This window comes from Denticeps clupeoides, chromosome 19 (genome assembly GCF_900700375.1).
Source record: "Denticeps clupeoides chromosome 19, fDenClu1.1, whole genome shotgun sequence".
Lineage (NCBI taxonomy): Eukaryota > Metazoa > Chordata > Actinopteri > Clupeiformes > Denticipitidae > Denticeps > Denticeps clupeoides.
Window position 1 is genome coordinate 9,792,371 of NC_041725.1, and position 70,051 is coordinate 9,862,421.

Below are 70,051 nucleotides of genomic sequence, written 5' to 3' on the forward strand. Positions count from 1 at the left end.
TAAGCTGCTGTTGCTTTAGTCCAGTAATTGCATAACCAGAACAGACTACTCTGTAAGCAAAAGCTGATCTGACATAACAGTTCCTTACCTTGCAGATGAACTGGGAAGAAGCAGAATAGCAGACAGAAATATTGACGCAGTTCCAGTGAGTTACCCATGGTGATACAAAGTCTACGAAACTCTGGAAACAGAGACTACAAACAAAGCTCAATGGTGTCTCCAGCCCAGTCCAAAAAAGATTCAGGACATCTCTTTCTCTCTCTCCATCTCCCTTCTATTCCCTCCTTTGCCACACTACACCTGAAAGAAGAGGTGTCAGGTGTCAGATTGATGCCTCTAAGTCATTTATTATTGAGCAGGTCCACTGGCTTGGATTCTTTAGAATTCCATCAGTCCAGACATGAAAAGAAAACCTGATGGCTTGTGTGTGAACTGAAATGAGTTTGGCCTGCCCCAGGGGCATCGCTGTCAATGCCAAAATAGTTTTGAGGATGTTTACGACGCCATTTGTCACTTGATATTGAAAGGGTTGAAGGCTGCTTCAACATCATACCGTTGTTTGCTCCAATTAGAGAGTATGGATGGCATCTTCTGAGTTACTCCTCTTTTCAATTATTCAGCATTCTCCTCACAATGAACAATGTTTTTCCACTGCTTCTACAGCTGCTTCAGATATTGCTGATGCCGATTACAAATATTTCCGAAAACTCGTTAATGAAATGTTTGGGTTTTGCTAGTTGGGCTGAGAAATTCTGCAAAGTCCGCTGGTTTAGGAGATGGTATATAAGAGATTCCTCCGGACAGCTCGAAAGGATGAGGGTTAGGATGGTTGGTGACCTTAAACTGGCCTTTGTGTGTGGGTGTTAACACGGATGCCTGGCTCACTGTAAGAGGAAAAATTCATGGAAAACCACATATGGATGAAGAAGAAGTTCATTAAAGGCAAAGAAATTTGACAACAAAGGTCAAAAACAGTCCAGGCAGGTGTTGGATTTTCAAGAATGGCATAATCAGTGCCGTGTCATTAATAAACAAAAAAAATAACTGCACTGGAGACAATGAGTGGCAGACATCTTGTCTCCAGGACTCAGTATGCCCCTTTAACCCCTACCATCATGGCCCAATGCCACCTACAGGGCACACACTCCATCTACAGGGCACACAAAGGAACACCTCTGGGGAAATTCATTAATCTATTCATTTATGTAGCATCACAAGCACACATGACATAAGCACATTAAATTCAATGTATCATCCTCAACCAGAGCCAAATTGTACACATGTGTTTTAAAAAGCTATTTTAAACCACCATAGTCCTGGGAGGCTGTTCTAGAGCTTTGGAACATGTAAAAGAAATTGGTTTTCTAGATGGTGTCTAGATGAGAGATTTTTGTCATGTTAGAGCCACGACAGTGTTCACCACACACTGGACTGTCTAGGGGTTGAACTTGATTGCTTGAACCCCATAAGTAGGATGGAAAACTGGATGGCTGGGAGTGCAAAGCGTCGAGTTTTTCATCTGTTGATTAGTGGCTTTGGAAGTGGCAATCAGCCCCTTTACAAGGGATTTGTTTTCTAATATATATATTTTTTCTTAGTTGTTCGCTCTGACATTCTGAGGCTGCATTTCCCTCCTCTGGCCTCTCCGTCAGCTGCTCGTAAACCTGTACTTGCTGGAGGGAGCCTAAGATGAAGGCTCTAATTAGCAGTGACTTTAAAAGCAGTTAGCAGCTAGTCTTTTTTCCTTCTTTTTTATTTTTAGAAGGCTCTGGAACACAGGCAGAAGCAATAAAGAGAGAAATGGTAAAAAATAAAAACATATTTTTGTAGGGTATTTCGGCACATGTTGATACTGGAGGCTATGTTCATGTAAAGGAAGTCAAATTAAAGCATAACCTCGGATCCATTTTCCTGCATCTGCTAATAAAAGCCCAAAGATGTTTGGCATTAAATGCAGCTTTGAGGAAGAAGTTGCTTGCTCAGTGCTGGGATCCATTGCACAATTTTATGGAGAACAGGAAAAGGTCTTCCTCAAGATGTTGAAGAAGATCCTTCTCCTAACACAACCCAAACCTAAAGGGTAAAATAACCGAAGCGAAATACTGAAAAAACATTTCCGTTCCAGCTATCATATGATGCAAACTCTGCCAAGCCACCATGTGAATGGTGGGGGGGGTTGGGGGGGTTGGAGAAACAGGCGAATGGCAACAGAGTGAGCGTAAAAAAGTGATTTATAATTAGTGGGCATCAGGAGGCCTGTTCTAGCCAGGGGGGTAGATGGGGTGACTGAATTCCTTCCTGGTGAAACATGGCTGAGGTTAGCAGCCTGAAGTGGTGAAACCACACTCACAGTGGCCAGATCCATCTGCTTTCGTAGCCTTTGAGTGCAAAAAGAGGAAAATAAATAATGGAGGAGGTGGACGAGTGGAAAATGTTTTGGAAAGTGGATTGGGCCGGAGGGGCTTCTGATATGAGAGCAGTTTGGGGGTTAAAGGGTTGGGGCATTAGGGAAGTATTTGGGTCTTATCTGGGATCCCTTTGGTGCAGTAAAAAGCTTTCAGGTGCATCGTTTTTAGATCAGATTCGACCGGGTACAGCTTGATCTGTCCTGCGTGGGTGGCTTGATGGTGCGGAATGCTGATGGTGCATTGGAATGGTGCATTTTACCCTCTGTAACGTCCATCTCCGAGGGCCAGTTAGGTGAAGATTTCCCCAGTTTCATTTCAGGGGGGTTTGCACTAGTTTGCTGATCAGAAGTAGTCAATGAAAGTGCTAATAATCTGCAATGTCTGTCTAATTAGCAGCCATAAGCCCTGATATGTTTACAGCAAAGAGCACATTTGTGCTAAGCTAAAGAATGTCTTATTTAGAATGCTAATATTTCTACATAATAGTTATGTTGTCAGTAGCCTGTGCAAAGTGAAACTGTGCAGTGGTCCCCACCACAAGCTCTGTGTCCCAGGATGGGCCCAAGCAGCCATGGCCCTGCCTAAGAACAGAAGGTTATGGGTAATAAATGACTGAGTGAATGAAAATAGGCCTTGTCAAAAAAAAAAAAAAAACATTTAATATACATGTTTTATATTCTAGCTTCTTCAAAATAGCCGCCCTTTGCTCTGATTACTGCTTTGCACACTCTTGGCACTCTCTCGATGAGGTCGTCACCTGAAATGGTTTTCCAACAGTCTTGAAGGAGTTCCCAGAGGTGTTTAGCACTTGTTGGCCCCTTTGCCTTCACTCTGCGGTCCAGCTCACCCCAAACCATCTCGCTTGGGTTCAGGTCCGGTGACTGTGGAGGCCAGGTCTCCACTTTTTGTTAAGTACATAACTCCACATGTGTTCATTCGTAGTTTTGATGCCTTCAGTGAGAATCTACCAACGTAAATGGTCATGAAAATAAAGGAAAACATTGAATGAGAAGGTGTGTCCAAACTTTTGGCCTGTACTGTACACGGAATCTAAATGCAGTCATTCCATTATTGACCTTTCTTAACATTTTGATGATATAACACTTTATATTAGTGCAAATCTAAAAATACAACTAACTTCGCTTGTAATTCACACGCACAGAGCTACTGTGTTTGTGTGTGTGTTGAGCTTCAGTATCACTCTCCTTGTTTTGAGTGTGTTTGTTGATTTATTCTGTGACAGTTGCTATTAGGGCTTCCCTAATAAATAAAGCTATGTAGATATATTTTGCGGCGGAGCGTGGGTGGTAAGCCTCCACGTTCGGTTCTGGGGCTCTGTGTGGTGCCGCTGTGGGCCTCAGTTGCAGCTGCGTGCTGTGCCCCCCCCCCAGCCCTGGCGATTTCTCTTTAGCGGATGCCTGTCAGGGACCACACAGCGCGGCGGAGGGAGGCGAAGGGGTGGAGTCGATGGCGATGGCCAGTGCACAGTCTCTGCAGTCTACTCATTCACACACACTCTCCACATCACCTTGCTGTGAACTGCAGTCACCCACACACACGGACATAAGCAGAGATGATCAGTAAATGCCCTGATTTAGATCACAAAAGGCAATTTTCTATTCTGATCTGAGAGGCACACACACATGCTCAACATTCCTTTCTGATCTACGTACTGTACACACAGGGCCCTCTTCAAACGCGACTGTAGCCTACCCCCATTCCCCTCTTCACTGACCCTGCATCTCCCTATTGGCCAATTCCTCATCTCAGTACCTCCGGGTTTGTAGCTACGCCTCTTCCACAGGACTCCCCACCATGAAGCCTCCGCACACACACACACACACACACACACACACCTGAGTTACTTTACAGACCGCTGCTGGAGCCTGGCCTTGAGCACATGGAGGAAGAGACAGACAGGATGAGTCAGAAACCCTGGAAGCTAAAAAGGAAGGAATGTCATTTCATCCAACCTACAAAAAAATATTCCAGTCGAAATAAAAAACGGAATTTTCCCATATCGTATCAAAGCAGTCAATAAGTCAGCGGGGTGGTGAGGATGATCTCTGCGTACGGTATCATTTATCACGCTCTGTTGCGGCAGAGCGTGATCCTTCCCATCCACTCATTTATGGCCTCTTTCTCATTAAGCTAATGAGTGACATCTCATTTCTCACGAGCCTGCTCACCGTTCAGCGCCGAGGCCGCACAAGCATATTAATTCCAGTGCAGCATTACTCCGTGTATCATATCCTCCCTCCGCTCGGTTACGGTGTGGAGAGAAACTGGCTGCGCGCTAATGGGCTCGCTGCGTCTAGCCTTTGGCTCCCCCGCTTCGGCCGTTAACGGCGAGCAGGTCTCGTGGCCTGTCAGCAGCACGTCTCAGGTTGGGACTGGAGGAGCGTAACTGGTTCTCAAAGCAGCAAACGGTAGATGGAAGTGCCTTGCCAAGAAATGGACACACTGGAGTGACTTTTACTGCCTGCGCTGACCCGATGGTGAAGTGGAGGCTGGCTGGCCAGCGGCACAGTCAATCGTGCATGGATGTGTGTGCGGGTGTGTTTGAAGCGAGCGGGCCGCTTTGCAGAAGCCCAGCGTAGATTCACGTCAGGGAAAACATGTGTGTATGAGTGTTCTGGACGAGCTGACCTAAAAAAGCCAGATGGGGATTCGGGGTTTAAGCACTACCGAGGCCTTCAGCAAACAACATGTGGAAGGGCTTTGGCCTCTAATGTAGCATGGAGCGTTTATGTACTGAGCACCGACTCCTGCACCACTGTCCGTCTGGAGGCCAGCGAAGAGCTCACCACCTTCTCCAGCTCAGCCGGTTGGTGTACAGGGACGGGGCCGGTCCGACCCTCCAGCAGGTGGCTGCCGACAGGCCGCTTTTGCTTTCGGGGGCCAGCTGGGCCGGGATAAGGGCAAGAGGCTAACGAAATGTTTGAAATAGACGGAATATTTTTTATCCTCTCCCCTTTGGGCTTTGACTTGCTGAAAGATCTGTTTCGCTCTTCCTGTGCGGCACAGGAATTTGAGAGACAGAAATGCAGCATGTCATATTTTTTACAGTGACCTCATGAGAAGGTTTTAAAAGTAACAAATGACTTTGAGTTTGCACAGACATCCAAATAAAAACACTACAAACTACATGAAGATACAAAATCCCATGCCCCCTTCAATGTGACCCTTTAAACAGTTCTAATGACCACTTCTTTGTAATTGGAAACTTTAGAAAATTCACCTCATTTGATCTAGAAACTAATCCTGATAGGGGTTGTGACAAAAAGGGTCAAAAAATCACATTCCAACAAAATACACAATAATAACATTATTTAACCTAGTTGTTTTTACAGAATATGAAATATGAGCTGTTTGACAATGACACCCAATAAACATATCATACCTCTAAGTGATATTTTCCTCACTTAATCACCCCAAAAGGAAGAAATGTGAATAAAATGTACAATGTTAATATGTGTAAATTAATTTGGATTTTATTTATTTTTTCTTTGAACATACCGCTCCCTTCAGCGTTTCAGAAGGAAAATCATACATTTTTTCTTACTTTAATTCACTTCCCACTCTCAGTCAACCTCTTAATTTCTAATCTCACCGCCCCTGTGGAGTTTTTTGTTTGTTTGTTTCTGCACTTTCTCAAGCTTTCAGACCCATAGCCAGCTTGCAATTATGGGCAATTAGGCTTTACAATCCAGCGCTGCTTCTGCTGATTCCATGGATAAACGTCACGGGGATAAAGGAAAAAAACCATTACGCTCCATCTGAAATCTGCAACAGATCTATTTGGCCTTCAAAGCGATCTCTCTGGCCCTCGCCCATCACTGCCTGCCTCGTCCAGCTGTCGGCTGAACGTTCGGCCATCTTTCCCGACGATGGAGCGTTTTATGCAATTTTACATTCCTCCACAGCAGAAATGAGGAAATTGAAGTTCATTTATTTATACATTTTTCTCATTTCAATAATGCGTGCCGTTACCTCTGAGGGAAAACACCAGTGGCCCCAGTGAGCACCGCAGCGGCTGCGTTAGGCTCTAGTCTAGGCTCTAATCCATCACTCTGCTGTGCTGCCTCTCAACAAGAAACAGACCCCCACTTTAACCAAAAGTGCAGTGATAATACACTTTTCTTAACACTTACAAACATAAACAAACAAGCGTGCATACACACAGATGGAAAAAAAAAAGTAGCACACACACACACAGACACACACACACCCCTTAACCTCCTCCTGTATATATTGCAGGAGGCCATTACCAGTATAACATGCTGGCTTCATTGTCAATGCAGCTCGACATTTTTCTGAAGGCAAAGACATTATAGCATTACAATTTTGAAAAACAAACTTGAACCCTGGTCTGCCTCCCCCATCTGGAAACGGTAGAGGGCTTGTCTGAAAGATAAAAACGATATGAATGGCTCCTGGCAACTCCAATGTCCAATCTGGGATCAATTACAGAGACAGGATTCTGAAAATAAAGAGAAGGGGGGAGGCGCAAGGAGGGCGGAGGGACTAAAAACAGATTGAGGATGGCGGTCTGGTCCAGAGACGACACACACACACACACACACACACACACAAACAAGGGCCTGCATCTTGAGAACAGCCTGCAGTGTCTGCTTGTGGATTGGCTGTGACCACATGCTAGCATATTCCCGCCCCACCAGCGCATCGCCTTTGACCAGCCGCAAGAGGCAAACCCGCGCCGGATCAGATTCTACACCTAGTGCACACACAAACACGCATGGAGTACATGTCCACAAACCTACAAAGATGCATGGGTTCGCACAACCCCCAACAGCAAACGCGTTGCCCCTAAAACAGCGAGACATCTGCCAAGCAGCTTTGGAGAGTTGCATTATGGGAGTACAGGAAGGGGAGTGAATATGAATAGCGCAAAGCGAAAACCGAGAGAGACAAAGGGACTTAATGAAATCCCGAGCCGTTCATTGTTCGAATGCCACAAGCGTGTTTCTAACAACTGTGCTGCAAAACCTGCGCCATGGCAGCTGCTGCTCCGCCTTCACGGCACAGCTGTCACCTTGGTGTCATTAATGAGTTAGAATGTGATCAGACCAAAGCAAATCTATAAAAGGGGTAATGTCCACATCTGAATTCTGATCAAACGTGCCGTAAAATACTCCCATGAACAGAACACACCTTGGACCACTTATCACTTCTATTATACTTTTATGTTCCATGATGTGTGCTTATGCTGCTGATCGGTTGCTAGGCAACTGAAGCCTTGGATGACAATTTCGTTGCATTTGGTTTGTTATTATAGTGCCTATTTTTATTTATCATTGCATTTATTAAAGATTTGCACTTGTAATCACGTTGCCACTCAAATTCCTTAATGAAGGTGATAAATCCACCCACTTCCTCTCATGTTTTATTTGTTTGTTAATCATTACATTTTTTTTTCATTTGGTATAAATACATTTTCAGACATTTACATGTAAAAAAAAAATAAAAATCTTTTGGTAGTCTGACATCTGTTAATTGGTACTAGTAAAGCGGGTGCAGCCTTGTGCATCCCTTATGTGGTCAGACAGCAACGGTTTGTCATTTTATTCTGGTGTTTGTGGTACGTTGTGAATGCACTCATCACTCGGCGCTGGGCTTCTCTTTCCTGGTCTTTTACACAGCTACTGTTCACGAGCAAGTGCGAATGAGAGAACAGTTCTTAAAACGGCTCTACTGCCATCTACTGTTCAGTCAGAGGGTCACCGTCCTTGTCACATCAACCCGGTCACAAAATGGAAACTCTCTTGATGGAAATGGTTCTACTTACAGCATTCTGTCTTAATGCATGTGTTCCGTCATTTACTGAGACAATGCCTGTATACTCTTCCTTTATTTTTACACACTTAATAAACTCAACAAAGGAAGGGAAGGTTTTGATCAAATTGCCCACAATTATGCAAATCAAGACAAATGGATTGTGAGACATGGCTTCTATCAACTGATGGCTGAGGTGTCTTACATACCCAAATGAAGCAGTACTCCATCTTTACTTTATTCCTGCTGGAAAGAGAGTACAAAGTGCTGATCAGGTAGCTTTTGGTGGACACCACCTCACTGAGAACATTGTTTTTTCCTTTCATTTGTCAACCATCTGCATAGTAATCCGCCTTCATCATCTAGACCCCACTGCCATTTAAGCTAAGAAACCCCACTTGAGTGAAGCTTAGCAACAAAGCATGAGCTCCAGGCTCTGTTTTTTTGCAGACAACTGAGGACAGGGGATTCATTAATGATTTAGAGCTTCATTACAGAAGGCCAAATCTCACTTTCGTCCAATTAGCATTGCAGTGCAAATGAGATACTGCCACAATCAACAGGTAATTCAACAGGAATGTGTGTGTGTGTGTGTGTGTGTGTGGAACCGCCATGCACCTGCAGACAAGAGTGTTGATGTGCATTCGTGTTCATGTGTACATAAATACGCTCGCTCTATTAGTTTCCATGCCAACCATATGTGTGCGTGAGTGTGTGTGTGTGTGTGTGAGTGTGTGTTATATTTTTTGTGTGTGTGCGCATCTTACAGCTGGGTGTCTGTCTCTCTCTGCAGCCTATTTATACAAAAAAGATGGCAGCGGGGCTGTCGAGCTGGGCTAAGCTGACTTCTCTGTTACAGACACAATGGCAGGGGTATTGTTGTCACCACGGAAACCATTAGTTGCCAGGCAACCCACCCATCATCTGCGGCGGACTCAGAGAGTTGCATCTAATGATGGGATTCCAGCAGCTCTCAGTGTTAAAATACGTCTGCCTGGTGTGAGGGAGACGAAGGGAGGGGGCGAGAGTGAGCAGAGGAGAGGGGCACATTGAGACCAGCACAATGAAAAGAGACTGGCGAGAGAGAAAGGATAGAAAAGACCAATACAGGACTGAAGAGGATGAATAGGTTTGTTTCAACTGGATCTCACTGGCTTTGCCTACGCTCTGCAGTGTAAGCGAGGTGTCCATTAAGGCCAGTCCTGTTATGAACTGTAGATGGCCTTGGGCCGGCTCCAGCTCTATCAGAGTGCCCCCGAATCCTCTCTTCCATCATCTCTGACACGTCCTTGAATGTTCAGGAATAAATGGCTGAAAGAGGATGCCATCATTCAGTAACAAAACAGCACAGGCACGATTCGGCTTGAAAAGGATCGGTAGACATATCCGCCATTAATCCTCCTCCGTGGATTCTTCACCAAGCAGCATACATTTCTGTCATGCTTCCAGTGTTGCCGGGCATGTTTAACACCACAGTTCAGCTAGACATTTTGTAGGGTTGGGTTGTAGGTGACTGAACCTTCTGAGCCGTGGTAACATTTTGCTTGCCGCTGGTTGATGTCTTCACTGTGTTGAGTTTATAATCAAATGATCCAGACAATGGAGTCAAAAAAAACATGGATTTCTGGAATCGGAACCCTTCACAGGCCAGGACTCAGCTCCCTTTTCTTATTCAGCAAGTGAATGTTATTATTATTATTATATAGCACTTATTACTATTTTAAAGCACTGGTTACATTGGAGTCTGTTTGTACGTGTGTTACAGGTTTTCCGAAATGCGACTTTGAGTACCACTTGACCCCTTGAAAGGGACCCTTCTAATCAATACAAAGATGGTGGCTGAATGTCCCTAACTACAGGACAAAAATGTCACTAAACAGCTGTTGAGGGTGAAACTGCGACTGAGCAATGCTTTAGACAATCATAAAAACACCAGTTGAGGGATTGTGCTTTGGTGGCCATACCTCCAGAAGAGACTCGAGGGGACAAAAAAAAAAAAAAAGACTGTACGGCAACTCGTGGTGATATTTTCACATTAATTTACAGTTGGCAGGCAGTGTAAGTGATTCGAGGATCAGAAAACGTCGGTTCGGTCAACAAGCGACTCAGACGGTCTGAGTCCTTCGGCTGATTTTTTCCCCCCGCAGGTATCATGTAGAGGTGACGGTGCAGATGACAGCCAGCAGATTGGCCGAGATCTTCCCAAACCTCTCTTTTCTGTTAGCAGGTCGGCCTGCTTCTGCCATCATCAGCCTCGGCGGCGTCTCCTCCTCTTGCCCGTGGAGTGTTGAGGTTATTGCGTTAGTCTGGGTAAAAACACTAATGTGGGCGATGCTCGTCTTCTCAGGAGGACTCCCCACTGCTAACAAGCTTAATTAAACTTTTGAAAGACAAACAAGGCAACACACACGGCCGCAGCCCACAAACACAGACCCCCCCCCCCCCCCCCCCCCCCCCCCAAACCCACCTCAGTTCTAATTAAATGCACTTCATAATTACTTAAGTCACGGATTTTGTCACCTAATTAGACACTCTTTCTTCCAGCCTGTTTTCCTCTCCTCGGCTATCTCCCGAAGCGGCTTCAGGTTGTTTCTGAGGAGACGTTTGACCCCCGACGTGGCGAAAGCCTGAGTGATTTTGGTGTGTTTATGCGTAATTGTGCGTTTTGCCGTGTGGATTTTAGCCCCCCCTTCCCATGTGTACATACACTCTCCCTCTTCTCCTAATCCATCTCACCCTCCATCTCTCTTCTAGTTATCCAATTCTGTCACACTCTCTGAGGGTAAACCAATTTACATTCTTGTTTTGGTCTTCAGATCCTTGCCAGTTTCCATGACAACACTGCTTTCTCTCTTCCTCCCTCTCGTCCTCTCTCCCTCCACCTCAGGATCTTTCGTTCCCCACTGTTTCCTACTTCTCTTCTCTTGACCTTCCTCCTATGTCTCATTTTCGTCCTCTTTATGTTCTGTTTGCTCCCTGCTCTGCAACTTTCATTTCTTCGACCTAATTGATGTCATTCCTTCGCCCGCTACACAAAGGCCCTGTGCGACGGGGCGGCGGGAGAGAGCGAGGGCGTCGCACCCACCGAATGTTTGGTGCTGGAACGTGCAGAGCGACCGGCCCCTCGGAGGGGATAATTTGGGTGTTTGGCTATCTACTCATTAGCAGTCATATCTTTTAAACGCTCACCCCCATTTAGCCGTGGCTCGGCGCTTTACAGCGAATTAATTACGTGGCCACTCACAGATGCTGTTTACCAGCGGCGGGTGCCTTGTTCGTTAATGCTTCACAGGGTACGTTCCACAGACCGAATACGCTCAGACAGACGTTGGAACCTCCGGTCTTCTCTCTCGCTCAGACATCTTTGCCCACTTTTTTTTTTCCCACTTTCCCCAAGTGCTCTCACCCGCACAGGCTCACCTCCCTCTCCGTCCATCCTCGGGGCTTGGCGAAGGAAAGTGTAACACAACACTGGATCTGGGAGACAAAGGGAACGGAGGGGGGCTCGCTCGCTTTAGGAATCTAAATTTGCCATTAGGCTCTGAAAGGGGGGATTCTACGGTGCGAGAATGTGCAGCGGAGATTGATATTTTCATAAATGGAAAGACAGAGGGGCTGTAAACATGTTTATAAATCAGCATGTGGCAGAATTCCCTAACTGGGGTACATTCAGAGAACTGCCTCTTTTCTCGTTTTATTTCTTCCGTACTTAAAAAAAAAAAAAAAAAGAGGTTGCAATTTCTTCCGCGAATTTCACAACGTTACATCATTCCTCACCGGGCATAATGAAGTCTTGTTAAAATGAAATATTTGCTCTAACGTTCTGCCTTCTGTACTGCTGCACTGCTTTGCATGGGCCAAGCTTAATTCTAGTGGGCTTATTATTTATAGGGAAATAGAATTTTATGGGGCTGTCTGGTCCACCGGCCGTCAGATGCGGTTCTTTGCATACCCGTTCCGTACCTGAAGGAACGGCCCCTTCCAGATCCACCTGAGGGACTTCTGGGGGGGCAGTTCGAGTTTTAAAGTGTCCTGCACCACCAGAGGGAGTCCTCACCTGAGAAATCGTGTCGGAATCCAGACCAGGACCAGGACCAGGACCAGGACCAGACCCTGGCTCTGAACCCGTATCCCTTTACTGGTGCTGGTGGCGGTGCAACACTTTCCCAGGGGGGATGACCGCCCACTGAACCGCAATGAACGGAAGTTTAGTGAACGGAAAATAAGAAATGAGGATATTTTCGGAGATGTGAGTGCATTTTTAAATAAATGCATGTCCATAACTTCAAATTCCCACATTTTATAGTATTTCGCAAAAGCCCCCCCCAAATATAATTATACTTATAGTAATACTAACACGTTACCCTAAATAATAATTAATATGGTTGTTATTACTACTACTCCTACTGCAAGTGTGTTATTAGATGTATAAATACATTATTATTATTATTATTTATTATACCAATTCCCGCTCATTTCAACAAACGAAATAATATTTATGACGTACCGTAATTGACGTTAACAAGTTATCGATCGCGTCAGTAAAAAGCTCGTTGTCTGGGGTAATCAGTGCTGGTGTGTGTGTGTGTGTGTGTGTGTGTGAGTGTGTGTGTGTGTGTGTGTGTGTGTGTGTGTGTGTGTGTGTGAGTGTGTGTGTGTGTGTGTGAGTGAGTGAGTGTGTGTGTGTGTGTGTGTGTGTGAGTGTGTGTGTGAGTCGCCTCATCAGTAGCTGCCTCCGCTCGGCGCGCTGGTACCTTCTCTCCGGACTGTGGTGCGCCCTTCCCCGCCTCCGACAGCCAAGTCATGATCCGCGCGGTTCCCGAGGACTCGTCTTCCGTTTAGCGCCGGAGCGGAGCGGGATTTGTTATTTTGTGAAAGCCCCTCGACACCCAGCCAGCCTCGCCGCCACCAGCACCGGCCGCGCCGGCTTGCGCGGAACTGCGACCAGCGGGAGCGGCGGCGTTGGCGGCTGCGGCGGCCGCGTCGGGGGATGTCGGCGAGCCGCCACTCTTGACATCGGCCTGGTTCGCTGGCGGCGGGACGAGGGTAGGAGAGCTGCACTTCACCGACACCGGGGCGCCGCCATTTGTGCTCACCGTGGTCATTATTGCCGCTGGCGGATGCGGGATTTGCGTGGCAGAGTAAACGCGGCCGCCGGCGGAGGCCAGCTAACGCGCGGCGAGGCTCGGGCCGCTCGCCCGCGTCCCCGCGTCCCCGCGCGCGTTAAAGCCCCTGCTCGTGCGTGGAACGCTCTCGAACGCGCTGTTCCTCGCGTGCGTGCGTGCGTGCGTGCGGGCGGCGCGCTCGTCCGCTCACCTGGAGCTATGCTACGTGCTAGCCCGCCGCGGCTACGCGACCTAGCCCGGCCGACGGCCGAAGTGCGTGGGGGCGCCGGACTGCTCCGGCTTTTTATTTCAATTGTAATGTTCTTATTTCAGTTTCTACGTCTGTACTGGCGAATAATGGACGCCAGCTCCCGCGGTGACAACCTGTGGTGCTGAGCTGTCACCGTCACGCACTAACACGCAGACAGCCAGAGAGGTCTTGTAGCAGCCGTCCTGCTTGGGGCAGGTGTGTGAGATGGAAGTCCGGACCGGCCCACGCTGGCCCCGCCACTCGTGACCGTTCAGAATCCCACAGCGAGCATTCGGTGTGCAGAACCGGGCTTATTAAGGTCTGTCAGCAGCGTGGAGAAGTTGTCAAGAAGGCAGGATGCTGGGGCTGATGGTGGAGTTCCACCGTAAAGATCTCGCCTTCGCAGGTGTGGTCACCTTCCCTGCTGTAGTAGGGGTTCAGTGCGGGGTTCGAAGAAGGTACACAAGGTGCTGCTCCCCCACTTTTATTTCAGTGTCTAACCGATGGCCATGGGTGCCATATTAGTTTGGATTCGGGAAGGAACTTGGCAGTAGCCCGGTGCTCCAGACGACCACAGAGTTACAGGTTCAAACCCCACTCACATTTACATTTACAGTATTTATCACCCTTATCCAGAGCGCCTTATAATCAGTAGTTACAGGGTTAAGTGTCGTGCCTAGCGGGTAAAACCTGGGTTCAAATCCCACTCACATTTACATTTACAGTATTTATCAGATGCCCTCATCCATGCCCTCATCCATAATCAGTAGTTACAGGGTTAAGTGTTGTGCCTAGTGGTTAAAACACGGGTTGAAACCCCAAGTACATTTACAGTATTTATCACCCTTATCCAGAGCATCTTATAATCAGTAGTTACAGGGTTAAGTGTCGTGCCTAGCGGGTAAGACCCGGGTTCAAACCCCACTTACCGCCGTTGCATCCCTGAGCAGGACACTTAACCCTGAGTGTCTCCAGGGGGGGGACTGTCCCTGTAACTACTGATTGTAAGTCGCTTTGGATAAGGGAGTCTGGTAAATACCATTAAAAAAATAAAAAAACAGACTGAACGGCCTCCTCTTGCTTGTGACTTTCTTATGCTCTTACACGTCATACACTACAAATACCATGAATACCGGGATTAATATGGGGTATTAATGGTCCCCATAATTTAGTATTAGCAGCTCTCAATTCTACTGACAACATTGTAAATGCTTATTAAGTGTTTATAACTGCCTCAACGTGATGCCAGTAACACCAGTATCCTACACCGTATTTCCTGGTCATGTGCTTGTGTGGTGCATGTGTGCAAAATGTCAAACGAACACCGCTGCACTTTGGCCCACTAGCCGCTCGGCCCCGAGTCTCCTCATCAGTTTGCGCTGTAAGCGTGATATCATGCTGGGTTATTTATAGCACGCTACCGCGTTTGCAACTCGATATGAATTGTCTTTGAGGGCCGAGACCCGTGGTGTGTCCGCCCGCCCAACACCTCGCAAACCGCCACCTGCTGGCGTCCGCTCTGGCGCTACGCTGGTGCGCGATGACAATATGAAGAACATTTACTTTACAGGTAACTGTTACCCGGGCCTAGACTGAGCAGGATAAAGTGCATGTGAGTGGGACGGCGGCGGCCTGGCAGGCGCGGAAGTGAATGTGAAAAAAGTGATTGTCATTGTTGAACACTGCAGCACAGCAGACGGTGCACGCAGTGAAATGTGTCCTCTGCATTTAACCCATCACCCTTGGTGAGCAGTGGGCAGCCATGACAGGCGCCCGGGGAGCAGTGTGTGGGGACGGTGCTTTGCTCAGTGGCACCTCAGTGGCACCTTGGCGGGTCAGGATTCGAACCGGCAACAGTGGCCGCTTCCTTAACCGCTAGACCACGACGGCGCCACTCACATGCATTTTAACCTGCTCAGTCCTGGATACCCATCTGGACCCGGATAACAGTTACCTGTAACTGAACTCGTAACTGAAGGGATGCAGGTTCAAATCCCCAACCGCCAAAGCACCGTCCCCACACACCGGTCCCCGGGCGCCTGTCCTGGCTTCCCACTGCTCACCAAGGGTGACGGTTAAAGGCAGAGGACACATTTGGTGTGCACCATTTTTGTCCAAAATGAATCAAATTGCAGCGGTATATTATGTTTGCCCTTGTTAGCTGTTCGTTTCCACGACATCAGGCAGCCGTTTTACTTGATGCGTTAACGTGTCAGGTCTCTGGTGCAGACACAGCGGGCCAGTATTCCGAAGCAGTACTTTCCAAACTCCCGACATCCGAAGACTGGATCAATACAGTTGTTACAGGCCGGGGCTTCGCCGTGGGTCCAATGCGCTGCCGTGTGAGGGGCGGGCAGCACTAGTGTTTGGGTGCTAGTAGCCTAGTGGGTAACACACTCGCCTGTGAACCAGAAGACCCGGGTTCAAATCCCACTCACTACCATTGTGTCCCTGAGCAAGACATTTAACCCTAAATTGCTCCAGGGGGGGGACTGTCCCTGTAAATACTGATTGTAAGTCGCTCTGGATAAGGGCGTCTGGTAAATGCTGTAAATGTAAATGTAGTTTTGGCATATGGGCCCTAAAATACACCGGGCCTCCTTTCCTGCATACCTAGACGGCTGAAGTGTGCAGCTTCTGACTTGCAGCGTTTCGCTCCTTGTGGTGTTTTGGAGCCGCAGCTGACACGTCGTCACAAGATCATAGACGGATAATGCGCTGATGATTTTGCCGCTTCGGAAGCAGCCGGTTCGCGTAATTTCTGCACATCACAGTCAAGCCGTTTCTTCAACAGTGGCAACGATGTAAGGAAAACTCCGGTAAACTAGTAGTTTTTTTTGTTTTTTTTTTTAAACGTCAATCCATTCTTCACTTGCACGCCGCAGTGCAAGGCCAGGGCCGACTTGGCGCTGCTGGTAAAGTGTTCCTTATCTGGTGAGGTGATCTGAGAGCTTTGGGGTGAGTTACAAGCAGCGCTGCGAAGGCGAGCTATGAAAGAATAATGTGATATGGAGAAGGTTTCCACACGACAGATTAGACCAAAGACAACTACATAGTGGGAACAAGAAGGGCTGCTGTGAGGGATCGTTTGAATGGCAGTCAAATGGGGTCGGGCGCAGCGTAAATTTGGGCCGATACCAGCATTTGCACCATCGGTGAATAGGTTTTGAAATGTGCGCGTTTTTAAAAATAGGGCCCTTGACTGCGCGCGTGGGAGTAAGAATGTAAACGAGCTGACTTGGGCTCCTCGCATGACTCCGGTTGTAGACATGCTTTCGTTGCACTTTTGCAACGCAAGGTCCAACCCCCCGGTCTCATTTAGTTTCTGCCATTTCCTGTCTCTCCTCAGCAACTTGTGTTTCACTTCTCCTCCTCCTCCTCCTTTTCCCCCTCGCTTTCCTTTATTTATTTATTATATTAATCCACCCCTTTTTCTTTTTGCATGAATGGGGTCTATCTCTCTACGTGCCCCCCATCCTCCACGTCTCCTCCTCCTTTTTGAACCTCCACGGCTGGGTCTCGGTCGCCCGAACTGCGGCCGCAATTTAGTCTTTTTCTTTGCTCCACTTGGCACGCCTCCCAGAATGTGTTGGAAAAGATACAACCCTTGACCCCCCCCCCCACCAGTGCAAACTGAGACGGCCACTTCCTGGTTGGCGAGTGGCGGTACGCTGGGAGCGACTGCGGTCTCCAGCCGCCCGAGCTCACACGCTCTCACATGCTGTCCGCACGGCCGCCTTCTCACACTTTTCCCCCTCATCTTTGTGCTTCTTTCTTTCTCTAGTTTCTCTTTTTTAAAAACGTCCTTCTACCTTTTCCCGCCCTCTCTCGTCACCATTCTGATCTCATGCGAGTAGAGTTGCACGGTCCAAGAAATTCTATTCCAAGACATGAGGGCAGAGCATACACACACACACACACACACACACACACATGCGTGCATGCCAGCAAAGATACACACAAAATGCTCAGAGCTGTAATGATCCCCTCCCATACACGCACACGCACACACACACACACACACACACACACACACACACGCAGACAGACAGTCGGAGCATTTCCAACGGTATTAGAATGCTCTTCAGGCTGTGCAGAGGGACTGGCTTTCTTCCCCCTCTTTCTCCTCTCACCGCCCTTTTTCCACCCTTTTTCTGCACTCATGGCCTAAATGCAGATCAGTGACTTTTTTTTTTCTTTTGGCACGTCTCCCTCTTCAGTGTTGCACCTTCGTTGAAATCTCAGACGCATTAACATCCAAACTGCGCTTAATGGCTTTGACATAATTTCCCCGGTTTTCGTTCTCCCTGGCCTGAAGCTGAAGCCAGTCTCGTATCCGTTTCGCTACTCTTTCTCGCTCATCTCCAACTGCTTGTATTTGCTCAGACCCATGTCACGTTTTGTTGCCACAGCAACCTGCCTCAACACCCCAACGAGTTGCTTGGCTGTCACCTGTGCACAGTCCCACAATGCACTGGGCTTTTTTTTTCACCTTACCTCATGTGAATGCAGACAGGCTCAACATCTCAACACTGAGAATAAAAATCATGCTTATGAATTAATCAGCTAGTGAATCATTGAGGGAATTTCTCACAGTTTGTGCCCGTCATGTGAGCACATAGTGACACATCCTTCCAGATTATATCTAGTTCACAAGCAACCTAAATGCTAAAAAAATCTGTTTACTGGTATATATTTAAGATGGGTACTCAGATAATGTGGAACATCATTTATTTTCAATGTATTAAAAAAACTGAAGGTTTTGCAGACATTTGAAACATGGTTACCTCTCATGATGTAAAATATTTCAGTGAACTTCAAAGCAGACTATAATCATAACCCAAAATTCAAAGCTTAGTTTATATATGTTATATTGAATAGTGCATCAGGCTTAATTAAAATATTCATTCAATGCACCAAATTTTAACTATTAGTACTGGCTATCATATGTTAAACTTAACAGCACTCGTGTGGCTTTTAGACCAGTGACATTGTCGTCACGTCCCATGCAACACATTCTCTTGGTCATTTTAGTGGTGTATATATATTGGTTTTGCATAAACATTATTTTATTAAAGTGTTGCACAGTTTTTGACACCCATTATACATTGAAATATTTGGTGCATTAGCTTTGTCTGAAACTCGTTTTAACAGGTGAGACTAGTTTTCTGTGTTCAGTGCATCTCATGAAAAGTTTTCAAACTGCTTGTATGGCTTTTGTCATAACTTTATATTGAACTACCCAGTAGTAAGGGTACATGTAACGTACATGTCACACTTGTTCATAGTTCTGACCTCTAGTTATGTCCAGTGCACCACATAGAGAATTGCCCAGTTCAGATCTTAGTAGATCTGATTTGAAGTAGGAATGATTGTAGCCAGAGCTTTATTGGAGCTTTAATTAATGTTGGAATTAAAGCGATTTTACAGCAAATGTTCAGATTCGGATGGAATTACATCGCCCCACTGTTTCTATAACCTACTGGTATCAGCAGTGTTGTGCCAGTTCCACTGAAAAGTACAAGTTAAATTAACATCTGTTTATTTGTTCCCTTTTTGAATATCATGATATGCTAATTTCATGGTGTAAAGATGTTTTAAGGTTGTGATGGTTAAGGCAAACATACAGCGGTAAAGCTGAAGAATTAGATCCCCAAAAAGCATAAGGGGTACAAGAAGCCTGTCAAATCAAATACATGCAAATACAGTGCATCCAGAAAATATTCACAGTGCATCACTTTTTCCATGTTTTGTTATGGATTAAACATTTTATTTTCCTCAGAATTTTACACACAACACCCCATAATGACATGTGCCTTGAAAAATGTTTACTTGAGGTTTTGGCAACTTTATTAAAAGTAAAGAAACTGAGAAAGCACAAGTAAATGCTGCTGTTTTGAAGGTCCTAATGAGCACAGTGGCCTCCATGGATCCATAACTGGAAAAAGTTCGAAACCACTAGGACTCTTCCTAGAGCTGGCCGACCTTCTAAACTGAGTGATCGGGGGAGAAGGACCTTAGTCAGTCAGTTAGTCTCAGCAGCAATTCACTAATCAGGCCTGTGTGGTAGAGTGTCCAGACGGAAGCCACTTCTTAGTAAAAGGCACATGGGAGCCCACCCGGAGTTTGCCAAAAGCACCTGAAGGACTCTCAGACCATCAGAAACAAAATTCTTTGGCCTTTGGTGCAATTGCCAGGGGATCATTTTGGAGGAAACCAGGCACCAGGCCAATACCATCCCTACCATGAAGCATGGTGGTGCAGCATCATGCTGTCATGCAGGCACTGGGAGACCAGTCAGGAAAAGATGTAGAGGGAAAGTAGAGGGAAAGATGACTGCAGCAATCCTGGATGAACACCTGCTCCAGTGTGCTCTTGAACTCATCAGGACAACGACCCTAAACACACAGCCAAGATATCAAAGGAGTGGATTCAGGACAACTCATGAGTGGCCCAGCTAAAGCCCAGACTTGAATTTGATTGAACATCTCATTAAAATGTCTGTGCACCGACACTTCCCATTCAACTTGATTGAGCTTGAGAGGTACCGCAAAGAGGAATGGGCCAAACTGGCCAAGGATAGGTGTGCCAAGCTTGTGGCATCATATTCAAAAACACCTGAGGCTGTCATTTCTGCCAAAGGAGCATCAACACAGTATTGAGGGCTGTGAATACTTATATACATGTGATTTCTCAGTTTTTTTATTTTTAATAAATTTGCCAAACCTCAAGTAAACTCAACTCAAGTAAAATGTTTCATTATCGGGTGTTGTGTGTAGAATTCTGAGGAAAACAAATGCATTTAATAACTAATATGGAATAAGACTGTAACATAACAAAATGTGGAAAAAGTGATAAATTTAAATTACATTTAAGGCATTTGGCAGATGGCCTTATCCAGAGACAACGTCCTTCCATTTTACCATCAATGACGTGATCAGTTCTGGTTCGTAAGGACCCCCAACTATGAAAACAATCTTTTTATTCACTCTGTTGTTTCTATACATAAGTCAGACAATAAGAAGGTTAATCAAAATATTCTCTAAAGAGGAAGGTCTTGAGCTGCCATTTGAAAGTACTCAGTGAATGAGCTGTTCTGACCTTGAGGAAGTTCATTCCACCACCGAGGGGCCAAGACATAGAAGAGTCTAGATGAATGTTTTCCTTTTACCTTCAGAGATGGAGGGACCAGACGAGCAGTACTGGAGGCTCGGAGTATACGAGGTGCAGTGTGAGGTGTAATAAGGGCTGTGAGGTAGGATGGTGCTACTCCATGTTTGGCTTTGTAGGCCAGCATCAGTATTTTGAACCTGATGCGTGCAGCTACTGGGAGCCAGTGGAGGGAACGTAGTAGAGGGGTGGTGTGGGAGAATTTGGGAAGGTTGAAGATCAGTAATGCTGCTGCATTTTGTATTAGTTGTAGAGGTCGGATGGTACATAGTGGTAGACCAGCTAGAAGGGAGTTGCAGTAGTCCAGTCGTGAGATTACTAAGGACTGAACCAGTAGCTGGGTGGCCTGTGCTGATAGATAAGGACTGATTTGTCTGATATGGTAGAGAAGGAATCTACATGAGCGGAAAAGGTTGCTGATGTGAGTGGAGAGTTGGTTGTCTATTGTTACTCCAAGGTTGCATGCTGTTGTAGAAGCACCATCTCAAGCATCAGCACCTGAGTCAGTATCAGGCTTGTCTGAAAGTCCAGGAGGGAAGCTCATCAGCTAATGCCATGAAACCAAAACAAAGTAAGCTGATTCAGCGTGGCATCACAGAGTATCTCGCCAATTGTTGCCTAAACATTTGTCACGTCATGGGCCTCCTACACGGTTATCATTTCCTCTCGTGCTCCCCCTTGTCACTTGCGTTAAGGTGTCCTTTTTTACCCCAAAAATATCACTTGCTAGCAACACTGCCACTAGTACGAGTGGAAGTGAATAGGCATGTAGGGTGCCTTGACATGACAAATGTTTAGGCTTCTCAAACATGTTAAACTTTCTTTAAATTCATCATATTAGGGTCATTCAATTCAATAAAGGGCATGATTTAGCATTTATACAGTGATTTAGAGGAAATTTCTAGATGTAGAGATAGATATTGTGTATCATATATTGCAATTATCATGATCGAGGATGTGGGGTAATGCAATGTCAGAGATGGGGCTGGAATCGTAGTCGTGGGCGGAAATAGTGGTCGGCAACATCGAAGAGGCAGAAGGGCAGTCTGGAATCGCGGTTGACCATCCAGGAAAAGGCTTACAGCAGTGCATGAGTCTCATGCTGGCTGTTGTCCTGGCCGCGGAGTCCCTCTGATGGCCCGGCGGACGAGCAACAGCCGTGACAGCAACATTATAAACTGGCATCGTAAACTGGGTGTCGATGCACAATCTGTACTGGCTGCCAGATCAGCCCCACACTGTCTTATTCCGAAGACGGCAGCCTCTGAGCAGGTCTACAGATGATTATTACGCATGTATGTGCCTTCCCTCAGACGACTACCACATTATTTATCTTATCCCCTTAATTTCATTTCATTGTCATTGCCTTTTTTTTAGATACATCATTGCTCTGATCCTTTTTGGGCCGGACAGCCCTGTTGTGGTCCCATGTTGTGGTGGTCTTCTGCCTCCAATGGATGCTTGCAATTGATCATCTGATCATTTTTGCTTTAACGGAGCAGCCATCTTTGGTTCACACTGGAACATGCTGCGCACAGACATGGACACACACTCACGCCGCCTGCTGCCGTGCGGCTGCCCTCGCGTAAACTTTTGTACTTCTGGTAGCTCGTCTCACGCTCTCTCCCTCGACAACAGGCTGCAGAAAAACAAACATTGTGCTGCGAGAGAAGAACAAGGGAGTGATTGAGCATGGGCGGAGGCGCAGTAGGGCAGAGGTGGAGAGGGAAGAAAGGATGGCCTTCGGAAGAGCAGAGAGAGGGAGAGACACAGACAGACAAGCAGAGATGGAGAAGAGCCAAAAGACAAAGGCAGCTCAGGGACCAGAAACAAGGTTAGGCACAGCGTCATATTAAGTTTCAGCCCGATAATTGCCAGGTCCTAGTCTCCAGGTTTACTTGTCTCTTAACTACACAAACACATGCAAAACCAGCCTAAGGTTTACAGCATTTATTTAGACAATTGGGTGTCCATTTGGCAAGAGCCACCAGATGATCATGAAACAGTCCACAGGGTGGTAGTAGCCTAGTGGGTAACACACTCGCCTATGAACCAGAAGACCCAGGTTCAAACCCCACTTACTACTATTGTGTCCCTGAGCAAGACACTTAACCCTAAGTTGCTCCGGGGGGGGGGGACTGTCCCTGTAACTACTGATTGTAAGTCGCTCTGGATAAGGGCGTCTGATAAATGCTCTAAATGTAAAACAGTCAGCACAATAGCCACTGTTATTCAGTAATGACATTTCATTAATGCGGTAACTGCATTGGCAAGAGTATTATAGCACCCAGGGGTCTTTTGTTTTCCATGTGAGCCAGGAATTTTTAGTTGTTGTTCCCCAACAGTAAAGTTGGGGAACGGTCAACTTTATGGTTAATTGTTATGAGGTACTTCAGCAGCAAACCATTTGGAAGTGCTCCATCATACAAACATCCTTTTCCGGGGAACAAGTTGAGTTTTGTGCATGACCAACACTGGTGTCGCCTAATTTAGGGAGTGTAGGGTTTAAGGAGTGTAGCAACTCTGTCACCTTCAAAGTGAAAACAAGACATTTCCATATCCTTTACCATGCAACAAATTACAGAATATCTTTACTGAGGTAGATTTAGGCCTGATTTATCACATTGTAGGTCTACTGATTTTGTACCTTTTTTTTAGCTTGTTGGACCAATATCATTTCTTTGTAGAGGGTACAAATATGCCAAATATCACTGAAAACTAAACTAAATGAGTGATTTTGTGGGACTGAGCAGTGTTGCAATGAAAAGTGTGTGCTTGATGATGACTGTGTATATCCACTTCCTGCCAGATTAATATGTAAATATATTGCTTTGGCTTTGATTCATAGTTCGGAACTCTGTAGAAACGATTCAAGGTCTCTTTTGATTCAAGGTTTTTCCATTATTATAGTTCAACTTCTGAATCAGATTATGTAAGGAGCGAGCCCACGTCAGTGGCACCAAATGACATTTCATTTGTGCCATCAATTTAAATGGGCCCTTGTTGACTGTCAGTAGCATAATTGAAGCATAATTAATTGATGCTTACTCAATGTCCTGCCTGGTGCGGTGCGATTTTAAGAGCTGTATGAATCGTGATATTTAAAAGGTCAGATTTAATAGCTCTTTCTTTGAAATTTGCTTGTGGCAGCGGTCGCAATGGCTAAAGGTGCGCCACTAATAGGTGTGCAGCTAATAGCCGTTACATTGCAGAGGCTCAGCATTAATGACTGGACTGAAAGTGACATGTTCAGGCATGACAAGATTCCTCCAAAAAAAACATCATCTTTAAAAGTCAAAGTGTCTTTCGCTCTTTCTTTCTGTCGCTCTTTTTCTCTCCATTTCCAAATGCCACGTCTTTCTGATGCAATCATCCCCCATTTTCCATTCCAATCTCAACCTTCTAAGGACATTCCTATGCAGATTCATTACCATCAGAATTATTTGGCCCAGCTCACTCGCTCTCTCCCCCCCTCCCTCGCTGTGTGTGTGTGTGTGTGTGTGTGTGTCTGCTGATAAAGAAGCCTGTCCCTGAATACTGTCAGTATTCATGGCTGTGCATGTCATAGGTTGGCCTCCAGTCGGCCCTGTGTAATCAGAAATGTTAGCGATTTTGGGTGATTTGGAGTGACGCTGTTTGGTCTGTGGTGACTGCATGTGTTTAGAATGCCAATCAGGCTCCCGCTCTGTTTACATTTTCACTAACCTGCATAGAAAGTTGAAAGGTCAGTTCGTCAGGTGATTTGCTTTTAAAGATTCCAGTACAGTGGCTGAAAACTTTGACCCTTATTGGATTGTAGTGAGAATGATGACATGTGAGTGTGTATGTATGTTGGTGAGAAAGCTTTCTGTGTGTCACTGTTAGCAATATGTTCTGGATGTGTTAGGTTTTAGGATTGTATGAGTTTATATTCAATCAATATTAGGCCTGTTCGATTATATGATTTCAATCAATGACCGCGATAAAATTCAGCTCAATCTTGGTGATCAGCTTTGGGTTTTAGCATCTTTTTGTGTGTTTTTACATTTTTTGTTGCTGTGTATTTATGTTACTTTTAAACGCAGCTGCTGAGGACCTGGAATATGGAAGCAACGCATGCAGTACAATGTGGTAAAACCAGCAAAGAGCAAAATGGCTGAAAACATTGCCAAGGAGGGCTGGAGGTAGAGCTGCGAGTCGGGTCGGGTTTGAGCATTAAAACGTCTGGTCTATAGTACCTATCTTTTTTGTACAATCCACTGCTTGTTCATTTGTTTTTGTGATTAATAAAAATGTTTTGCATGTTGTAAATTTGTTTTACTAAATGCTCACTTGTTAATGAAATGTTAATTCGATTTGTAATTCTCAGTCACCATCACCAGGTAATGCATTTTAATTATCGCGAGAGAGATGTGTTTATGTTTTAAACCTGCTCTTTCCCTCTTAGTCTAGCGCTCGTAGCACACGCAAAAGAAAGCCTTGCTTTTAAAAAGCTGTGTTTGTCAGGTTGGGTCATATTCTGGTAGGGGTGGTAGTAGCCTAGTGGGTAACACACTTGCCAATGATCCAGAAGACCCAGGATCAAATCCCACTACCATTGTGTCCCTGAGCAAGACACTTAACCCTAAGTTTCTCCAGGTGGACTGTCCCTGTCATGACTGATTGTAAGTCGCTCTGGATAAGGGCGTCTGATAAATGCTGTAAATGTAAAATGTAAATGTAAATATTCTGTCGGGCTGGGGTCAGGCCTAATACAGCTCCAACTGGGGCTGTGCTAGCGATAGTTCTACTAGTGCAAGCTGCGGGAAAGCGATCCAGTAGCACGAGTTGATTCGCCGCATAGGATGCCCATGACATGACGAATGTTTAAAAAGCTTAATATCATGGCCGGTCGCCAATTCCAAGTCTGAAAAAGAGGACATGTCGAGGGGATAGTGGGATGTCTGGTCACCCTAATGGTTATGGCCAAAGTGACGTGCAGCAAATGAACCCACTGTGTAAGGTTCAGTTTGGCAATATCAGTCAAAAATGTGATAAAATTCATTAGAAAAATGTAATTGTTCGATATGGGAAAGTATATCATGATCAGTTTTTTCAACATGTTTTGTGAAGAATAATATGTCATTTCCTGGTTCAAAGATTAGTGACTTGTCCTAGACCAAACGAGAACCAGTACACCAGTGTGAATATGACCAGTCTGAATGGATATTGATTGTTTTGTGCAGAACAATAGAGCAGGGTTTCTCCGTACACAGTCTACGTGCAGAAGTTATGTTGTTCAAAAATACCTAATTTGTTCCTACAATTTACAAAATGTCCCCTCATCTCATCTTAAATTTCCCATCATGCACACTTATGGTTTGTACTTTCCCAACATATAAGCAGTTGTGAAACCTCCATGTGATCAACAAACTGGTATAAATGTCACAGATTCTTTAAACAGCATTTTATTGCTGTTATAGCTGTTATTATGAATCTGCAAATTGACATTAAAATTTACATCCGACAATGACAAAATCAATTATCCAGTTCCAATGTGGACTATTGGAGAAGCTGGTGAAAAAACAGCACATTTTTTGGCAAAGTTTATAGTATATATTTTTTTCAAAATCTATGAGGCACATGCTTCATCTTATGGGTATTGCTTCATCTTATGGGTATTGTGATTGATCTGGTTTAGGTGAATAAAGTTAAGTTTCCATGTTGCCTTCACCATGCCCACCTCCTTTTTTTAGACCTGATGGGCAACAGCCTGTCATTCAAATGCCAAACAATCCCAGCCTCGCTGGCACATAAATTCATAAATTAAAAGCGACAGGTGTTGACAAGGTTAAGTTGTCGAAGTCAGAAAGTGTTTTGTGTTGGAAAGACACACATAGTGCGGTGGCAGACAGAAGGCCCTGTACATTCCTCCCAGAACCCCCCGCCCCGTCCCAGTCCACTTTTTCCAGTGGCGCCACGCTCAAATGAAGTTTGTTAAGCGCGGGCCAAATTATAAAGCATCGACTGTGTGTGTGTGTGTGTGTGTGTGTGTCTGCAACAGCATGGTAAACATGCTGGTCCATTCATGGGCTTCATGTCGGCTTGTGCTGTTCTACAGTGGCAGTCTGTGCCTTTCTCCCCTCTCTTCCTCCCTCTGAAGCAGGTCTCGCTTTTTTTTTTTTATCCTCCTCTCTTCTTTCCCGCCCTCCCCAGGGACACTGGGGCTACGAATACCCCGCCCCGATGCTCTAAAAATACCATACGCTGTGTGACCCACTGCGGGACCAGATCATAGAGCTCTGTCTCTCTCTCTTTCCGCACATTCTCACTGTTCCTGTTACTCTGGCAGTGGACACTGATTCTGCACCTCTTTCTGCTGTGGTGGAGGTCCATGAGACCCTTTCTGCTACCTGGCAGCAGCGAATGGATGAAGGACCACATGGAATGTGGAGCAGAAGACCACAAGCTTTTGTATATTCACGTTTAAATAACGCAATTAACAGCGTGAGATCACTGTTGCTCCGAGTGTTGTGCCGGCCATCTACTTTTAGACCTTTATATAAACTTCAGGCCCCTTTTTTCAAGCGAGCGGCATGTGTTACGCATTTCGATCTCTCATTGAATTATTCCCCCCCCTCCCTAATTTGTTCTGGAGCGCATACTGGCTACATCTGAATCGGCTCCAAGAAGTAAGCAATTGAGTTTTGTTGCCCAGGGAGCTGCAGAATATAGCAAATGTTGCAAGGCATGATGTCCTGGGTGTCGGCGAAATCTACCTGATCAGAGTTAGTTTCCAGAAATGTTCCTTTGTCTTCCAGACCTCAGCTTGACCCATTCCTGTTGACTGCTGGGTTACCAACGGAGGAAGCATCTTCGTATCATGAGCATCAGTTTTATTTTTCTGTTACTGGAGAACTCAAAAGTTCCGACCTGATCAGACTTTGGCATTACGTTTTTGGCATAACTCTACAATTGTACAAAATTCAAACCTTGCATAAAATACTAAAAGCAAATTAAAATAAATTAAATAAAAAAACAGATTGCTATTTGCTGTATTTTATAGACACAAACACAGTAGCAAAATATTCCGGACTATTGTATTGTGTACAGCTGCGATTATAAGGAGAAAGAAATGCTAAAAACTCTATTACTATAATTTTCACACCAATGTCAGTGTGTTAGTGAAATGCTAAACCTGCCCCACCCACATCTTACAGTCATCAAGATATCGTCATTGATTAACACAAAGCAAACAATGAAGTGAATGAACCCTGAGAACAGTTGTAGTTGGAGGAAGAGGGTTAAGGAGGAAGGAGCTTTTAGAGCAGGAACTGCACAAGGAGACTCGATCAGATCCGGAAAAGCACCTGATAGACATAGACAGGCAGCTGAAGCAAAACCCAGGAAAAATTTGTCGGTCGAAACGGTGCAAGATACGCATCAGAAGTGTGGAGGCTGAAAGAGCCTGCAGGAAGGTTGAGGTAGAGCTGGAGAGGAATCGAGCAGAGAGCAGTCAGAAAGGAAAAAAGAGGAAGAGGAACAAGAAAAAGAAGTGAACCTCCTCACTGATCCACGATTCCTGAATGACCCAGCGTTCATCTTAACAGGACCACAGCTCACCAGTAGAAGTCATCAAAGATACTGTAATATTATGCATTTTTTACAAAACACAATTATTAACAGAAATCAGCATACTTGCATTGCCATTTCATATTTCTGTATTTGTTTTGCATACTTTCTAGTTATATTTTATTCTGTACTTACCTGTTACACACTATTTATGGTCCATGATATTTTATAATATATTTCCTGCTTCTGCTATTTCTGTGTATAGTATTTTTTATATATTATTTATATATTTGTGTTTTAATTTATTTCTACAGTAAAATAAAACATGGTTATGCTAATAAAAGCCCAATATTCTTCCTCAAAATTGGCACTAGCACAATTATTATTTTTATTTTTACAATTATTTCCCATTTAACATGTCTTCTTGTCCATTCCCTAACCTATTTGCTGTGGGTAATATTTGGCTGATAGTAGACTAATGCAGGGGAGAGTCCAGGAACAGGACTGGCGACCCCTGGACTAATAGGATGGTGATTCTGGAGTGCATTCTTTGTCTATATTTTTAAATTAGCTGACACAATATGTTTATTTGTTCATATGTTTATAAAAATCTCAAAACTCTTTAACCACTAAGTAGAATTGAGAAACGTCCAATTTGACAACGCTATAAAATGTAAAATCTACTTATAATGGACAAAAAGATGTCAACGATGAGAATTTGCTTTGATAACGTTGTAAGGTACTGAACAGATACCCAAGTTAATGCCAGATACCTTAAAAAGTGATAAATGTGGCAAAACGTACCATAGACACACTCACACGCACACAACAGCACAATATCAAAACCGCATGATCTTATACTATCTCTATGACACGCACATAAACACTCCTCAGCTGTGGTTTAAGGGACTGTGAAGGGGTGCGTGTGAGAGCGAGACAGTGAGTTTGGGGAAGACGAGGGGATTTTTTTAGACAAATGAAAGAGTGACAGTGTGTTCTCCATGCTGCTCTCGTCAGCATGCAGTTTCACCCATTTCCTCTGTCCTCATTTGCTGCCTGTGTGTGTGTGTGTGTGTGTGTGTGTGTGTGTGCATAGACGAACACTACAGGCCAGGGGGTTTGGGCCGCTTTTACAAAGTTGAATTGCATGAAAACATAGAGCCTTATGAAATCTGTTTTATTTTTACCTAACTTTCATTTTATTTTTTAAAAACTAGTGGGTGGGGAAAACATAACCTGCAATATGACAAATCACATTTAAATCGCTGTTGAACAAAGTGCTTGGGCATTTACCCTTTGCTTTTGTAAACCATTTACATGTAAATGTTATGTGCATTTTATGCAAATAACTATTTCACAATATTACACATTCTACCATTTGTAAAATAAAAATGCTTCACATTTGACCTTTGTGACCACCTGCATAATGAACTGGAACCATGATAATAAAAGCTGATTTGTTTGCTGAGTTTGCTGGTTTGCTTATTTTTTTTTTTTGCTTATTCCAATTCATAAACATAGTTTGGGTATTGTTCCGCTCTAAACTTAGAAACTTCGGAATTTTCAGAGGTCATCAGTGTTCCATCGAGCCAAGGCTAAACAATGCATATGCGCACGCATGCGTGAACCGACCAAGTGTCCAGATTTGGCACTGACTGCCTCTTCGCCATCGCTGACCCCGCGTTTACATTGCATTGGCGTATACATTGCATCGGAAACACATGTAGCAGCCAGAAGCGCCAATCACACTATCACTGCATCCTCTACAGCACTTTTTTGGAAATAACTTGTGTCCAAGTTTTCATGCATGCTAAGAAAAAGTCATTGTACTTAAATGACACCTGATGTAACAGTTTGAGGCTATAGAATGTGTTACTACCAGAGATAGGGACTCGAGTTGCACTTAAGTGACTTGTGACTTGACTTTAGACTTACTCTCAAACTTGCATGACTCATAAACAATGTTCATTTCATGGAATTATTTATGTAACCGAGTGGAAGGCACGCGTGGTTTTTCCAATGTGTAGCCCAGCATTATGGGAAAAAAACGCGGGGTAATTGATTTCCCCTCCCTGATAATACGCGCAACGTCACAAACTGATGGTGATGGCAAGTTCATCTGTGCACTCTTGAGTTTTGTGGATTTTATAGCTTTCTTTAAAACTGCACAGTGTTCCCTGATGGATACAGTCAACAATAATGTAAACAAATATCATTGTGAGGAATACAATAAAAGTATTCACTCACAACAGCATAGTCTACTGCAAAAGTGCAGCATGGCCTAAAAATATTGCAGCAATGCAGTTAACATAAAATAACAGCAGCTTTTTGTCTCCAAACACTTATATAAAAAACAATATTATTAGCTTTATGATGTAATTTTACATATTCATAGCCCTCTTAAGTGCATGTTAAATGTTGATACTATGTATAATAATAGATTATATAATACAGTACATGCTTTTGGTATAAAACATACATCAATGCAGTATTATCTTCAGAACGTTCATTTCCGTCATTTGGGACTTGAGACTTCACTTGGACTTGGAAAAAATTGCTTGTGAACATCAGACCATAACATATTGAAAACCTGCCAGTTCTAATGTTTTCTGAAAGGCAGCATGTAATTTCTGGCCTGTTGGGTAGTTATTGAATTCATACCTGGTGAACGGACGTTTCCTTCACATGGTTAATGACCCTGTTGAGGAGTTCTGAGCTTAGGACCACCTGAGTTAATGATTACTTTAAGTTCACTAAAGGACAGACAAGTGAGCATATGTGAGTGTGTGTGTGTGTGTGTGTGTGATGTTTTTGAGGTCATCAGCCAAAACTGTGCTGGAAATCTTTCTTGCTCATTGCAGGAATATTACTCTGGGTTGTGGTGGTGGGCGTGTTTGTGTGCAATCAGGCTCTGCAGAGGAGTATTTCTGCTCTGGTTCATGTGAACTCTGTGTGTGTGTGTGTGTGTGTGTGTGTGAGTGTGTGTGTCAGGGTGAGATAACGTGAGTGTTTTGTGCAACAGGTGTGGATGAAATGTCTTGTTGAGACCTGCACACTGGGAAGAAATGCCTCAGTGTTTTTGACAGTGTGAGTTTCAGAGACAGCGTGAGATGGACAAAGTGGAAACTCCCATTAAAACACATGCACACACACACACACACACACACACACATGCTAGAGCCATGTGGAATAACGGTGAATGCAGGGGCATGAAGGTAATGGACATGGGCAGGTGGTGGCGCCTGATTTGGTAGTACACTGTGTGTGTGTGTGTGTGTGTGTGTCAGCCCAGCTATGCCCTCTATCCCCACCCCTCATTCAGGGCTTGGAAACTGAATCCGACCTCGGGAGAGCTCTCCCAGTGGCCCTGATCATCCCAGAGTTATGTGTGTGTGTGTGTGTGTGTGTGTGTGCATTAGTGTGTGCATCACCTCGATTTCCCCATTGCCTTGGGTAGACAATGTTCTTTTGGGCTCTCAGTTCACTTTTCAGAACCGCTAGTGACACTTTATTTATGTTCTTTTATCACATGTTCTCTCTCACTGATCTCTGGTTGCTGTTCCCTCCCCCCCTCTGTTGTCTGCTGCGGTGAGAACAGTAGTTGTCTGTGTAATATGTGTTATGGTTGTGTGCTAAGAATGGTGAATCTGTCACTGTGTGTGTGTGTGTGTGAGAGAGAGAGAGATAGAGAGAGAGAGCACTAAGAAAAGCTGTAGATAGTGTTAGAAATGGTGTAGTGGAATGTGTGGTGGATTTTTTGTGGTTTTGCAAGATGCTCGCTGGGGGAGGGGCCTGTTGAACTGGAAACACACTTCTGAACAAGCAGGCCACTCCCACTCCCACAGCCACAGCTCATGTCACTTGTTTCCTTAAAGGGCCAGTCACACATTAACCCAGTCCTTGTGCAATATACCTGCCTCACTTCCTGTGTCTCACTCATCACGCTCAATGTCTTTGACATGTTAGTGTTGATCCCCGATCTCACCGTTGTTAATTTCTCTCTCTCTCTCTCTTTTCTTGGTTGAACATGCTGTGATTCCTCTCCCAGCTCGGAGCGCGGTCCGCAAGAAGAACACAAGCCAGCATGCCCCCCGGTGGGAGGACATCGGAGTGAGGTGAGTTCCCTGCTCGGTACTCAGCAGCCATCAGAGCCTTCCCTCTATTCCTCAGCGCTGTGATAAGACCCTGACGTCTAATCGCAAACCCCTCCCTCATCCACATTCTTTTGAGCAGAATTCGGAAGGCGGAACTCAGGTAGAGCAAGTCACTCCTGCTCCACCCACGGGGATGGGCTGCATCAGATTCGCCATCCCTAATTTTATTATTTATATCCTTATTTTAAAAGGTATATTTCCTGAGGCACTTTCCGGCATTTATGTTTATGCGTTCAAGAATTTCACAATACATGGAAATGACTTGCTAAACATGCTGTTTCTTTGAAATGTCATTTCACTCGTCCAATACCTGCTGACGACATTTCTTTCCGGATGTCATTTAAATACCAGACATTATTGGTGAACATACCTGACCCCAGAAAAACCTTACTCATTTCACTAATGCCTCATAAAACATGCGTTTCCGCTGACACTATGTATATTTGAAATGCCTGTATTAAGTTGAGTAGCATTTTAGTGACATTTTCTTCATTTCATCTCCTCCATCAAACCAAATTACATCAGTGAATGAACTTTGACCTTTGGTCCGAGAATGAGAACAAGAGAAGGGACTTTCACATCGAGAACAGTCCAGACAATCCCATCATTATTATTCACCAACACTTATCTGCATTTCTCACACATGGGTTTCCCCGACCGGGTTTGTTCCACAGCCCTTACTGTGAGGTGTGGTTGCAGGTTTAGCATCAGAATGTGTTTGTGTTTAACAGCTGTCTGGAGCTGCACGAGCCTCGCTGACGGAGAACACGGACTGCCTGTCTACACCCAATCAAATGCACCCTGAAAACAAACTGACCAATCATGGCAAGCAAGTGACCAGCAACACCCAGTCCCAGATCCCCAATGTAAACCAGCAGCAGCAACAGGGACCTGCCGGCACCCTGGGTTCCAAAGGCGTTGGTACGGGGAACCATGGAGTGAAAACCAATCAGATTTCTCCTGGGAACTCTGGGTTGAAGAGCGCGGGCCAGGCGGGAGCCGGAGGCGGAGCGATGCTCAAGACCAAGGCCAAGCGGGAGCGAGCGGTCTCCATGGACACGGGAGACCAAAGAGACGCCCTCACGCCTGCACTGGAGCCTGAAACCAAAGGTAGAGTTTGCAAAACGCTGCGCACAAACGGTCCTACTCATGTCCGTTCAGACACGTTCCTCCACCTTGACAGCTTGTGTAGTTTCCCTTTCCCAAATCGTGCCGCCCGAAGTAAAGATGAAACTGCCTGTTTTCACCTGACCTTTTCGCCGCCGGCGTCACAGTTTCCACCAGGCCCGGCGGGGGAGGCTGCAGTGGCTCTCGAGATGGAGGGGTTTTTAACCGGGGCTCGGCCTCAGCGTAGTCGGGGAGAGAGGATCGGTGGGTGGGCGAGGGGGCGGAGAATGGCGATGCAGCGAGTTTGGTTTCTGGGTGTCGCTGGTGTGCGCTGTGGTGTCGGTTTGGGCTGAAGATAGACACTTCCTGGTATCTGTGGGCGGGTACCTTCCCACACAAAGCCAACTGTATTGTGCCTGTACTGTAACTGTACTGTACATGTGCTGTTTGTACATATAAATGAGTCTGTGTATATATGTGGAGGGAGGTGGATTTTTTCATTTGCATTTGCTTTTTTCCCTACATTGTGTTATTCTTGTTTGATTTGCATATTGCCCTTTGTATTGTGGTGTGTGTATATGTGTGTCTGTGTGTGTTCTACAGGTCGGAGACAGTGACTAGCAATAATATGATTTTGCAAAAGTGACTCATCTGGGCTTTCTGTAATAACATTGAAACCCACTTTTGTATGCACGCACACACACACACACACACACACACACACAAACTGTAACAAAGTAAAAGGTCAGAGGTGTGGTCATGACAAAGAATAAGGGAAGTAGAGTGGGCCGGCGGGAAGACGAGGACAACAGGAAGGCTGGTTCCGTCTTTTCCTCTCTTTCCCCCCAATTCTCTCAGTATGAAAACCAAACAAAAGCACATTCAAATGACATGCAAGTCAGACGTCTCCGTCACCACACCTGCCGGGGACAGTGAGTAAAGAGAATGTAAACCAGCTAGAGGCGGGGAGGGAGGGGTCGACGGGGAAAAAAGAAGAAAGCGAGCTGACGGAAGCTGGTTTTAATGCCGGACAGAAACGAGGATGCAGCGAAGGTCGGCTGAAGAGTGGACCGTCGCAGCGCCGCCTTTCCCCTCCTGTCTCGTTCTCCTCACTCACTCAGACTGCTGTCTGCTCTTCAAGGTTATGAGGCTTTTGAAGGCCTCGGCTGTGCCGAGGACCTCTCCGGGCGGCCGGCGTGGGGTTATCGGAGCCGCTGCCGACAGTCAGATGGGTTTTGTTTTATTGACTGTAGTCCGCCGTCACCTCAGACCCGAATAGGTGCATGGGGGGGGGGGGGGCTGCGGTGCCACAAGACCAGCAGCAGTGAAGCAAATTCAAATTCAAGTCGTGTTTTTTGAGCCCTGACATTCGTTGTGTCGTGTGTTTTTTTTTCCGTGCAGTGGAGGGCGTGATGCGCAGCAAGCGCCGCTGCGTGCTCGAGAAAAAGCAGCCATACAGCGGCGACGAGTGGTGCTCGGGGGGTGACACGGAGGAAGAGGAGGAGAAACCCCCCACGGCTTCTGCCCATCGTGAGTCCGCACACCACACCATCTCTGTTTCAGTCAGAGGCTGCCTCCTGGCATTTAGCAGCTTGATTGGGGCACCACACTAATAAAAATGCACAGCTGGAAGGAAACTGGGAACTGTATCAAGTGTAACAGGTTTATCGAGTAATCTCGATATCTCTACACTTAATCTATGTAAATGTAAAATTCCCAAATCATAATGTTGCATCGAACAAGCACACAACATGTCTTTGTAATGATTGTAGGTTGTTTTAGATTGAAATGTAGGTATTCAGAAACTTCAGATATATATACTACCAGTCAAAAGTTTGGATGCGTTTACTCACTTATGGGTCTTTTATTTTTTAAGATTATAGAACAATAACACACATGAGGTTATGTAATAAACAAAAAGTTAAACATTTGAGTCTCTCCAAAGCACAGAGCTGTGATTGCAGCATTTCACACTGTCAGTTAGTTAGTTAGATAATGATGACGGTTTCCAACAGTCCTGAAGGTTTATATTGGACATTTTTCTTATCATTCACTCATGTTAATGAGCATCTCATGAAGCAGCTTTAGATGATGACAATAGTAAACATAGCCGACATGAAGGTAAAAAGAAGCGATTCTGAAAGAACAGATTCATCAAACATACTTCACTTTCTCCTGCTGCAATAAATACTAAATATGTTTCTTGCATTGAATTCTTCTTCTTCTTAGTCTGTGTAGCCGCCAAAGACTAGGTGCATTCAAACTATTGGACTGTTACTGTATGAACATTGTACACACAACAGACAGCAGCGTGGTGTCTAGACAGAAGAGTCAAGAGATCAAGCTCCTCTGTAAAGACTCTTTATTGGAGGTAGAGCAAATGAAAAGTGATCACAGTGGTACTTCTTTTATAAATAAGCACAAAGGCTTCAAGGCTGACACACCTGAAAAGACTAGGAGCTTAGGAAAGGTGACTGTGATTGGGGTATCTCCTAATGGAATGGCTAGTGAATATGCAGAAACTTGTAGAGAAACTTACAATCAGTAGTTACAGGGACAGTCCCCCCCTGGAACAACTTAGGGTTAAGTGTCTTCCTCAGGGACACAATGGTAGTTGAGTGGGATTTGAACCTGGGTCTTCTGATTCATAGGCGAGTGTGTAACCCACTACCACTACTACCACCCAATCATCACAAGAGATACATGAAAATGGATGTTGATGAGGTGAAACAGAGGCTTCCGCCACTAGGAGACCATGTACCATCCTAAACAGGTTATGCACACTGGAGAACAGAACCAACTAACCAACTGCTAATCAAGTTGCCGCGGCCTACCTTGACCCATAATGCCACTAGTGAAATACTGTAACATCAAGGCAGGCCCACCTGAGTGGATGCAATGTTTTCTGAACTGGTTGGGAAGTACTAGTCTCACGCCGTGGCCAAAACGTACACAATGCACTTATAACTGGGCAATAAACTGTTGCATAAACATTTGTATAATCAGTTTCATTTTGATCAGTCTGATGTATCATACTTCCAACTTTTTAATTGTTTGGTGAAATGCTGATAACCCATAAAGAGCTGGTGTAGTGGTTGACAACTCCCTCTATTTTTGTGGGCGAGGCAAATCTGCACATTGCAGCTGAAAGGGCCCCTGGTGTCTCGCAGAGGAAGACCCAGATGCTATCTCACCTTCTCAGTGCTGGAGTCCAGCCTCTCGTCTCAGTTGTGGCAGGGCCCGGCGCGTGTTGGCTGGGGGTTCTGTGGCGTTTGTTGTGGTCTCTGCTGAGGTTGTGGTCACCAACTGCTTCTATAAGAAGCTAGAGGCGTGCATGCAGGAGGTTAAGGTGCTGCTGTGCGGCTGAGGCCACGCTCTGAGTTTGGGTTCAATCTGGGTCAGCTTCTGTGTGCAGTTTTTTCAGTACTGGAGGGATAAGAGTCCTTTTGCAGTTTGTTTATGGTCAAGCATGAAACACAATCAACAAATCTGCCCTAAAGTGTATATATAATTGTCACTATTTTATGGATTTCATTTGATGATGCCTCAGAACCAATGTACGAATTTTTCCAGACCTTTTTAGAAATATAATTATTATTGTTTCAAATGTGTGTGCAAGTGTGTGCATTTGGTTCTGTTTCTATAGTTCGACGAATAGTGAGCTTAATGTGCAAAATGCTGTGAGTTTTGCATTGATCAGCTGTAGCCCAGTAGATCATTTTGTCTACAGAATTAAAAAGAGGTTTTTAATGTAAGTTAGTTTAATTACACATCACAGTTACATTGTATTGTTGCCCAAATATTGCGCCAGTGGTGAGATATTCAGGTAATTCACAGTACTGATGCTGTTTCAGCGTTTGGAGTTCTTCATTAATTCCAGTGGGGGGGTTGTGGGAGCAGCTGATTGTGACCTGCTCACCTTGTTACCCACTGTCTGCAGCAGGCGTTTTGCTTGCCACTAAAGAAGGGGCCTGCTCGCTTGGACATCTGACTGATTCTGGTGTTGTGAAAATGTGACTGCAACGCTTCGAAAATTTGAAGGACCTTGGACAGCCATCCATCAGATTTTGTCAGTGTAAACCCCATTTTTCCTGTCAGGTGCCTGTGATGCCTCTGTGATAGTGGGATACTGCTATACTGTGTTTCTCAGTCACTTGTCTGCCTGAAGACTGCCTGGAGGAAGCTGAAGGTAGTCACTCACATGAGCTGACGTGCGGTAGGGTAGCGGAAGCTGAATGAACGGAGGAGTTCTTGGGTGCGATGTGCTTGGTCATATATCACTTCTCGGTTGAATGGTCCCTGGAAGGTAATAGAGCCTATTCTGACCCGTGGAGCATCTGTCATGGAGTGGGTGGACGGAAAGTAATCTTGGTCTGACTGATGAGTCATAGGCAAAAACATTCATAGGTCTACAAATGAAAAAAAAAAATTCATCTTGAAAAAAAAGAGTGCTAAGACACACATGCAGATAATGTAATTGTTTGTAGGTTTTAATATTAATAGCTGCTTGTTGTTTTGTTATGTCGTTTTTTTAATTCCATGTTTGAATAAAAACACAGATTGGATTTCATCTGCTAAATAGGAATAGCAGTTGTGAGACAAACAAATAAACATGGCTAGAATATATTTGGCTTTTTGATGGCGTAGAGGTTTTGGCCTTTTCTAGATGTTTTAGCGCCATCTAGTGTTTCATACAGAGACTTCATTACTGAATATTGGATTACAGGAGCAGCTTCTTCTTCTGCAAAGTGCCAGGCACTTATTATGTCATAATGGTTTGATTATTAATAGTGAATTGGTGAATACATTTTTGGGAGTCCTTTTTGTACTACGTACTATGCCTTTCTTTCTTTATTCATGTCTTTATTTGTCTGTTCATCTTTTCTAGGGGAACGTGTGTTGGCTGGTGCTGGCTCCTCAGCCGTGGGGGGAAGCTCTGAGCAGGGAGCTTCTCCCGCCCTGGGTTGCGTTCTGGGAACCGGACTGCGTTCTGACCGCCCCGCCCAGCAGGTGGTGTACGTCTTCACCACAAGCCTCGCCAACAGGTGAGTGTGTGTGACAGCTCTTGTACCGGGGACTTGTGGTCCGCTGTTGGATGTGTAGTACATGCGCTAAGCGAGGGAAGTGCTGAATCTGAGGTCTGATACCTGCTGTGTTCTGTGCACTAATAACAGCTTTTGTGACAAATACATTCCTCTGGTCTGCTTTTAATATGACGAAGGCACAAGCTTCACTGTGTGCTCGAAGCGAATATACATAAAGATACGTAAAACACACATTGTCACTAATTATTACCAGGATCAAAGAACGTGTGTTTTTCCGAATGAATCACTGTCGGCCAGATATTTGTCTGTAAAAAAAAGGTGCACAACTGTGAGATTGATGGAGACGCTAAACCACACAAGGCTTTGTTTCCATTCTGATTTGCATTTGACTTACAGCGAAAACCCCCACATCACTGCATAAGAGCACCTACCACTTCTGCATGTGCCCTTTTTATTAACCACAACGACTTATTTCCTGCCAGTATGTTTCTGCGACTCCAGCATTGTCTTCCTGTGGTTTACTAAACCTGTTCTGATGGGTGTGTCCACTGTTCATCCTGCAGTGCTGCGGACGCTGTTCTACATGGCCGGGCCGAGTCCATTCTCATGTTTCACCAGCAAAATGTCCCTCGCACCAAACTGGACCAGGTCTGCTAGTGTCTTGTATCACGTGCATGTTTCTAGTTTCCCATAGGCAATGTAGTAAAATCACTAGGCCTTAATCTAATGTACTGTTAGTACTATCAAGCCTTAACACGCATTAATGTGTCTTTTCTTTTAATCTCATGAAGGAATATGAATATTGCAAAAATGCTACAAATACGCAAAGTTTGGAACCAGCAGGAACATTGTTTTTAATTAACTTGCACACAAATAATAACTCTTTTGATGGCCACAGCCAAATATAAAATATTGACAAACACAATGTTGCATTTCTATAAAAACAAATGCTTTTTCATTCATTCGAATGAGTGTGTAATACAAAAGAAAATATCCTACGGTTAATAAAGCAACTGCACTTTCAGACACAAACATATACAGGTGTGAAAAGCCCCACGTCACCAAAACAATAGAATTCACTGGAGATGACCAACCCAAGAAAATACACCTACATACTGAATAAAACAATGATTATTTGGAAAATGTGGTGACTACAATGGAAATTGAGAAAAAAAATCGAAAGTGTTTTCATAACCAGTGGAGCAGGTGCAAGAGTGTAGGAAGCGGTGTTTGTTTAACTGTCTATTTTCATCTGAGCATCATCTTTGTTCCTGTTTTTAACCCCAAAGGCTGCTGACAGGCAGGAAATACTTTTTTTGTGAATATGTATTGTTTTGTGCTCTGATGGCATGATCAGTTCAGCAACTTTCTTTAACTCAAGCGTCTATGGTTTGCATGTTTCCTTGTTCTGTGGCAGTGTGCTCCAGCGGTGGGGAAGCTCTCCAGCCTGTCAGGGCAGCTCAGCTCCAGCAGCACTCCACCTATGGGCACACCCAAATCGCAGAGTGGCACACCACGCCCAGCGTCTGTGGGAGGAGCTGTTGGAGCACACCTTCAGGCCACAGGCACACCATCCTCCAGTGGTCACCCAGAGGCTGAACACCCGCAGCACCAGCGCCAAGGTGCCCCCTCCAGCACTGGGTCTCAGCAGCCTCTTCCAGGGAATGGTGGTCCTCCAGTGGGGGGACCAGCAGGCCCGGGACAGGTGGACGCTACGGGTGGCATTGTCCACCCGAGTGCTGGCGTGTCTCCTTCTTCAAGCCCCTCGGTGCTCTCAGCTCACCTCCAAGGTGACAGCCTGCAGAGGGGGGGTAATGTAGACGGCCTGTCAAAGGAGCAGCTGGAGCACCGAGAGCGCTCTCTCCAGACACTGAGGGACATCGAGAGGCTGCTGTTGCGGACAGGGGCTGGTGGGGGCCCTGGAGAACCTGGAGGGCCCAATGGAAACCCTGGCACCATGAACAATAGCAGCAACAGTGCCAACAACAACTGCAACACTGATGGCAGCGGTGGGCCTCTGGAGGATAGTGAGGGCAACAACAGTAACTGCAACAGCTCTAACGTCCTGGGCTCAGGCATGCCTCCTATGGGTGGCATGAAGAAGTATGAGGAGCCCCTACAGTCCATTATTTCTCAGACCCAGAACCTGGGTGGTCCAGGGCTGGATGAGCCTCCTATGGGGCCACACCATGGCCTGCCCCCCCACTCACACCACCCCCTATCTTCACCCTCTGGCATGGACATGGGGCCACTGCTTGGACCTGACGGTCTCACCCCAGAGCAGATGGCATGGAGGAAACTCCAGGAGGAGTATTACCAGGAGAAAAGGCGGCAGCAGGAAATGCACCCCCATTCACACCCCCAACACTACCGCATGATGTCTGAGATGGGCATGCCTGCTGGGCCCCCAGTTATGATGAGGGGGCCTCCACCCCCTTATCACAGCAAGCCTGGAGACCAACAGTGGGGCCCTGGACCCATGATGGGTGGGGGTATGGGAGGCAATGCTCGTATGATGGACATGCATCAGGAGGGACCACGGGGTCCAAGGTTTCTTGGACAAATGCAGAGGGGTCCTCCTGGTGGAGGTGCATTCCCTGGCAGTCCAGGGGGAGTTTTGGGAATGGAGGGGCTTGGATCACAGAGGCCCCCCAGGGCTGGAATGGGGTGGCTGGAAGACCTGCCACCTAATATAGGTAGTGTGGGACCGTTCCATGGGTGCTACCCACCTGGGGGAGCTGGTGGTCCGCCCCAACACATGCAAGGTGACCCAGAGCGCCTTTTGACTCGCGAAGAGATGTTCCGCATCATGGAGAAGAGGCAGCTACAAGGACTGCATAGACTGGAGCTGGACCGATTAGCCAAGCAGCAACAGCCAGGAGGAATGGGCGGACCTCGTATGATGGAGAACCCAGGAGGACCATGCTTCCCCAATCCCAGCATGGCTGGAGGACCTGGCTTGCGTGGTGACCCCATGGATTTTCCAAGTTCTAGAGCTGTAATGGGATCTCCCATTGGTGGAGTAAGTGGAAGTGGTGGACCCTCTATGAGAGACCTGGGTGATTCGCCCTTGGGGGGCAGCATGAATATGAATATGAATATGGGAATGGGCCTAAACCCACAGCAGCAGCAGATGCTGGCACAGAAGTTGAGAGAAGGACCAGGTGCAGGTCCTCTAAGTGAAATGCTCATCCCAGAAGAACTTTCTCGTATCAGAGTAGCACAGAATGGTCGTGGGGTTCCAAATAAAGGTATGATCCCTGGACCTGATGGGTCCCTCCAGTTTCCCAATCAGGGACCCTTTCCAGGGGTACAGTCGGAAGGGTCCTATCTTCATCAGCCTGGCCCAGAAATGTTTGGTCCAGACCAACAGGGACCTCCTCAAATGGGTGGCACCCCACGCCTCAGCCACATGCCCATGAATTCTGGGCTCAGAGGATCTGAAATGGACCCCCGGCACCCTTCAGACCTGTCAATTAATGTCAATCCAATGGGCTCTCCAGCTATGCCACCACCTCACCAGCTGAAGTCACCTTCCCTTAGTCAGGAGCCATCGCCTTTAATGCACTCCCCATCTGCCCAGGGACTCAAGTCTCCAGCCCAGAACCTGAACACTGGCCCAACTCACCCACCTCTACCTGCTGCCTCTGGTGCAGGAACCCCCTCTTCCACATCCATGAAGTCTCCTCAGGTGACTGGCCCCACGTCCCTGGGCTTGCGTTCTCCCACAAGCTCTCCTGGACGTCTCAAGTCTCCACCTATGCCTGTGGCTTCACCAGGCTGGACCAGCTCTCCAAAGACAACACTGCCCAGCCCAGGAGGACCACCGAGTGGAAAGGGAGTTGGGAATGGGGGAAGCAGCTCTACTGAAACAGGTTATGTCAATGGTTATTATAGGCTTTTTTGCACCAACAGTGTTAAAAGCTATAGGATTCATATAATTACAGCTCAGACAATTAGTTTGCAACGCTTTGAAGTTTTTTTCCTCCTGTTCTAGGGTAGAAATCAAGCTATTTTTTTTTTATTAAAAAAAAGGATTGCTTTCATTCAGAGTGGGCGTTTTACAGAAATATTTGTTGTGGCACTGGTTCAAGGAGCTGACAAATAATGAAAGGGTATCAGATTAGTAACCCACTGCATGAATAGAGCCATATATCGCATCACAGGGGAAATCCCTGCATTTTGTGGACGTTTGTTGAAATCAGTGATTAGATCTATGATCTGAGGTTTTAAAAGATAACCTGTAAGGATGTTCATTGTTCAGCATAAGCATCAAACTTTTTGTTCACTCATTCTGTATGTTTTCCTTCAGGTCCCTCTTTGCCACCAAGGAGTACCAACTCCACACCCATCAGCCAGCCTGGATCACTTAATCCCAGCATGCCTTTCACCTCTTCTCCAGATGTCCCCCCTTCCCAGAATCCTCTGTCTTTGATCATGTCTCAGATGTCCAAGTATGCCATGCCCAGCTCAACTCCTCTCTACCACGATGCGATAAAGACCATCGCCACATCAGATGATGAGATGATGCCAGACCGTCCCCTTCTCCCTGGTGTCAGCATGGCAGGTGCAGTAAATATAAGCATGAGCATGATCTCTTTCAGCTTTCAAATATAAGAATATTGATTTAGGAATTTTTATACAACTTTGAGCAACATTTTTTTTGTATTTTCTTTACCACTAGGAAACATGGGAAACCACCAGTCCTCCCAGATGCTTCTCTCTTCCCAAAGTTCAATGGGACCCCACAGCAGCCCACAAAGCCCTATGGGAATGGTGCTCCAGGGCCAGAAACAGCTATCCCATGATCCTTCGGGACCCATGTTGCCCTCCCCAAACCCAATGAGTATGTCTGGGATGAACCCTACTATGATGGGTGGAGGCGGGGGTCCCCCTGATGGGATGGGACCCTGCAACGTCTCACCCATGCATCCTCAAAACCAGATGGGAGGGTTCCCTCGCATGCAGCCCCCATCTCACGGACCCCTACACTCTCCAATCGGGGCAATGGGCCAGCAGTACGGCCAACCTCCAGATGATATTCTCCCACCCCAACAGATGCACCTTCTGGGGAAGGGCTTGCCTCACCAACGTCCACCTCACCCTCCAGACTCTTTCCCGTCTATGGGGATGGGCGAAGGGCCAGACCTCAGTGAAGTCATCCGGCCCACACACTCGGGCATCCCAGAGTTTGACCTGTCCCGCATCATTCCAGCAGACAAGCCCAGCAGTACCCTGCAGTACTTTCCAAAGAGTGAGGCCATGTCCCAGACCCAGCAGAACCTCCACCAAGGTCCAGGTTCCCAACACCCGCCACCAGCCCAACTCCTTAAGCAGCTCTCCTCTTCATCTGGACCTCCACACAGTGGTGCACCATCCTCTAATCCCCATATCGCCAACCTGCAGAACATGATGGCTGAGCAGCAGCTGCCTCTTCACCCCTCACACTGTGGCATGCGATCAGGCATGGGGGGCCCCCAAGGTGGTGCGAGGGGCATGGTGGTGGGAGGAGGTGGGTTGGGGCCCATGTGCCACCCTGGACACATGATGGTAGGTAGGACAGGTATGGGACCCCAGCAGCAACAGCACCATCAGCAGCAACAGGCCATGATGGCCAACAACCTTCTGCATCACCCCTCCCACCCCCACCCGTCCATGATGTCACCCCAGCAGCACTCACACAACCTGATGGCCCAGCAGAATCTGATGATGATGCAGGCCAAACAGCGAGGGTTGGCCATCTCTGGAGAGCATTTTGGACAACAGGGACCCCTCATGTCCCCCCAGGGCCCTGTGATGGGCCCCCCCCACCCACAGACTGGGATGATGGGACCACAGGCTCACAGACAGAGAGGGATGTCACTGGACAGCCCACTTGGCTACGGCCCTGGAAGCATGGCTAATATGCCTTTCTAATTGTTCAATCTCTGAAAATGATAAAAAAAAAAAAAAAAAAAAGTCTTGTTTATAGGATATCAAATCTGTTCTCATTTTTATTGAAGGTCTGACTAAGGCAATTGCTATTAATTGTATTAGTAGTATTATTTTAATTTTGGAATACACAAATGGGGGGATTCAATAGATAATGAAATTCTGAAGCCATTTTTAAAGTCCTTTGTAAAATATGTAAATTCCATGAATCAATATGTGTTTTTTAGAGGTCATGGAGAGAGGAGTGCCTCTTAATTTCTATGTTTTATTTCCATGCATTATTTCCTCTGGCTACCAAACTGTTGTGCAAGGGAATATATATAAAAATATATATAAAATATATATATATATAGTTGCTGTAAATAAGATGCAATTTGTGCTTGTTTGCAAATGTTCTGTATAACTGTGTTTTAATAGAAGTTTAAAAATGAATAATGAGGTAAGAAAATATTTTTGTCTTGTCTGCAATTGGGTATCAACAACAGGGTGTGTGAAAAAGTTTATTAAAGGACAGGCAAAAGGAAACCCCACACAAAGCAGTTAAAATATATAATAATATATACATATATATGTGTGCATATATGCACAAATATTACAAAAGACAAATAATTCCTTCACAAGGAAAACTATTAAGCAGTTCATTTTCTTTTATATTACAGCTACATAGTACTTGCTGTCAAGATATTGGGATATAAAAGTGTTGCATTAGGTTAGTATGGTATAGCTAGGCAGGTAATTAAACTGTTCGGCCGGGATATGACTTTCAGATGAAGTTGCTGCTGGTCGTGAGAGTGATGCCTTCAGAGATGGAGGCCCTGCTTTGGTTCTTGGATCTCAGGGCAGGTGCTTTTATGCAGATACAGCCCCACTTTGCCAGCAGCTGCAGGAGGTCATTGCGGAATCGCACCCCTATGAAGGCGTACAGGATGGGGTTCAGGCAGCAGTGTGTGTCACCGATGCACTCTGTAACTGACAGGGCTTGTTTCAGCATGATGCGGGATTCGCAGCTGATGTCTGACAGCGGCCCCATCTGCACCAGCGTGGACAGCAGCCTGGCAAGGTTGAACGGGAACCAGCAAAGGCAAAAGACCACGGTGAGGAGCAGGGCCAGGCGGATGGCGCCCTGCTTCTCCAGGCTGCGCTGGCTGCGGCAAAGGGTGAGCACCACAGCAGAGTAGCAGTAGCTCATAATGACCATGGGCAGAAAAAAGCCGAACACGTGGGTCAGGATGCGGCTGACCAGGATCCAGTTGTTGCTTTCAATGCCTTTGTAGAAGCAAAAGAGGTGTGTGTTTGTGTCATTGCTTTCCGTAACGGCCCTGAAGACGGCATCAGGGACCGAAAGGCCCAAGCAGAGGGCCCACAGCACCACACAGGTGAGGTGCACAATCCGAGGTTGGCGACTATGCAGACTGGGGATGGCATGTACTACGGCCAGGTAACGGTCAAAGCTGATGCATGCCAGAAGCAGAGAACCGCAGAGCAGGTTAAGGCACCTTAGCAGGCCCGTGATTTTGCAGAGGAATTCGCCGAACACCCAGCCAACGGCTACCTGGGTAACCACGAAGGGGAAGGTGAAGAGGAACAGGAGGTCGGCCAGTGCCAGGTGCAGCAGGTAGATCTCTGTGACACGGAGGTGGCCCAGGCGCTGCAGCAGAACAATCAGCATGAGGCTGTTCCCTGCCAAGCCCAGCAAGAACACCAGGGTGTAGATGACGGGCACGAAGGCCACGTGAAAAAGTGCCAGGTTTGTGTCCTCCTCTTCACACGTGTAACCATCAGTTGATATGGTCGTGTTAGCCTCATCGTAGTTTTCAAAGTCTAAACCTTCGAATCCCTTCAAAACAGAAATCATTTACTATGCATTATCAAATCATGTACAGTTCAGTTCATAAGAGTAGGGTATTTGTTATATCAATTTATAATCAATTGTCTGTAACATTACAAATGTATAATCTGGTTTATTAAAATGGCCAATTAGTTCTTCACACACATTGTGTAAGTTACATTTTAATGTGTTCCGAAGGTAACAGATTATTTTCTTAAATTTTTTTTTTGACACTCAAATTAAAACCAATTTAAAAAGTGCATTTAATATTCACCCTATAAAAAGCACAAGCATTAACAATAGTGACCTCTTTAGATGAAAGAATTTAATTACCTTGGATGCCTACATTTGCAGAAAATGAATAAATATATGTATATGCTTTCAATATCCAATATCCAATACAAACCCCACACAGTACAATTAATGGAAAAACTTTATTCAGAATGCTGTAAAGACATTGATGATCTACAAAGCGTGTATCGAATGAACACCTTTAAACAAAAGATGATATTTTATTAGTCCTAGAAGTAAGAAATTCAAATAATAACATACAATACAGTGCATTAGATTTTTCAATTGATTAAAAAAAACAACATAGCTTTCACTCACCGACAGTGTTCTTGCGGTCATACTCACATGTGTGTCGTCTTCTCCTCCCCTGAGCTCTTGGTTAAAAATCATTTGCCTTTTTTTTTTTCTTCCTGCAGAGGACTTTCCCCGCAATAGGTTGTCATCCGATTTGCAATTATTTGGGTTCAGGCGGGCGTCTTTAAATCAGTTTGACGAAAAACATACGTGCATATAATATTAATCAATGTGGAGGTTTAATTAGGAAAAACATATATATATGATTTTTAAAAACGTTATATATAAATGTATGTATTCGTAAACCGCGAGGTTCTAACGTCAGATGTTGAATCTTGCCCTACATTGTAGACATTTATCGAAAGATAATTTTACATATAACTGGGGTCAGTGTTAAGTTATATTTAACGCACAGTTAATTTGTTCGCGTGAAACTGGAAGCCTTAAAACGCGCCCAGGCCGTAACCTTTCCGTCCCTGGCAGGTGGGAATGTGGCCAAGCCCCGAGGACTCGGGAGTACAGCTGACCGCCTCACGTAACGCCGCATACGCGCTAACTCCAGCCCGCCGTTCGGAAGTGCGTGACCCGCTGTTAGCCGGGCCTGCTAGTGCCCGGGCTACGGTGGCTGTATCTGGACGCCTAACAGCCCGACGCTAGTCTCCGCTAATACAAAACCAACACCAGGCGTGGGGCTAAAACAAGACACACGTACACGTTTAAAGACGAACCTTTCGCACACGGACGTATGGCGAAAGAAAACTAATAGTGAAAGTGCAGGCCAAATGCTAAGATAATTCATACAAGATGGGAATGCGCAAATATTGATTCTTTTATTTTTTTAATATTTTTTTATTGCCCCTCCCCCTCTTTTTATTATACATTTTAGCCGGATCACGAGAAATCATTATCGTTAGATTTGGCCAAGTTAAGAGCAACATAATTACGTGTTAGAAGAAACTACATTTACATTTACAGCATTTACCAGACGCCCTTATCCAGAGCGACTTACAATCAGTAGTTACAGGGACAGTCCCCCCGGAGCAGCTCAGGGTTAAGTGTCTTGCTCAGGGACACAATGGTAGTAAGTGGGATTCGAACCTGGGTCTTCTGGTTCATAGGCAAGTGTGTTACCCACTAGGCTACTACCAGGCTACTAGGCTTACAAGTGTTCTGTGATTTCTGTTGACCATCTCAAATCAAGGCAACAAAATCACGGGTAATGTAATTTGGAGGAGCTGGAATCGATTAAAACCGAACAGGAACCAACGCTGCAAAAAATATATAAAAATCCGACTTTCAGAGCCTGTCAGGGGAATTTCATCTCGTGGCTCTCACATATACGCCGACGCCAAATTACAAACTTAGAAACAAACTACAGAGTATTGATGTACGGTAAATCAAACTAAGGTTTGCCGTAGCGACGCTGCTGAGAACTACTGGTTTCAAAAACATCACAGCTAGCAGCTAGGCTAGCTGACGTTAGCTTCACGCTCAACAAGCTGGCTTGTCAGCTCCGTACAACTCCTTCTGATTTTATGATAAAACAATAGAGCGACAATTGGTAGACTTCATATTTCAACACACGAATTCAGACGAAAAGACCGGGCTTTGCAAAAGAAGACCGCGGCCGACGCCGAACCTAGAAACACGGCTAACTAGCTAACTGCTACATGAAATAGCCACACCAAATTTCTGACAAGAAAAACAAAATTATTTTCACGATAAGTAATGTCGGGATAAATAGTCTAAGCGAAAGCCAACTTGCGTTTCTCGCAACTTCATCCGTCTGCTTTATACTAAAAACAACGACGTTTTTTTTTTTTTTTTCGTGTTTTTGATGAGTTAGGTCACAGCTCCTTGTTCGAATAGGTCCGTTCCACCTTAAAAGCTGCTCAGCACTGCAGTACCCGTATTATGTCTGTAGGGGGTATAGTTCAGCGACACATGGAGTCATAAAATCTGTTTCAGAAAATAACATAAAGCTTTATATTGTGATGATCTCAAAATTCTGAACTATTAGACATAGTACCAGAATTCACATAGGAATTAAATATGGACATTTCCAGGTAAGATAAATAGGGTTTAAAAGCTCTGGGCCACTGAATTCTCGTATGTTTAGTATTTATGCATGATCTCGACATTGGTCCCAGGGGAAGGGGCATCTTGAAAGACTGTGAGAAGCTGGTCACCTGGGCGGGTACACTAGATCAAGATCTATGGTGTTATGGTGTCCTTCATCACTAAGCAGTCATTAAAGAGTCTGGGAAAGTACTTTGATGCTTCTCTAAATGACTGAGCTGCCATTCAGAAGAACAAAGAGATGGAAGGATTGCTTACAAAGGTTGACAAATTAGACCTGCCTTCAGTGCTCTAAATCTTTGAAACTGACAAGAAATCGCCATTTATCATAATCAAATGTGATGTTCAAAACAGTCAACAGTGTTTGGCCAGGCACATTCTTTTTTTTACCCTAAATAAGTGTGATTTCAGTAGCCCAAAAGTCATAAACCATTTTTATATTAAATGGAAAGGTAACATTATATTTTTACATCATAGTTTACCAATTGAGTTTTCAGTAGCCTAAAGCTTATAAACCCTGTTTATGTCCATATTCTTCATAAATCTGCATATGAGCAAAGTTCCCAGGTGAATTGTACAGTGAAAACGGTGTTGCTCCAGGCAGGCAACTAATGGTACTATTGGTACAGAATTTTGAGTGGACACAGAGATCATCAGCGTATACAGTTCATTTTCTGACTATGTCTCGCTGAACTATACCCCCTACAGGCGCAACGCGGGTACTGCAGTCTGCTGAGCAGCATTTAAGGTGGAACGGACTATTCGAACAATGAGCTGCGAAATAAAGACCTAACGTCAGCGTCGTAATATACGAGTTTGACCTAATTTGACAAGTAAGTCAATAAAATTAAGGTTTGTCGCGGAGCATGCGTGAAATTTCGAAATGTATGCATTTGGAGCTAATTAGAAGACAGCGACGTGAACACCGACTGACCGACCGCTTCTGACGTCAAGGAAGGGGAAACAAAAGTCAAATGTTGAACAGCGACTGCGGAATTGTAGTATTTGGCGTTCGCGCAGGCCCGTGTGCTTCTGAAATTGGCACCGCGCCGCAGATTAGCGCGTATTAAAGTGACCAGGATCCGTGGCGTGCGCCGTCAGGTGACAGCCGGTGGGAGGGTTTAAAGAAGACGGGAAGCCATTTTAGCCGCTCGGTTTAGCTCTGTGAAAAAATACAACGTAATTCTACAGACAGCCGCTTTAAAACAGAAAAAAATATAATATAATATACTATATATATATAGCATAAAGCAGACGGATAAAGCTCTGCCATTCGTGGTAAGTGGCGAGGAACGGGTTGCCTTTCTTTCGGACTATTGTCCCGACCTTACCAATGATGAAAATAACGCGCTTTTACATTTTGTTTTGTCAGAACGTCGCTGGGCTATTTTACGTAGTAGTTAGCTCGTTTTTTTTTTCTAGGTTCGGCCTCGGCAGCGTTCTGGTTTTTTGCAAAAGCCCCGTCTTTGCGCCTGAATCTGCTGCTGTATGTTGCCAAGAAGTAATTGGCCGACTAGCGTTAAAAATACGACGTCTGCCCATTGCCGCTTTATGGATCCCATTGCACATTTTTGATCTCGTAAGCGATGTCTTGTAATGAATTTGACGTGCAGTGAGGTAGGTGTACGAAATTCACCGAATTTACAGCTGACAGCGAGCCAAGCCAGCTTGTTGTTGAGCGTGAAGCTAACGTCAGCTAGCCTAGCTGCTAGCTGGGATGTTTTTCTCCCTCAGCAGCGTCGCTGCGGCCAGCAAGCCGAAGCAGTTTGATGTTATATGCGGTTACCGTGCATCATTATTTTGTCATTTTTTTTCTAAGTTTGTAAATTGGCGTCGGCGTATATTTGGGGCATTTCAGCCACCAGATGAAATGCCCCTGACAGGCTCTGAAAGTCGGATTTTTATTTTATTTTTTTGCATGTTCGGTTTTAATCGATTCCAGCTCCTCCAATTTACATTACCCGTGATTTTGTTGCCTTGATTTGTGAAGGTCAACAGAAATCACAGAACACTTCTAACTAGTTTAGTTACACGTAATTATCTTGCTCTTAACTTGGCCAAATCTAATGATAATGATAATGATTTCTCGTGATCCGGCTAAAATGTATAATAAAAAGGGGGGTGGGATTAAAAGAAATATAAGAAAATAAAAAGGATCAATACTGGCGCATTCCCATCTTGCATGAAGTATCTTAGCATTTGGCCTGCACTTTGACTGAAAATGCTGCGAACACTATTAGTTTTCTTTCGCCATACGTCCGTGTGCGAAAGGTTCGTCTTTAAACGTGTACGTGTGTCTTGTTTTAGCCCCACGCCTGGTGTTGGTTTTGTATTAGCGGAGACTAGCGTCGGGCTGTTAGGCGTCCAGATACAGCCACCGTAGCCCGGGCACTAGCAGGCCCGGCTAACAGCGGGTCACGCACTTCCGAACGGCGGGCTGGAGTTAGCGCGTATGCGGCGTTACGTGAGGCGGTCAGCTGTACTCCCGAGTCCTCGGGGCTTGGCCACATTCCCACCTGCCAGGGACGGAAAGGTTACGGCCTGGGCGCGTTTTAAGGCTTCCAGTTTCATGCGAACATTACAGTACGAACGGATTAAAATGTGCGTTTAATCCTGTCTAGCTCTGCTACAGTCAAGTTCATAAGAAGAACCACAGACAATCTAATTTGTTGCGGGGCTAGATAGAACAGATTCTGTTTCGATTCCTGTCGCACCACGTTTCTACCGCAGTAGACATTAGCGGTCGCTGTTCGGAAGCCTCAGCTGTTCCTGAATCCCCACACAACACACGTTCTCAGATAGACCTAGTCATGACTCTCCAATGAAAATGTAGTCAAGTTGGGGAAAACAGTCAGGAATATATGTTAATACTGACTTCACTTTTAACTTAATCCAGCTAACAGAGAGGTCCTGTTTTGTGGAACGCACCCTGGGAGCTCTGTAATCCACAGACTTCACATGCTGTTAAGACTTCAAACAACCAAAGCATGTTCTGTTTTGCTTGTGGCTGTGAACAACTAAAATCTTGTAGAAACCTCCACTCAACCATACAAAAATTAGGAATTGGTGTTTGGTTGGCCAGATTTAAATGTTTCTGGAATTCTTTAACAATTTATTGAACCTAAACTGAACTACTGGTTTGGGTTAAAACTGAAATGGCAAAAAGCCATGTGTCTTATATTGTTAACAAAGCAACCCACTCACATGATTGTATCTACATGTTATAATGTACAGAAAATAAGGGCGAATGTTGCATTTCATGTTTTCAGTTAAATTGGGTACAGAACCTAGAGGAAGGACTGCATATATATATTTGCTAATTTCACTGAACTGTATATATTTATTTTACATTGGTTAAGGGTTTTTGCCATTGTTTAATCATTGAACGCAATATGTCAAAGCAGGTCAGTAGATCAGAAAACAACCTCATTGTATTAGACTGTTGGACTTTTTCTAGGGGTTCTTTGATTCCCCTGCTTTAGTGCACAACGTTGACTAAGTTATCAAGTATTGATACAACAATATATCTCATTAAGTGATCTTGTGTCGATACATGGACATCAAGTATCAATGTTTTTGTACACAAATTTATTCCAGTGCGTGGTGCTATCGTGTGTTTTTTTTTTTTTTTTTTTTTTTTTTTCGTTTTTTTCCCCCCCCCCCTCCCTTCTCTCAAGTGAGGTCAGCAGAGCTGAAAATCAGCAACTCCTACCTCAACTCCTTTAGATAGTGCTATACAGCTGGGTACTTGTTTGGCATTTCAGGCAGAGTGAAATTTAAAACATGACAGTGATCACTGCATCTTGTATTTCGGTTCTTTTACATTTTCAATTAACTGTAGAATATTGCAATTTATACAATACCACAAAATATAGTTTTAACGTATCATGACTGGTGTTGTGAGATACTGGCCAATATACACCCATACATGTATCTCCAATCATACTACGTGGAGACATCACCCTTCATGCTCATTTGATTCACTTATACATATTTAATAATTCTATGGATTAGATGAATGCTTTTTTTCTAATATGGGTTTTCGATTTCACAGGGAATGGTCCGAACACTGATTGACCTGTAAGTGGCGCTGTAATTCCCCAGGCTCACCCAAAGTCCTCTCCTTGTGTTGTCTAGTTATTTGCAGTGAATTAAGCACATCGTTGATCTCCAGCTTTGTCTCTTCATTAGACATGTGCACTATAGAGAGGCTAGCTGACTATATCTGCAATTGGGCTAACATGTCAGTTTTTTAAGTTTTGCCATCCACATGCATAAGTGGAAAAGAGAAATTCACCCTGGTACCAATTTCAGAAAAGTTCTGGTTTCACTGAGACCTAGTGTGTAATGTACATGTTGAACTGCACAAATGCTACTACTTCAATGATATATATATATATTTTTTTATCCTAACATCTTCTCTTTTGTCCTTAGGTTGACAGCTTTGGACAGCTTGTGTGTTCAGAAGATTTGGGGAGTAAAGGAGTGGAAGTGGAAACACTAAAATGACTAACGCATTGACTGTATAGCCTCTTGTACACAAGACTGTACCTGTGGAAGTGGGATTTATGTGAATGAATAGTTCCAGCTAATTTTCTTGCTTGCAGTATCACAGACTCAATTTTTTTGAGTGACTGTTTTGAGATGTTCTGCAAAAAACAGACATATTGAGAAAGCAGACCGTGCTGAAAATTTTTATTTGTATTTTTTTTGGACTGTGGGGAAAGGACAACTTGCAAATTTTCTTGCAAGCTCTTTGAGTAAAGGAGCAAATTCCCTCTTCATATTGCTTTTGCGGTTTGGAGTGAAGAACGCTTGACTTAACCATGAGCACCGCTAGAACAGAGAACCCAGTCATCCTGGGCCTGCCTAATCAAAATGGCCAAATCCGAGGCTCAGTGAAACCAGCGGGTGCCCCTGGTGGGGGTGGAGGGGGACCCCAACTGCAACAGCCCAGCCAGATGAAGCCCTCCAGCACAATCAATGGCAGCTCCCAGCCAGCGTCCACAGCAAATACTGTCATCAAGTAAGGCTCCTCCTGCTGAGTAATGCACTTCTTTTAGAATCTGAATTAATATTGATCTTCATTTGTAGCTTCTTGGATACTATCCAGGGCAGATTCTTTCCTTCAGTGGCTGATTTTTATTATTTGTGATTTGTAAAGATCATTATTATGCAACAGGATGCAGTGATGCTTAATCATACCTTTTTTTTTTTTTTTTTTTTTTTTTTTTTAAGGCCTGGAGATGACTGGAAGAAAAATTTAAAGCTCCCCCCTAAAGACATGAGAATGAAAACTTCGGTAAGCATTTCACAATTTGTACAGAGCAGGATCTAGTTGATTTAGTGTCCTCCCTCCCCATTGTCTAATTTATTTATTTATTTATCATTATTTTTTGTAGGATGTGACTGCAACCAAGGGGAACGAGTTTGAAGATTACTGTCTGAAGCGGGAGCTGCTTATGGGAATCTTTGAGATGGGCTGGGAGAAGCCCTCACCTATTCAGGTGTGACTTTAATAGCATGTCTAGAATTAACATGCATGTATTTTCAAAGATTCCCAATGAATAGGTTTACTAGTTGTGCCTGTGTGTGTCTGCTACAGAGCTAGCAATGGACCGCCAAGCAAAGTAGAAGCAGTTCTGGTCTTCTGCTCACTGTCCTCATCATGTTGGCATCCTGAACAGTGTTTGGGTTTTTCAGGCCATATGCTGATTACTTGGCTTTCTTCTGTCCTCGCAGGAGGAGAGCATTCCCATCGCGTTGTCTGGGAGGGACATTTTGGCCAGAGCCAAAAACGGCACTGGAAAAAGCGGCGCCTACCTCATTCCCTTACTTGAACGCATCGACCTGAAAAAGGACTGCATTCAAGGTAGGCTGCCAAACTGTTTGGCTTTGGGTCCTCTTCGTTTGCGGATCCTGTTTTAGGATGCTATGTTTAAGTAGCACTGTCTGCGCTGAGGTCTTTTATTCATCTACCTTTGTTTTGCTTTTTAAGCATTGGTCGTTGTGCCCACTCGTGAGCTGGCCCTGCAGGTGAGTCAGATCTGCATTCAGGTCAGCAAACACATGGGCGGGGTCAAAGTCATGGCGACCACAGGTGGCACAAACCTTCGGGATGACATCATGAGGCTTGATGAAACTGGTACGCTTTTATATTGGGTAAAAAGCACATGACTCTACCCTTTTACTCTGACCATGTTTTGAGTAAATGTTCATTTTCTTGTAGTTCATGTAGTTATTGCCACCCCTGGAAGGATTTTAGACCTCATCAAAAAGGGAGTGGCTAAAGTCAGTCAGGTGCAGATGATTGTATTGGATGAGGTAAGGCCGATCCTGCAATAATGAGCTGTATTTATGCTTTTTTATGACATTTAACTGATTCCTTTGTTGTTGAGTAGGCCGACAAGCTCCTGTCGCAGGACTTTGTGCAGATGATGGAGGAGATTTTGAGCTTCCTTTCCAAACAGAGGCAAATCCTACTGTACTCTGCAACGTTCCCCCTCAGTGTACAAAAGTTCATGGTAAGAGAAATTTTTTTCCTCCCCCCTCTCCCAAGTTTTTTTTGTTTGAGAACGCAAAGGGGGGTGTGTGCCTCTTTTATACAAAATGTTTTTCTTCCTTTTTGTTTTTCCTGCAGAACTCTCATCTGCAGAAGCCCTATGAGATTAACCTGATGGAAGAGTTGACCCTGAAGGGGGTGACCCAGTATTATGCCTATGTGACCGAAAGGCAGAAAGTCCATTGCCTTAATACTCTGTTCTCTAGGGTGAGTGCAGTAAAACTGAAAAGAGCCTTTTGTCAGGGGAGAAAAAGGCACACGCTGTAAGACAGACCCCTAAATCACTGTTGCATGTGGCCCAAATATTTAACAGTACATTGCAGTAGACTTCTGGAAAGCTGATCCAATTTGGTCTTCTGGATTGTGATTTGGTTTCACTGTACTTGCTCTTTATAATAGCTTTTATCCCACACTATAGGTCAAAACTGCTCTGTTTTTTTGTCAGCTTAAATAGTTCTTTATCACAACTCTTCATTTGATTAATGCTGAACCTGTTGTCTATGCTCTGCTTGACCTGTACTGGCCATTTGTTGCTATTACCATTTATATAGAGGGGCTTATGTGACTCCAGGGAAATTTTTTTTTTTTTTTACCTCAGAGAAGTTAGCGGTAAGTTTGGTTTTTGGCATACATTAATATAACTTTGCTGGATTTTCTCCTAGTCATTAAAAGAAGAACCTTGACATCTCCACTTTCACAAGTCTGAGTCTGTGAACTTACTCACACACACATTTGTTTTTCAAATGCTAAATAATACAGCCACTCTTCCACTTGCTGTGCTTTTGACAGTTTAAAAAAGAAAAAAAAGTGATGTACATTTAATATAGTGCCATGGCTCCCTGCTGCTCACTAAGAGTGATTGGTTAAATGCAGAGGACACATTTTATTGTGTGCACCCTGTGCTATGCTGAGCTGCAGTGTATCACAATCACTTCACTTTCACTGTGGTAGTTTTGTTATGCATGATTGGGGATATGAAAAGTTTACTTCCTGGGGGAGTGTGGCAGAAAGTAGAGAAGCACTGCCCTACACCAAGGTCATAATTTCAAAGGAAACCAAAGCAAATGTGCGGCAATGGCGCATAGTCCTGATCTCATTTCTATTTGGAATTGTGTCTGATAAAGCTTGCTCCGACTAGCCTGCAAAAAAAAAGCAAAAAAAAAGTAAATTTCAAGGTACAAGTAAGAAAATATGTTTGTTATACAGCACTATTTATTGGCAAAGCAACTCTCTAGCATTTTTTTTTTTTTTTTTTTTTTTGTAAGTTTGTGGGACGCCTTCCTTAGGCAGACTCTTGTGGTGTCCTTATGAATATGGTTTGATCTGAAACCTGCAACAGCCAAAACTGTCTGATCACTACCTGTGGTTTGTGTAGTGTGTGTGTGTGGGTGGGCGGACCTTTACATTTTGCTCTCTGTGCTCTCTTGCAGCTCCAGATCAATCAGTCGATCATTTTCTGCAACTCCTCTCAGCGAGTGGAGCTCCTGGCAAAGAAAATTTCCCAGCTTGGCTATTCCTGTTTCTACATTCATGCAAAGATGAGACAGGTCTGTGTTCTCAAGAAATGACACTTCATCTGAGCACTTCATTTTTTTTGTTAATATTATGTATCTGCTTTTCATGCAGGAACATCGTAACCGTGTGTTCCATGACTTCAGAAACGGCCTGTGCCGCAACCTTGTCTGCACTGGTAAACTATAATTGACATCTGTCAGGATAGTTAATTGTTTCATAGAATGCTTTTAATTTGATTTTATTTTATCTCTTCCTTAGACCTCTTCACAAGAGGAATTGACATTCAAGCTGTGAATGTGGTGATTAACTTTGATTTTCCCAAGCTTGGAGAGACATACCTCCATCGCATTGGAAGATCTGGTAAATTCCCATAGGTTAAACTGACTCAACACTTGTATTGTGTCTCACATCTGTAAGACTTTTTTTTTTTTTTTTTTTTTTTTTTTTTTTCTTCCCCTCTCTCCCCCCCATGTCATTTGTGTTGCCAAGGTCGCTTTGGACATTTGGGTCTGGCCATCAACCTGATCACTTATGACGACCGCTTTAATCTGAAGGGCATTGAGGAGCAACTAGGGACCGAGATCAAGCCAATCCCAAGCAGCATTGACAAGAGCCTCTATGTGGCCGAGTATCACAGCGAGAGTGGAGAGGAGGTCAAACCGTGATCTGGAGGGTCGGTGTCTTGTAAATTTTAATTCCACCTGTGCTGAAAATAGTGAGCAATTTTGGGAATGTTTATTTATTTATTTATTTTGGTTTATTTTAATGTCATTTCTTGTCTCTTCCACAGATCCAATCCTCTGTCCCTTTTTCAACACCCTGCCCCCAGCCCCCTTTTTTGGGGGGACACCCCCCCCCTTCCTCCATTTTTCTCCTCCTGTTTACATTTGTTTGTCTTCCTCCCTGTTTCTTTTTTCTGGTGTTTTTTTTTTTTTTTTTTTTTTTTTTTTTTTTTTTTCTTCTTCCCCTCCCCCCTCCCCTCTTTGGTGCCTCCATAAGAAATGTGAACATTGGGGAAAAACAGTAAAGGAGAACCATGGCTTTGTAGAGGACATTTTGTGCTGCAGTCACCTGAAGACTCAAAACGCATGAGGAGGGAATGAGGGGACAAATGAAGTTCTTGTCTGCCAGCCCACCATTCAGTCTGCTCGTCTCGCACGTTTTGTTTTTATTTTTAATTTTATTTTAAAGTGCCCCTTTAAGTTTTTAGCAACTGATCAAGTGCCTTAAAAAGCAGCTCTCTTCAAAAGTAATAACCTATAGTTTCATTTTATTCCACTTCATCAGTCTCCTTCATCTACTTGACCCCCCCCCCCCCCTCCCCATCAGATCCAGTTTCCATGACTACCCTTTTGCTCTTTTTGATTGGTTGAAACCGTGCTTGAGGCGAGGATTTACTTTCGTCTTGGCATGCGAGAGGAGAAAAGATAGCTAAGGAGTTGGAGTCGCTTGGTTAAGACAACAGTGTGACTGAAGACACATGGGACTTTATCCAGAGCCTGAAGTGATGGGCAGCTTGGCGCTGGCTGTTAAGCCATTCATAATGTCACACGGCATGACTTCTATAGACCCAAACTCCTCCCACCTCTGTCTTCAGTGTCGTAACACTAAGACTAAAAGACATGAGCAGAGACTCTGGCAGCCTATTTCTTGGCCATGTGGATTCCCTTGGAATGTGGAAGGGTTTTTTTTTTTTTTTTTTTTTTTTTCTCTCTCGTTCTCCTGCATTCTTATTGGATGGCCAATTTATGCTCTCTCCAAGATGTGCCATAGTCAAATATGGCACCCTTTAATTTTTTTTTTTTTGTAAATACTTAATTTTATTTCTTAAGAATTGTTTTAAAACAAGTCTATAAGGCTGCTCAATACTAAATCACAATGCGATCTGGGGTCCTATCAGCACTTACGGCCATTTCTCTTTCTCTGTTATTCAAACAAGTAGCCTTCATCTTAAATCTTCTCCATGTACTATTTAAGAAATAAAACCACTGAGGATATTTTCCCTGGGTTTGCGTTGGGTGTTAGAGGTGTGCAAGTCTGAATTATTAAACCTCTATTTGGCTAATAAACCCATGGGATTCTCACTGGTTGCATGGGTTACAAACCTTGTAAGACACAAGACTTTCTGAACTATCTTGGCACTTTTGAGAGATCTGGTAAACAGTGCTGACAAGGGCTCCATCTCAGAATAAAGCTTAAATAAATGGACTTAAAGCAAACCAACTCAAAGCAGCTTTGCTCTCCTGCCATGGCTTGTTAACTTATGAGACACTCTGGTCCCTTGTTGAAGTGAGAGAAATCAGATGCTAAATTAATGTCATTGTATAATATATGATTTTGTTTTTCTGCTGCAGTGCAGCTTAATTGGCATTGTGAAAATGAGTGAATACAAATGCTGTTACGTTGGTCTGTGTTCACTGCATATGTATTATTATTAATTTTTTTTTTCTTTCTTTCTTTTCTCCTAAAAATTGGTGATTTGTTTTGAATTTGTATAGAGGACATGCTGCCTCTGTTTTGGAAAGCTTTAAAAGTCACCTGACCCTAAATGTAGCCCTTTTTTGTTTATTATACCTTTTTTTTTTTTTTTTTTTTTTTTTTTTCCCCCTCTGTGCCCTAAGTCACCTGACTTTTTTTTATAAAAAGCCAGTTTACACCAGATGCTGCACAGATGAAGCACTCAGCAGTATGGGCTGCACTTTTTTTTTTTTTTTTTTTTTTTTTGGGGTCAAGCATAGTCACTGTCAAAGTGTCCTGGGATGTGCTGGGTTATCAGATGGGATTGGGAGGGAGGGTAGAGGGCATTATGAGGGGGTTGTATCAGTGGGCTGATAACCAAATTCAATTTTTTTTTTTTTTTTTTTTTTTTTTTTTTAAATAATATTGCAGCAGCTATTTTTTTGAGCGTCCCCTTTAATACTAAGAGCCCTAAAATATATTTGAACTACTGTAGGGGGTGCAGGGGGCTCGCCTAGGGCACTTATCCCTCTGCTGCTTTTTTTTTTTTTTTTTTTTTTAAGGGGATTTGATTGGGTTTGGGTGGGCTAGGCTAATGGGACATGGTTAGATGCGGGTTTTCTAATTAATTTTTCCCCCTTTTGACTCTTTGATCCATGTGGCTACTTTTCTGTAGTTGGTTGGATGTACTGTCATTGGGGGGGTTGCACCCTTCTGAAGGTAAGATGCTTGTAATTTTGAGCTCTTCTCAACAACTGAGCCGCATATGCCTTTTCTCAAATTCTCATACGAAGGCAGATGCCTGTGCTAATTTTTACACATGACTTCAGTAGTCAAGAGAGCTCTGTACACTTGTTCTCTGTTCAGTCACAGTAAAAAAAAAAAAATAAAAAATCTAATAATAATTTAAGTTTGGGCAGTGTGATTAGAACTGAGAACAAGGGTAATGCTGCAGGACGTCTGGCAGCTGCCTGCAATTTCCCCCCTCTTTTACTTCCTTGTTTATTGGAATCTTAAACTCTCCTGAAGAACACTTTGAAATGCTTAACAATCCTTTCTTATTGGATGAGATGTGATTCCACAATAAGGTGTGTTTTTTTTTTTTTTTTTTTTTTTTTTTTTTTGAAGAATGAGATGGAGAGCATCTTACCTCCTTTTAAACTTGTCAATTTGGATTTATTAAAACATTAAATCTAATTCATCTCATTCTTCAGGAAACTTCATTATTTTTTTGGGCGAATTATGGTGGGTGGGAACACTTGCTGCCCTGAAGCACCTTTATCCTCCTCCATTTACTCAGCAGAGTGAGGTGGTTAACACCGCATGGTCTCACTGTTTTAGTTCGCAGTGGCGGAGGATATTGTTGCATCAGTCGGGATTTTTGGGTGGGTGGGTGGGAGGCTGGTCAATTTGAAATCAATTGGATTATAATTCGAAGCTGGTTACGGGTTGTGGAAAATCCTGTTTAAAGAAGATGCACCCTTTCTTTTGGGAAGCTTTTTTTCATTAAAGTTCTCACTGTAAACTTCTTGCAAAAAAAAATTAAAACCAAAATGTGTTTTTTCCTGTTTTTGAAACAATTGATTGTTAATTGGATTGGTTATTTCACAGTGAAGCATTTAAAGATTGAAAGGTTCTGTTGAAATTGTATTGAAGGTTAATATCCGATGTGAATTTTGGAACGTTGTTTTGTTTGAAAATAAAAGCTCACTGGACTTCCACCATATGTGTGTCCTTTTTTTTTTTTTTTTTTTTTATGTATTTATTTATTTTTATTTTATTTATATAGTTTTATTTGTTTTTGTTTTTTTTTTTTGTTTTTTTTTTAATTACAGGTGTGGTCTGCATTTATTCCCACAAGATGGCAGTCTCTACCCTAAAACAATAAATGCTTCATTTTTTTCTTTTTACTTTTATAAAAATCTATGTAGTGGTGTGCTGTAAGCAATGTTTCAGAGCTTCTTTTCTGTGACCTCATGTTCAACTTTGGGCGTTTCCTGTTTTTTCCTTCCCCTCCTCCTCACAACTGCAAGCTGCAGATGGCGCGGCTGTAAAACTAACCCCTGCCCGAGCTGTACAGATAATCGGAAGACTTTGCTGTGATCCTGGACTGGGAACACACACACACACACACAGTTCTTTTACAGTGTGAGCTTTTATTGTTCGGAACACTAACAGCGTGGAAGACCCTGTGTGTTGCAGCCCTTTGTGATCATGAATGGAAGCGTCGTACTGGTGTTTCTCTTAGGTTTTGGGGTGAACGCTCTCCCTTCGCCCTGTGACAGGTAACGTGGCCTAAAGATGAATCTACTCTGATCATGTTCTTGCTTCCTTTCCTTTGCTTGTCATATGCTGGCATTTGCCTTTGCTTAACCTTTCAGATTTGTGCTTGCTTCAGAAAGGTATTCTCTGTGGCCTTTTTTTTTTTTTTTTTTTTTCCCCCCTCCCTCTGGGGAAACTGATGTTAAGCCTAGGCAGATGTGGGCACTGATACGAGTTTCAGTTCCCTTCATGCCCCACAGAAATGACTAACGGTGCGATAGGTCAAATGTTGTGCTAATCCGGGCAAGGGGAGAGAATAGAAACAAAATCTCATCCCATGAGTTCATGTTTTCCTTCTTTTTGCCTGTCAGTGAGATCTACTGCACCGGGGAACTTCTGAGGCAGGTGCAGACAGCTAAACTCTTTGATGATGACAAACACTACGTAGATATGAAGCTGACTGCTGCCCCAGGTATAACTATTTTCATATTTGGCCTCCTCTAGTAATACTTTTCCATTCATGGTCTGGGTTTGTTTTTGTGGCCTCATTTGCTCTTGCTTCTTTGAGACGTTGTGCTGGAAGCCTTCCGCAACCTGACGTCCAGAGAGAGGAACAGAGTTCTTCCGCCTGCAACGCTCAGGGAGTTTTTGCACAAGTTCTTTGATGACCCTGGCACGGAGTTTGAACCATGGACTCCAACAGACTGGCATGAGAAGTAAGATGTCGGGTGGCAGGCATGGGGGTGAACTCCACCAGGCATCTGAGCCAAATGCTTTTTCAAGTCCTGGGGGTGAAACTGTGTTATATGTTCTCCACAGAAGATGATTCAAAGCCAAGGATCTCAGGTTTAAATAATAATTTGGGTCAGCGTTTGCTGCAGACGTTCTTCTGTGAGTCTGTAATAATGCGATGTTAGCCTTGGGGAGTGGCAGCGTGAAGTCCAATCCCTGCCTGGTACTGGAGCTCCAGCCAGAATCTCTTGTTGTGAAAACTGCAGGGGAGGCCAATTGCATCACTGTATCTCGCTTGCAGGCCTCGATTCCTTTCCAAGATTAAGGACCCCGACCTGCACGGCTGGGCGGAGGAGCTGCACCTTCTGTGGAAGTCGCTGGGCAGAAAGGTGATTCTGAGGTTTATAGGGTTCCATCATGATGCGCACACGGGTCTGTGTCAGCGGGGCACCGTGGTTATGGCCCACGTATTTTGATTCCTTCAGTGTGCTCTCTTTTAGAGCTAGAGGAGGATGGGATTTCTGGTCAATAATTTAGTTCATGGTTTGGGAGAGATTGGCTGAAGGGTCATTGTGCAAATTGATGCTTTTGACTTAAAAGAACCTAAGACATTTTACTTGTTCTCATTAGGAGTTATGAGGACAAATTTTTACAAAAAAAAAAAAATTAAAAAAAAATTTATTTTACAAAAACATTATCTTATTGCCATAAAATGCTATGTAGCTCAGTAGATGTACATTTATAATTCCACAATTATCATCACGGACCTTACAGATGTAGAGATGTGTGTGTGTTCTCTCTCACTAGATCAGTGCTAATGTGAGCGACCACCCTGAGCTGCACTCGATGATCTACATCCCCAACCCTGTCATTGTGCCAGGCGGGCGATTCAGGGAGTTTTACTACTGGTAAGCAGCGATGCCCCTCCCAAGTCAGAATGAAGGGTTCACAATTTGTGAATCTCTGAACACTGCAGTCCTTAAAATTCCACTGTCTCCATAAAGATGTCTTCCAAATGTGATGTAAAATTTTTTTGCTGAATCATCACCGAACTCTTCCACCCTTATGTTTCCTGCTTTGTTCCAGTCTATTGTCGTTCTTGTCTCCCTACATCAGCCTATTGTTCCAAGTGGGGGGAAGGGGGTCACTACACTGTTTGGAGAAGGAAACCTGGATTATTTCCCAGATATAAACTATATGCAGAGAGGTTTACTCTGTCCATAGTTTAGTTTAATCCAGGGGACTTGGCAGGTGGATGAGGACACTATACAACTCCATCAAAATGAAAAGTCTATTACAGCTTTTTATTTTTTATTTTTTTTTATATTCCAGAATGTACAAGACCGAAAATCTGGTGTTTACAGACTGGTATTAAAGAAACTTTTTAGTCAGAATGACCGATCTTGCAATGTGTTGCTTATTTTTGAACAGTACATTTAAGTGTATTGTTTTGATTAATTATTCACAGTCTTTGTGTGTGTGTGTAATGTGTGCCCTAAGGTTTACTCCTGCAGTGTCTCAGCTCAAGGGCTGCTCAAAAAAAAAAAAAACCACATTCTGATGCTGTGCCTGTCTACCTCAGGGACTCCTATTGGATCATCAATGGCCTCCTCCTGTCTGAGATGACAGACACAGCCCGAGGGATGATCGAGAACTTCCTGTATCTTGTGGACAGGTGATCTCTCGTCTCCCGAGCTGTCACGTCCGCTGTGTGTCACTCTGCTCCACAGCCCCAACCAACGCAGACCTGTCTGTCGCTTGGAGGGACACTCAGCAGGACTAGGTTTTGTAGCCACAGACAGCTAGAATCGGGCAAAACAGGAAAATGTGTGCCTGACTTCAGCAAAATAAAAGAGAGCAAGGGCTTTTACGTGACTAGGTGTTGTATTAAATCAGCATTGCAAGGTTTTTGAAAATATATTTCAGGTATGGGTTTATTCCAAACGGAGGCAGAATTTACTATGAACGTCGCTCCCAGCCCCCCTTCCTTACTCTTATGGTGAAGAGCTACTACGATGCGACAAAGGACAAGGATTTCTTAATGTAAGATCTAATGCTTAATGACACTCTGCACCTTTTTGACATCTTACCCAGTGCGTTAATAGGCTTCTATATTTGCACTACAAAGGATATATTACCAAAAAATTGTTCTGCAGTATGGCCATCGGACAAAGGTTGAAGGTGGTGGTGGTGGTTTTTGTTTCTACAGGAAGGCCATACCAACTCTGGAGAAGGAGTACAGGTTCTGGATGCAGAACCGTTCCGTTGCTGTGGAAATGCGTGGCCAGAAGTGGGTTTTGAACCACCATAGGGTGGAAGTTGGTGAGCCAAGGTGGGATTTCTCCCTCTGAAACAATCCTTCCTGATTCAGACCCCATGTAATAAGCACATTTATGCAGCCCTAGGTCCCAGTACAGCTGATACAGGTTCACTGTCTCACAGCGTATGAAAGCTTTCCAGGCTACGGATAAGTTAGGCTTGCTGGGACGTTCTGCACATTCAAGATGTTTTGTCATGCTGTCGTTCCTTTCTCCAGCATCCCAGACTAAATGCATTGCACTGCTCTTTGGCTACTGGAAAAGTTGCTAGGGGCCCAGCGGAGTGAATCCAATATGTCAAATGATTCCAGTCTTTTCCTTACAGGCCAGAGTCTTATACAGATGATCTGGAGTTGGCTGAAGAATTGTCACCTGGTGAGGGTGTGATGTTCTCTTCCTTGTGAAAAAGCAAAAGTCATTGTTCTCTTTTTGTTTTGTGTTTTCATGCTGAAGTGAAGTGCCTTCAAGTGTTAATTCATGCAGCGATTCTTTGGTTTTGCCAATAATTGTAAAAGAAACCTATGCACCCCCAGAGGCCAAGGAGAAATTGTACATGGAGCTGCACTCAGGTGCAGAGTCTGGCTGGGACTTCTCCTCCCGCTGGTTTGTGGGTAATGGCCAGAGCTCCAGCAGAACCACCTTGAGGGACATCTACACCTCTGCCCTTGTCCCCACTGACCTCAATGCCCTCATGTGCCTCAATGAGCGAACTGTGGCCGGGTTCCATGAAGCTCTTGGTGAGAAATGTAGAGACAAGACACACAGGAAATGTCCTGTTTTTAACCACCACCCTTGGTGAGCAGTGATCAAAAATTAAAGGCGCCCGGTGAGCAGTGTTCAGTGACTGCTTCATCTCTGGTCACAGCCATTCGAAGTTTGTTTGCTTGATGCAAGTCAGTAATTGACATGTCCCTCCTACACTCTTTGCCCATTTGAATCCCAGTAGGACTTTTTTTGTGCCTATTTTGTTTTGCTCTTTTGCAGGTAATAAAGCCGAAGCGATGCAGTATCATCAGGCTTACGTTAACAGGCTGGCTGCTGTGCAGGAAGTGCTGTGGGATCCAGAGAAGGGAGCCTGGTTTGATTACAATCTCCTGACAAACAGGAGCGAAGTGGCGTTCTACCCCACCAACCTGGCGCCCGTCTGGGCGGGCTGTTTCAATAGCACTGACATGGCCCTCAGGTCTCTGCAGTATCTCAAGGTATGCTGACTGCCGATTTACAAGTCTGTGTGTTACTCAGCGTTTGTCCTACTACAGCGTTTTCCTCAATATCAAATATTATGCTGATGTAAGCAGCCTAATAAAATGTAATGTAATTCTAAAGATTTTCCCCACAGTTGCCAGCAGATGGCACAATCATTCCAATTCTGAATGTCTCTCTCTCTCTCTCTCCCTCCCCTCCCTCCCTCCCCTCCCTCCCTCCTGAGAGCAGGCGAGCGGCGCTCTGCAGTATCCCAACGGAGTGCCCACCTCTCTGAAGGACAGCGGTCAGCAGTGGGATCTGCCAAATGCCTGGCCCCCGCTGCAGCAGTTACTTATCCAGGGTATCTCTTTCCTTGTCTCTCTGTTCACAGCCAAAAGAACATGGTTCATTTTAATGTACTTATTTATGAAAGTTTCATCCAAAGCATGCCACCTTTTTGCATTTAACAGTTGTTTTAATCGTGAACGATGTGAAGAACACATGCATGGGTTTCCTGTGCTTGTTCTGTCAGTGGGTGCCACAATGAAATGATAAATTTTAAAACCACAGCCTTTGTAGAGTGCTTTGCCTTTATCTAGCTTAGCATGCATGGGGGAAGCACACCTACTTTTTGGATTGCTCATTTGTTAAAGCATGAACCCCTGCATTCTGCCCTTTTCAGGTCTTTCTGAGACCCCCTCAGAAGAAGCTCAGGAGCTCGCTTTTGAGCTGGCACAAAGGTGGATACGAACCAACTGGCTGGCATACATCAAATATGAAGCCATGTTTGAAAAGGTGCATCGCCTATTCTTATAATGCACAGTTGGGATTCAATGTTGTTTTTTTGTATTTCCATGTGTATCCTATCTATGTTACCTTGTTGTTTTCTTTTTCTTCTTCTGGAACAGTACGATGTTAACGGAGATGGAAAGCCAGGTGGTGGAGGGGAATATGAAGTGCAGGTATTTTCTCCCCCCCAGCTCCCCACATCATTTATTATTTCTGAGTTTAACTGGTAGGGAGGCAACAAACCTCTTGTGCTATAGCACCCAATGTCGGCCCCCATGAAGTGAACAGACTGAGATGATGAAAGCAGTGAAAAAAACTGAGCATTTCATCCCTCTGTGTTACACTCTGAACAGTCCACAAGCATCAAGACATTCTTTTTGTTCACATACACAAACTCTTTGCTCAGGCTCTGTGAGGTCATGTCTGCACTAGTTTGTATTGTACAACCTCTTCAAATCTTTGGGTCAAATTCATAAAAAAAAGTAATATTTTTTGGAGCAAACTACAGATTCTCTTTTAACTCAGTTTGCAGCCCAGCTTCACCACTAGTCACACATCACTGTATGACTCAAATGACCCCAAAGAGGCTTTGAGGATAAGATATTGATTCAAAAACAGGAGTTCAGTTGGGTTGTGCTAAAATACTGACAAACTTCCTCTGGCTGCTTCCGTTCGGGATTGCCACAGCAGATCAGCCGGTCTGGCTGTCTGCAAAATTGAGCTGGCGAAAGTTTTGTCTTATTCCCTTCCTGATTCAACCCTCCCCATTTACCCAGCCTTGAAATACACTGTCACATGTATTTCCAACCCAGTCGCTGGGTTCAGTCTTTCAGGTTCAATATAGCAAACTTAATATATTATATAAGACATTTCCCACTTTTCCCTTATTTGATCTTTCTAATGCGGTCTAGAATAATAGCCATCAGAATTCACAAGGCCAAGATGTAATTACCTTGATAACCTGACTACCCGTAAGTACAGCCAACCAGGCAGGTGTCATCTAGTTGTTCTTCCTTACTTGAAACAAATGTCTTCTCATTTTAGATCATTTCATGAGCCATTTTGTAATTTCTAAATTGTAATTTTCATTCTCAATTATTCAGTGATTCGTGTGTCCTGTAACTTTGTCACCCTCTCTACTTTCCCTTCTGTGCTTGACTGGTGTCAATTGTCTGTCACAGCTGGGGTTCGGCTGGAGCAATGGCGTTGCTCTGCAGCTCCTGGATGAGTTCGGTGACCGGTTGACTTCTGCAGCTGCTGCTCTCAGCGTGTTCCCACCCTTAGCACTTGTCTCCATGCTTCTCATTGTCCTGAGTGTACCTTTGCAGCCTTAACAGTTCATTTCAAAGAACTGAACTCCCAAGGTGTTTTTTTTTTTTTTTTTTTTTTTTTTTTTTTGACCTTAAAAGCACACTTTGGTTCTCAGGAATGTTTTACATTATCCTTTTGATTGCCAATGATTTTTTTTTTCCTCACATAGCTTTATAAAAATAAGTGTTAATCAAACAGTGTATGACCTTCAAGTGTTTGGGGACAAAGGTAAAAATAAATAAATACATTGAAAATCCTATAAAAACAGCAGATGCTGTGAATAATCTGCAGGACTGGAAGACAAAAAGTGTGGCTCAGGTTTATCATATGTAAAAATTAAACTCATAAAACAAGTGTAGTAAAACAAGCATTCTCAAGAACCAGAGGTCTCCACATAACAGATGACTATTTTGAAAATGACAGAAAATAATAGAAAATTACTGGAAACTTTTGTGACCAGATACTGGACACTCAACTGTCCTTGCAATGGAGCATTAAGAATGGGTTGTGGAAAAAGACAAATCCAAATCACTTATCAAAACTGGATGATGGCGCGCACATTGGCAGATTTGTTACACCAAAATTTGAGGAAAAGAGATTGAATTGCTCCTGTTTAAGAGGAGCTGTGTGCAGATTAAGTTCATACTGTTGCAGGAGAACAGGTCAGCAGAACACACTGGAAATCATCATAATTTCCAGGCAAAGCCTTTGCTGGCTATAACAGTATCTCAAATGCCACAAAAATTGCGTTAAATATCATCGCTTGACTCTAGGCTCGCTTTAAAATGTAATTTTTTTTTGTATGCACACAACAGAGAAGCTTCTATCTCAGGTTTTTGTCCCAGTACTTTTGCAGGGTGAGAGAGTCATGTTCCAAGCGTAGCTTAAAGATCAAAGCTCTTGTTTGCATAAAACAGCTTTAAGTTTTAAGTTTTTTTTTTTTTTTTGGAGGCTCATCCTGGAATAGCATCAATAATTTTACGGTTGTCATGTTTGTGGATGTTATTCCTGGATGAACGGTAACAGGGGAGCATGTGCTTAAAATGCCTTCAAATTGCACGTAAGAGACTTAAATGCTACTCTTGGGTAAAAATCCTCATATCCTCTTGTGTTTTTTACATTATGCTTTGGAAAACTAAATGTAAACACAAAGATTTTGCAACATGTTTGCTTGTAATTTCAGGAATTGTCAGAATTTCGGTTTCTAAATTATAATGTGCCTCTTGTTTTTTTGTTTTTCTACTGATAAAAGTTTGATCATGCTTGTGTCTTGTTCTCTGTCTGATTTTTAAAGTAGTTTATGAAGAGCACCTTGTGCAAAGGGCATATTGGCCAAAGGGTGCAGAATGGAATTGCCGTCAAGTTTTTGTCCTCCACAGCATTTCCCTGACAGATAAGAAACCGTGATGGAGCAACCACGATCCAGCCAAGGGCTCTGCAAGTTCTGACGCAGCAGGAGAAGAAGCTGATGAAATACCCTTTCCTCTTGTTAAAATATATTACACGTTCAGTTCGTTCGGCTCTGGCTTGTAAATCGCACTATATGGTTTTATTTAGTTGCTTGACAGCAGAAGCCCAACCCCCCCCAAACACTGTCTGTAGATAATATTTAGCGACAGCTTCTTGTTGCCTTTTTTCCCCTGATTGAAAGCCAAATCAGGCATGAAATGAAATGTATATGAATCCTCAAAGGTCACTGCGCAGTGTTGGGAGGTGTTTGGTCTTCAGAGACAAATGCCAGGCGGCCGGAGGCAGGGGGATCAGCTTGGTGCAGTGGCGACGGCGGCGGACTCTCCTTAGCGGGGGTTTGCGAACAGATTGACTGTGTGAACCGCGAAAGGCACGAGGCCAGTGGGTGCAGCCGTGCATGTTAGCTCAAAGTTCACGAGCCTGTGATGTACGCTCAACCTGGCGTCCTGGGCGGCCTGTCTG

The 70,051-nt window shown here is 44.4% G+C and overlaps 4 protein-coding genes across 7 annotated transcripts; 3 read left to right on the forward strand and 1 right to left on the reverse strand.

Annotated features, from left to right (window-relative positions):
* Positions 1-12,871: 12,871 nt before the first annotated feature.
* Positions 12,872-44,944, forward strand: bcl9l (bcl9 like). The gene is made up of 9 exons (XM_028961139.1): positions 12,872-13,250; positions 32,308-32,374; positions 33,145-33,523; positions 34,922-35,050; positions 38,409-38,565; positions 39,129-39,213; positions 39,983-42,440; positions 42,878-43,132; positions 43,250-44,944. The coding sequence occupies exons 3-9, from the start codon at positions 33,208-33,210 to the stop codon at positions 44,479-44,481; spliced, it is 4,632 nt and encodes a 1,543-aa protein (XP_028816972.1). The 5' UTR covers positions 12,872-13,250; positions 32,308-32,374; positions 33,145-33,207; the 3' UTR covers positions 44,482-44,944.
* A 40-nt stretch (positions 44,945-44,984) lies between these two features.
* cxcr5 (chemokine (C-X-C motif) receptor 5) lies at positions 44,985-50,009 on the reverse strand. Of its 3 annotated transcripts, none has more exons than XM_028961140.1 (3): positions 49,923-50,009; positions 46,934-47,091; positions 44,985-46,333 (listed from the first exon to the last, which is right to left on the reverse strand). In XM_028961140.1, exons 2-3 carry the CDS (start codon positions 47,003-47,005, stop codon positions 45,260-45,262), a joined length of 1,146 nt encoding a protein of 381 aa, XP_028816973.1. In that variant the 5' UTR covers positions 47,006-47,091; positions 49,923-50,009; the 3' UTR covers positions 44,985-45,259. The 3 variants fall into 3 exon arrangements, with proteins under 3 accessions (XP_028816973.1, XP_028816974.1, XP_028816975.1); XM_028961141.1 differs by having other exon boundaries at positions 49,927-49,999; XM_028961142.1 differs by lacking the exon at positions 49,923-50,009 and having other exon boundaries at positions 46,961-49,906.
* A 3,794-nt stretch (positions 50,010-53,803) lies between these two features.
* On the forward strand, positions 53,804-57,730 carry ddx6 (DEAD (Asp-Glu-Ala-Asp) box helicase 6). Its single transcript, XM_028962202.1, has 12 exons — positions 53,804-54,014; positions 54,227-54,290; positions 54,391-54,495; positions 54,731-54,860; positions 54,987-55,133; positions 55,218-55,312; positions 55,390-55,512; positions 55,629-55,757; positions 56,981-57,097; positions 57,177-57,240; positions 57,324-57,425; positions 57,555-57,730. Exons 1-12 carry the CDS (start codon positions 53,815-53,817, stop codon positions 57,728-57,730), a joined length of 1,452 nt encoding a protein of 483 aa, XP_028818035.1. The 5' UTR covers positions 53,804-53,814.
* Positions 57,731-61,597: 3,867 nt separating this feature from the next.
* treh (trehalase (brush-border membrane glycoprotein)) lies at positions 61,598-68,166 on the forward strand. Of its 2 annotated transcripts, none has more exons than XM_028961998.1 (15): positions 61,598-61,807; positions 62,156-62,256; positions 62,353-62,500; positions 62,818-62,905; positions 63,324-63,424; positions 64,099-64,191; positions 64,443-64,559; positions 64,726-64,848; positions 65,160-65,209; positions 65,368-65,571; positions 65,819-66,036; positions 66,269-66,380; positions 66,702-66,814; positions 66,928-66,981; positions 67,990-68,166. In XM_028961998.1, exons 1-15 carry the CDS (start codon positions 61,737-61,739, stop codon positions 68,140-68,142), a joined length of 1,746 nt encoding a protein of 581 aa, XP_028817831.1. In that variant the 5' UTR covers positions 61,598-61,736; the 3' UTR covers positions 68,143-68,166. The 2 variants fall into 2 exon arrangements, with proteins under 2 accessions (XP_028817831.1, XP_028817832.1); XM_028961999.1 differs by lacking the exon at positions 61,598-61,807 and adding an exon at positions 62,025-62,056.
* The last annotated feature ends 1,885 nt before the right edge of the window (positions 68,167-70,051 follow it).

Excerpts from the sequence above, each read along its gene's own strand:
- bcl9l (XM_028961139.1), top strand. The coding sequence starts at position 33,208 with ATGCACCCTGAAAACAAACTGACCAATCATGGCAAGCAAGTGACCAGC. Across the intron at positions 33,524-34,921 it reads ACTGGAGCCTGAAACCAAAG|TGGAGGGCGTGATGCGCAGC; the intron begins GTAGAGTTTGCA and ends TTTTCCGTGCAG. Across the intron at positions 38,566-39,128 it reads ACCACAAGCCTCGCCAACAG|TGCTGCGGACGCTGTTCTAC; the intron begins GTGAGTGTGTGT and ends TTCATCCTGCAG.
- cxcr5 (XM_028961140.1), bottom strand. The coding sequence starts at position 47,005 with ATGATTTTTAACCAAGAGCTCAGGGGAGGAGAAGACGACACACATGTG. Across the intron at positions 46,334-46,933 it reads TGACCGCAAGAACACTGTCG|GGATTCGAAGGTTTAGACTT; the intron begins GTGAGTGAAAGC and ends TCTGTTTTGAAG.
- ddx6 (XM_028962202.1), top strand. The coding sequence starts at position 53,815 with ATGAGCACCGCTAGAACAGAGAACCCAGTCATCCTGGGCCTGCCTAAT. Across the intron at positions 55,758-56,980 it reads TTAATACTCTGTTCTCTAGG|CTCCAGATCAATCAGTCGAT; the intron begins GTGAGTGCAGTA and ends GCTCTCTTGCAG. Across the intron at positions 57,241-57,323 it reads CCGCAACCTTGTCTGCACTG|ACCTCTTCACAAGAGGAATT; the intron begins GTAAACTATAAT and ends TCTCTTCCTTAG.
- treh (XM_028961998.1), top strand. The coding sequence starts at position 61,737 with ATGAATGGAAGCGTCGTACTGGTGTTTCTCTTAGGTTTTGGGGTGAAC. Across the intron at positions 63,425-64,098 it reads TTCAGGGAGTTTTACTACTG|GGACTCCTATTGGATCATCA; the intron begins GTAAGCAGCGAT and ends TGTCTACCTCAG. Across the intron at positions 66,037-66,268 it reads GGTCTCTGCAGTATCTCAAG|GCGAGCGGCGCTCTGCAGTA; the intron begins GTATGCTGACTG and ends TCCTGAGAGCAG.